The sequence below is a fragment of the Hetaerina americana genome, unplaced genomic scaffold (assembly GCF_022747635.1).
Source record: "Hetaerina americana unplaced genomic scaffold, ioHetAmer1.1.p SCAF_10, whole genome shotgun sequence".
Lineage (NCBI taxonomy): Eukaryota > Metazoa > Arthropoda > Insecta > Odonata > Calopterygidae > Hetaerina > Hetaerina americana.
This window is the reverse complement of record NW_027286070.1, coordinates 48,128,305-48,200,393: the sequence shown is the minus strand read 5'-3', so window position 1 is coordinate 48,200,393 and position 72,089 is coordinate 48,128,305. Positions and strand designations below refer to the sequence as shown.

Sequence of the window (72,089 nt, the reverse complement as noted above, 5' to 3'; positions counted from 1 at the left end):
ATACGTAGAATAAGCCTTCTAGACAACACAAAACGTTATGGTGCGGTAGCTAGCGAACTGGCTTCCCACCGATAGGGCCCGGGTTCGAATCCTGGAAGCAACGGTTATTATAATTCAGTGGTATCCCGATCCCTATTTGCGCTTAGTGGAGAGCACTTGGAGTGAGTACGTCGTCTGTAGTATGGGACGTTTAACGACGGACCCCTTGGCGCATTTCGATAAGAGTTGGCCAATGCCGACGCCGGGTTTCTCTCTCCTTCCTTTCCTATCCATCCCTAGTGAAGCAAATCACCTTCGCTGTCGTTCACCTCCCCCAAAACTACTACCACAAAACGTTAAAAAAAGGTGTAGCCACTTACTCGCATTTGAAAATAAGATTATTATTATGGCATACTCTGCAAGCCACTGCTAGAGTGTGTGGCAGGGGGTGATTACACATGGGACTACTTTTTACACAAAATGCTTTCTATTTATCTGTTTCAAGGTATATTTTATGATATGCCAGTGTTACATAGGAAGTGTCATTGATATCCTGGCCTTGCTCTCCGTAAACGTGCAAGATACGGTAGGAAGATAAAAGGTTAGATAAAACGACCAGCGAAAACATTTTAAATAAGGAATTGCTTATCGTCTGCTAAGCTGCGACGAAGAACTTATCCGGTAAATGTTATTTTAAAGGAATTAGAGGAAATTTTGTTCCAGAAGAAGAGCAATACATAGTTGTTCAGATAAACCATCTGGCTCCTAATGTATTTACAAGTATGTCCATATTCGTCCTAAATACTCCCCAGATAAGTGTAACTTCTGAGTCGTTCGAAATGTTTGAATACCCGGAAAGATGTTCTAAGCCGAACGGGAAATTCAGCTGGCTCCTGCTCTATCGTTCACCATCGTAGGATCAGATGGCCTGCCAAATTTTGTATTAATCAATAACAACTCTTTGGTAGGCTCAACTTCATGAACGAGGAAGTTGTTCAGTTTCTCAAGATGGTACTAATTTATGGATCGCAAAAAGGGAAAACCCGATTCGCGAATATACGACGAAGGTGTGCCCAAGGGGATGGGAAATAAAAGCCTGCTCTTGACCCACATTCACATCGGATTTATTTTTCAGAACTTTATCCTTGAGACTAGTTGTAAACATGTGCAGTCATATTTGCATGAGAAATGAACCCCTTAACCTTTGCTTTTAATTCGAAGGTCGATTATATAGATGAGGACAGAACGCACGTGGTGCTAAAGTTTACGACGCGCGTAAATTCACGCAAAGGCAAGATGAAAGATTCCTTTCCTTGTGACGGTAGACAGAAGTTTCTTCAGAAAAACTTCAGGTGCCTAGAAAAATTACACCGCTGGGATCTAGCCTCATGTGTTCAGAGATATTCTCCGTAATTCTAAACGGTACCGTACAAGCAACTGATGAGCTTTTGGCAGGAGCTGATTCAGCATCAGAAATGAAGCATCAAAAATTAGGTTTTGCTTAACTGTTAGTTCCCAATAAAAATGAAATTTTTTTCAAGTGATGGAGCTAATATTCACAAGGTATATGCATTACGGCATATAAGTGTGGAATACATCCCTATTTATGTGAGACGTGCTGCTAGAAACCAGAAGAACAATAAAATTAGAGTTGAAGAAAATAATTACAACCCCATGAACCAATAAAAAATGTTTAAACTATTTCACCTCTAGTGTGGCAGTTATTGTGATCCCTTAATGTTCGCGAGAAAAATGTCATATTACTTCTGTCGTTCTATACTTGATCTCTCTAATCTTACATATATTATCTCTCCTACCTAAAAATACATTTGCAAAATCAATATTGAAAACACCATCGTCCCGAGGTCTCGAACTTTCCGCACCAGTTGATTTTCACACCTCCAGTGAATCCCCGCCTTGCCTGAATTCCAAAATACAACTTACATCGAATGTTCATTGTTTGCCTCAAGGTAAATTTTATGTATCTTGTTGATGGAGTTAAATCACAATAGGAAAGGAATTTCACCATTCGAAAAATCAATTATACGTTTTTCCTGATTAGTTTAAGAGTTTAAGTAACACATAATCAAATTTATTGCCACGTATAAATATTCAGAAATATCAAGGCTAACAATTTGTTTATATAATTCATTTTTGTGGTGGTCCTTGAACGTATTGAAAAGTTTCACCAACGAACAGAGCTGCTAATTGTAAAAGGTAACGAAATGATAACATATGAGGTAAACGTGTAATCAATGCAATTAGGCATACCTGAAGAAGTAGAATTAATTTTTTGTGTACATTTATCGCTTAAGTTACAAACACTTAAACTAGGGTGTTCTCCATGATAGACTTATTTGAGGACTTCAGCTTGCGGCTGCAAAATGAAGGTATCTTACGAGTTCGAACGCGGCGTTGGGCATTTTAACCGCCAAACTCCCACCACAACGACTCCCCTTCCTAAACTACTCCCGAAGACGCTCATTATATTACTGCTACCTCATATCATTCACCCTTAAAAGGTGAACGAATTCACTTTAATACGGCGAAAAAGCTCTTGAGAAACTTTGAAATTTTTCTGGAGCCTTAGCAGTTTGTGATGACTGTCATTTTAAAGTTGATTCAAGTGCATTTTAATGTAAAATTCGTAATATTAGGCTTGACTTCGCGGAATTTATCCATTACGGAAAGAATAAATATTCAGCTATGTTGATTTCACTCAATGTAAATTCCATATTGAGAGGAATTAATAAAGCTGCATTTTATCATACCTTATTTAACATGTTAATAAGCTGATGAAAATGATTTAAGCACGCTTTCATGGTGACTAATTATATTTACAGGCACTAATTATATTTACAACCTGTATATTCACAGGCACTCATTAAACGTTAAACTGATATTTTTTTTAGTCCCTGCTGGTTTGTAAAAATTAACCTTGGCCTTTCTATGAATATAAATACGACTAGTTGAAAGTAACATCAAGCATATCACTCAAGTCAAGAAGACCTCATTTAAATTCCACTTCTACGGTTGAAGGGGATTTAAATGTAATCGCCGATTTTATTTAGATTGTCGAGTCTTTTCCAAACAAGTTGAGGACTAATACCAGGATTTAAATCTAACTACTTCCTCTCAGTATGGACGTGAAATGCTCAAATGTTTAACTACAAACTCCGATGTAATAAACTATGTTATTGATTTTTCTTAGTGTGGTAAGCTTAGATACCATCGGGATGCAGCACAACTGTGCATTGCTCACACCAAATATACGTTTTCCTAACGATTTCCTTTCTTCATGAATAATTGACATCTTCTTTGTAGGTTAGGCTTTTTCTCTGTTGGAGAAATCCTCCTGATGAAACGTCTCTCCGTGAGGTGTTACCTGAAGAATGCCGACCGGGAAGTTTATACTCCGCTCTTGTGAGTAAATCGTCCACCAGTTTCACCCTAAATGATAGTTAATCGACGCTATAGTCGGTATTTACTTGTAAGAAAATCATCGTTGTATTCATCAGCCTTACACATAATTTCATGTACCATTTAATGCGGCGCTTTCTTTAAATTAGATATGCCTATAGTATCTGATATTTCAGGCGTAAGCGGCGTACGGCACTGATGGTGATTTTAGCCCGCCACACAGATTAATTGATTTTAGTTTCTACATTGCAACATTTTCGTGTAGACATGGTTTTATTGCCATGAAAAGTGGAAACCATTGTTACAGTTTTCTTGTATCCCCTTTTCATCACCGTCGCTGGACCCGAATGTTGGGCAGTAGCTCCTTCTTTTCTGATTCTTTTTTCGTTTTCATATTGCGGAATGTTTTTTTCGATTTAGTTTCATTGCTCTGGCACAATCAGTGCCAAGTTTATTTTTCAGAAATTTTAAGAGAATACGAGAGTTATAGTAACTATCCACCCCCACGGTCCGCCCTTGGATAAGTAGGATGTCTAATAATTCTAGAACAATTTGCACATATGTATTGATATCATGCCCTAATGTAATTTTTGACTCTAGAACTACCTCCTTGCCAATGGATAAAAAATGACCGCGAATATATGGTACTTTCTCTAGCTCAAAGGCTTTGATGTCAAATTATGGTGACTTCGGAGGAAAACTCGTTTTGCAGGACAGGTGACCCTTCAGTAATGTCAACATCTGATCATTAAAAACATCTCTGTTTGGTAAATACAGCACGTATTTTTTTGATTAGGGGAGATATTACTGGAAAAATCTTTTGGAGCTTTTGGACTACTTGATACCTATCCTTACTTGTATTTTCTGTAATTTATGGAAAATTTCGAAGAATTTTGACTGTATCTCATGTTATTACATCATCAAAACCAGTTGTCAATGTGATCCTTCCTGTGTTAAAAATATGATCAAAGTGTGGGCTTCTGCACAATGCTCATTAACATGAACAATCCTAACACCACGTACATTTCTTCCTCTGTTTCTGGTTTCCAGGATGTTATCCTAGATTTAGTTGATAAGACACTATGATATGATTGAATGCATTGTGCAGCGTATCGATGATTCGTTTGAAAAAGTTAACAACAAAAGTAATTTACAAAATTTTACTCAAATGCTGTGCTTCTCCTCAAGGCCCATATACGCAATCGAAATTCTCACAACTCTCAAATTAATTTGTCATGTCCTGCTTAACGAAATATTCCACTTCATCCTTATCTTCATCACCACTGTCATTTGTCAATTTCCCATCAGTTATGTACCTCATGTTCACTGTCACTATCAAGTGACGAGGTATCCTTCGGTTCACTGCCTAATAAAGCTACCATTACTTTACCATTCGACAGGGACGGTATTTTCCTGCTTGGGGGTGATATTACGACTTCCATGCGGTAGAGAGAGTGAAATATAATGTACAGTATAATGTACTGTATTCCTCTTCCATTGCGGGGAAAATCACCTTCATATGCTTATTATTTACAAACTTAAATTAATTTAGATTCGATGCAATGAAATTTGAACGAAAATAACGCAAGGGTATCGAGTATATACTAGCAGACCGCTGATGTGCTCATAGGTATCAGCCCAAGGCGGAGAAGTGTGCTCAACTGATTTGTTCTTGGAGACCCGCAATCAAAACAGACTTTTGCTTACACCTCGGCTTTAAGGACCAATAATGTTCTTCTCCTTCCTTCATTCATGAAAGATGAATGAGCCTGAAATGTGGCATGTGGCAGAATGACGCATCGAGTTTTATGTCTAATGCGCATATCTCCCGTTGTTTCCCTCGAAGTGTGTTTACTAGAGGTGGCGCTCACATAAGCGTCTTCGAGTTCCATATGGCTTTCAGTCAGCACGTAAGATAAAAGGAAGCAGTGATTACGAAACAGGGAGAAGAGGATGATTTTTTTTCATTGGCAAACAACAAAATTATTGCAGAGGTCAATTTGACAAAAAATAAGGAAAAAAATAGTAACAGAATAGAAATCTTCCATTTAAATAACCATGATGGGATGTCGATTGAAGTAAGAAAGGTGATTTCAAAAAATATTTATACAAAGCAAGAAGTCTGGGCGTAATATCACGTTGGACGGTGTTGAAGGGCTAATGGGAAGGCTTCATGGAGGTAATCTCGACTTCCGACCTCCCGCGTAATTAGCATATCCTTTGAGGCATGCATTCTGAGTTGCATTAGCATGAATTCCGAGTTAAACGAATTGGGATTCTGACAGCCAAGTGACGGAAGTAACCTGAATGTCCGCGCGAAGAAAACGTACTTGAAATGACTAGGTTCAAGACGTTCTTGTATCGAGTAATATAAATTATGTGGAAGAGATAAAATAACGGTTACCCCCGAGAGAGTGAAAGAGGAGATTATTAATAGAAATATTACCGGAAACCCTATGGTCACATGAAAGCTTAGAGGATAGCGGGTTGAAAAATAGTACTATTACTGAGCATCCGGACGCATGGAGGTAGGAAGATGAAGAAGAATAAACCTCCGTATTCGCTGAATGGAAAACTTTGCCGGTAAATTATTTCAAGTTGGAAATAAGAACAGAGAATACTCCTGTTTAATTTGGTCGCTTATCATGCGTATGTCATTGAAGCTCATAATAATTAAACCAAAGCAACCAACTATTGAAGTCGGAATACGAGAGACGATGTTTATAGGTGAACACTTTTTAGAAGTGAAAGAAACTTTATTACTCACACTGTTTATGTCATATTAGTGCAGTATCTTTCATAAAAAACCTACCATATTTTCAATAAATTTTACTGTGGTGAAGTAGAGAGAAAATAATCATAACCACCTTGGATCAACACGAAGGTTGGCTTGATAGGTGAGGCTAAAGTTCAACTGATACCAAGTCCAATGGCGTGTGAAATTCACACATCAGAGTAGGAGGGAGGAAATTCCTAACCCACAATCGGCAGATAAAATTGCAAAATAACGCTCAGAAATATTTTTCCCTGGATTTTCATGATAATTAATGTAAAAGCGGTTTTATTTTGCCACCAAAAACACACGACTTGAGTCATTTTTATTGAGTTTTTCCTCCTACGATAGTCATGCGTTGAAATCTTTAATAATGTGTTCTTACTTCTCCGATTATGTGTTTAAATATCGTATATTGTATTCTTCGGGTGTCGATTTGAATAATGACAATAAAATTTCTGAAACTTCTTTTTACAAAGTTTTGATTGTGACAATAAAGTTGTTACACCAGAGTATTATGTAAAACTTATACAATAATTCCATGGTATTTTCATCTTTTAACAGTTATTGTTTAGTCTCGCTAGTGAATTCTAAGATACGTATGCTATAAACAGCACGTTTGGATTAAAATTATGATTCCGTATTTTTAGACGGAGTCACTGAAAGATTTTGCTTATTTATGAGTAGCCTGCTTCAGTCCATCAATATGTTTCAGCTGGATTAAGTACATAGGGTGATTTATCATGGTTTTATAGGACCTAGGAAAAAAATATAGTTTTTTCCTACTTTTCTAAAAATTACAGATGCCTACTCAAATTTTTACATTTTCAATTCAAACTTCTGCAGGAAATTGACCCAGAACTGATTGTTACAATAGTCAATCGGGAACGATATTTACTATATTTTGGTATTACAATGCAACAATTTCAGGGTGTAAAAATTATTCCCCTTAATCCGGTCAAGGTGAATGATTTTTACACTCTGAAGTTGTTGCATTATAATGCACATAATGTGGATGACTCTGTTAAAAAAGTTACTGTTGCAGATTTTCCTGCAATTTCTTGTAATTAATTTTTTGGTAGTTTATCGTTTAGGGGAGGTTTTGGAAGGACTCAAACTTAACACCCCCTACATTTCTCAGCCTCAAAAAAAAGACAACCTCACCCCACGTTACAATAAACCTTTCTTAAAACATAAAAAAATAATAACAACTCGGTTCTTTGCTAAAGTGTACCATTCAATCTTAAATTAAAAGACTGTTCATTCTGCTGCATGATATAATATTTATTATTCGCTAAGGATTCATTCATATTGTCTCGGTTTCATTCTTATCTTCAGAGTAGTATAATTAAGTTTGAACACTTTATATAAATACAAAACTAAAATCACAAGTTTATCGGCGAATAAAATCTCGTCGGAATGGACTTCGATGGAAATTCGTTTCATGATTTGACGGATTTAGGACGAATGCGATGATTAACACGCTAACACATAAAATAATTTTATTGTGCACTCCTCAAGTGATAAAATGTGGTACGAAAAGAAATAATAGAGATATGTCCGACGTTTTAATAGTCTTCTCATAATATTTTCCAGCGGTTTAAAATGCGTCGTCCGTTTCGCTCAATCATCTAATCATAGCCATGACAGCATTTATTTTTTTCAAAGGACTGAATGGACTGAATAGATTTGAAAATGGGCATCCTCAAACGGTCATCCTTTATGCATTCACTTCGTCGCAGCCGATAAACCACTACCATTCAATAATTAAGAACCTAATCAAATACATGGCTAATTTAACGCCGTTATTAACTCTCGGACTTTCTATTGGTACAATAATGGATCTAAGCACTGTAGAAATATTTTCATTCTACCATATTCACACTCGAGTGTTAAATGTTAATATCCAATTATTATTTTAATTCGAAATCTCTTCTAGTCACACTTTTCTTGCTGTTTATAAATTTAAGTTTGTCGGTTATTTGGGGAATAAATCATTCACACGACTGTAACGATGAAATTGACACCCCAACGGAGTTTTTTCACTAATTTGTGTCGTGCATTAAGTTTTGTGTGATATTTGTTTAGTTAAAGTTTGTATATGAGTCCATCATTAAAAATTTCGATTTTTGATTCCACGTATTATTACCCGAATCATAACCTAAACAAAAGTTAAAGGAAGAGTTGGGACGGGAAATTTCTTATCAGGAATGTTTTCGTTCGATATAACAATTAGCCAATGAAATCCGAGGACATTTCCGCCATCGACCACATGGTTAAGGAAATCAATTTTCGGAATCAGTACAAATATGAAAACTAAATAAGATATCGATAGCAATATTTGCAAAAAGACATTTTTCAAGAAATAATAGCAAATAACATGTTGATAGTAGTAGGAGCAAATAACATGGGAAAAACAGGAAATAAAAAGAAATCCGCAAATCAAAACATCTCAACGATTCACGTTCACATTCTTTGACGCATTTCATCTGACAAATTGGTGACCTAGACATTGAATGTTTTCATACGCTAAAGCAGTATCCGTGCTCACAATTCCTTGTCGGAGGAACACTGGTCCGAAACCCAAAGCTGGCCCCACGAATACAGGTTTCTCATTCCAGAAACTAATGACCTGCCGAAACGTACTATGAGTGTTTGGATGAAATCATTCAAGATAACCAGTCGGAAAATAAAAATTCACTCGAAACGATATTTACATGGGATCTTTTATGCTCTCTGAAGCATCTAAACTTAACGCGATTGCGTCGCGTTATTCCTCACCAAAGAATCTAGCTCGTCTCCAAAGGATTTCACTCACGCGTACTCCCAGTGCACAATTGAGAAGGAGGATTTGCTACTTACTCCATTATTGCTCGTGGATCGTCCTTTCAACTTATCGTGTCTGGCCCCTTTCTTCTCCTTCGCGATCAGCATCGGCACGATTTCCTCCTCACTCTTTATGATCCTCACTGACTTTTGAATCTCCGCGACGAAGGAATCTTGTGCGAGTAACGGAGAGACGCGTGGACTCATGCGGAGTTAAGCTTTTAGTGTTTCGCGATAACCCCCCGCGGATGGATTATCTACTTTCAGACACCCCCCCTCCCCTCTCTCAACTCTCCCCTCCTTCCCGACACTCCCTACCCCGAGCTCCCTTTCCCAGCCTCCCACTGCCCCCACCCCCCTAAACGTCCCTCCCCTCAGCTACCCACTGCCCTCCACCTTCCCCCCACCAAACCCGTCACGCCGGTCTCCTCGCTCCGCGCGAAGCCACGCATTTTTACGTAATCCTTGAAGACTCCGACCCAGTCGAAACGCCTTTCCGGGGAAAGTACTGGACCAAGCATCCCGGTAATTTATTGCTACTCCAGGAGAGCGATTCCGAGAATTTGCAGGGCCACCCGCCACCTTCATTAATTTCCGTCACGGCCTAAGGAACCCTTGATCCGGCCGAGCAAAAGGTCGCCGAACAATATTCAGGAAATGTAAATCATGATATATGTTTTCCTGCATCTGATATCGTCATATTGCCATGTTGTGGTTTCGACGACCTGGAAGCCCAGTGCCGGAGAGAGCCGGTAGATAAAATTTATAGAATCCGGCTTTACTTTGTGGTATTTTTATCTAAACATAACAGCAGGAGGAGCCAATTGTATTAAAAAACCAGTCCAAATTGTTGTATTGGGTGAAAAACTTAACGGCTATTATTTCAGGGCCCAATATCTCAGAAAGGAACGCGAAAAGTCGACAGAAATGCCAAAATACTCATCTAAATCTATACAGTAACCCACAGTGCGTCGCAAAGACGTGTGGCAGGGGGTGTTAGATCGCCCGCCATTCTACTTCTACTTCACTACTTCCTCATATACATAGCACCACCTAATCTACTCTAAGGACACGTAGAAGGGAGTGACTAGACACCGTTCAATCGTGTCCGATCATTCCCTTCATTGCCATTCGGGCAAATAAGGAAACCTATTCAATGCCCACATACAATGCAGTCACTAATTACCAGCTAGCATTATACTCATGAATTACGGGTAATTCACAATTACATTGGATCTACAATTTTATATTCGTAACACCGCACCACCAAAGACATTATTTAAAAGACCGTGGAGATAATTGAGCTGAAAAGATAAGGTAGAGCGAACATTTAGTGGCCAGCGGCTCCCGTCCCGGCACTAGTTTTTCCATTCCGAGACATACTTTCTCCCCTCTATTACGCTTTGCAATTAAATATTTCACTGAATTATCTTAATCTTCACACACGGTACTTTATTATAGCTCTAAGTTTGTCTATTTTCTTGATTTCCTCATTTTGAATCACCGTTCTTATCCCTCTGGTTCAAGAAGCTTTTTAAATGCATCCAACGCATCTTAAAAGCTTGAAGTTTGAGGATACCTAAGGGAGCGATATTATTATAGTATAACTGCATTATCTCGGTGGACAAAGCATCCCGTAGGTAGGTTAGGCATACGGATGGTTTGTGTGAGCAGACAAGTCGCACTGAATTAGCATTACAAAAGCCTGGGGATAACCAACTACACTGATAAAATTAACGCGGTAAAATTACTTTGTGTACTAAAAACAGTATTATTCGTAAAAAATCTGTTAACATATTAATCGTTACAATCAAAACAAATTTGTTTAGTTGATTTTGTGCGCAGACACGCTTGCTCGGAAAAGCGAATTCCCTTGATCAGGTGAATTCCTCCTTTCCCCACCCATTTGACCTTGAATGAACGCGTGTTCTTCAAGGTCAATGCTAAATGCACTCGTCACATATCCGGTGCTGTAGTTTTGGAAGCGAATCAGGCAGAAAAAATATTGGTATTCCCGTTGCGGCATTTTTCTCAACTTCACGTAAAGTAACTGAAAAAAGAGGTTTCAACTCTCTCGGCTGTGATTTCAATAACCCCAAGAACAACCTGCGAATACCTCCGCTTCCACTTTTCAGTCATACCACCTGTCCAATGCGATAGTCATACTCCGAATTGAGGACAGAGAAGAGATACATCTGAGAGTGCCTATCTTGTGACTATCCCACGTGAGCGTCGAAGAAAGGCTTACTCTCTTTGAAATTGCATATTTGATGATTGTCAACATCAAGTAGGCCTTCATGTTTAGGAAATCGTCGAAGTGAAGGATGCAGCATCTCTTTTAGAAAGAAATCAGATGGATTTTGGCTAGCTCTAGAACTTTTTGCTAACTTTATTCATAGGAGATCTAAACTTATGATAATTAATAATAAATGATAATGTTCTTGGTAAGCCCTTAAAGAAAATGGATGTTACAAAATTTTTCCCATCAGAAGTGGCAAAATACGAGTTTACCAACCTATCATGAATGAACCTTGCAAATTGCACACATTTGAAGTTTTTGGCTCTAAAGTCACACTCTAAAAAGTGGGAGACTTTTGTTGTGTACGAAGTAAGATGGCTAATGAGAACTGTGGGTATTTTTAGACCTGTCTATTAGGGATTCGCGAGCGCCAACATGGAGTTTAATTTTCTTCTTTCGTGAAACGTGGACGATAGAAGTAGCAAAGCAACGAATTTTTGGAAACTAGGAGATGTTGTGCCACAGGATTAAAATGGATGGATAGTGAGAGGTGAATAAATGACTACTCTGAGGATTAAGTGGAAGTGCTAGATGCCTCCCATCATACCCTCCCATCATCTTGGTTGTATGTGATTGTCTTCCATATAATGCCTGTAATGTAAGGGTTAGGTGGAAGAAGGGACTATAGGTCTCAACCTCGCCCAATTAAGTCGATAAATAAATAAATAAATAAATACCCCATGGCAGGAATTCACAAATAAGGAAAGAGGGTGACAGTTCCTTTTCCTCCATTGCCTGTGGTTTCCCAGGAAGGTTGATACTCAAAAAATCACAGAGCTTGGGGGAAGCTGAGGGTTGCCTAGAGATGTCATCCGGAATCGAACCCTGGGCATCTAGCATGTGGCCAAACGTGCTATCTCCGGGACTAACTCACCTAATAAGTGCGTTATATCATTTCGATATCCAAATGCGGGTGAATCATAATAAATGTTTAAATTAAATTACAGCGTTCACATTTGCAAGCAGGGAATTTTTTTATTTGAATTTATTAATAATTGATTATGCTCTTGCAACGTGCATACCATACAAATATTTTTAAAGTTGATTAAATTGAAATTGTTATCTTTTAATCGACCATTTTACCAAGCCCTAATTAAATATGAAGTTACACACCGCATCGCAGTCTACGGTAAATTCATGCATGAATGAAGTAAGTAATTTCATGCATAACAGAAATTTAATTCTTTTGCAAACTACTCTATACTTGGTAAGCAAATAATTTTTCTTAGTTTACAAATGAGAGATTAATGGTTTCTTAAAAGTCATCTACAGATGAGATATTTTCAGTGAAGTTAGTTTTACCGCCGGTTGACACGCATGTTATTATCACTGTGTAAATACAACAAATTAAAGCCCTAATAGAAATATCCTGAGCCGAGTTAACTGTCTGCTTCCGTGTTGCCATCAATAAACAAGGATATCTGAGGAAATCACAAAGTTAAAAGACCACATGCATCATATTTAACTATCAAATTATGTAAAAATCATAGTACGTAAACATGATGTGAATATCTCCTACCTTTCACGCCTCGGCACTACTTTGTAGTCAACAAATGAATTGTCAGTCTCTTAATCACTCACGAATATCGCGTGGAGAAGCTTTGTGAGAAAATGTACTCGAAGAACCATTGCGTAATAATTTGCTTTAAAAGCTGGTAAGGGCATTCATCTGAGAAAACTCAAACAGAATATAATAACGGACTATGAGGAACCAGTTTCAGTAAATATGTGCTCGATAAAATGACTAATATCCTCTGCAATTAATCTTCCTAGAAGGGAGTTTTTCAAGGTTAAAATTTTCATATTTTGATGCTGTAGACAGAGTGTATTAAATTATTTTAATTGCGCATAACCTACTGTTATTATTTCATTTATTTTTCGTAGTAGCGAAAAATGCTTTTGCCTCGGGGCGATTATATTGAGAAATAACAGAAGTATCAACGTTCTGTTTCGAGTGTTTTGACAGAAAAAAGTACATTTTAAAATTTGTACACATCTACATTAACATTATACACCGCAGGAGGGTGTGGCTGGTGGCGAGGTAAGGCACCAACCATGAATGTACACCTATTGGTTCACAAATTCATTTGAATAAATGTTAGCTCATAAAGACTCGTGCAAATACAAATATTCAGGCCTATATGCATCATGAAATAAATGAGTATATCATTTCATGTATGTCTTTATGTAAACAGCAGTAATTAACTTTAAGCTAATCCGTTCGGGTGCTTAAACTCGAGTTTGTTATGATTACGTATCGCGCGGTGGAAGAATCAGTACTTGATTCTGTCGGGGATAGTGTTAAGCTCCCTTATTTTAAATCGGTTGTCGAATCTATCAATATTATTTGGTGCCATAACAATTTCTTCAGCATTGCAAGAAAACTCAACTGTCCTGGACATTTCAATGCAACAATTTCAGAGTGTAAAAATCATTCGCCTTGACTAGGATTCGAACCCAGATCCCTCAATGTCCGGTCGAGTGCTTTAGCCACTTAAGCTACCGAGGCGTCCTCTTAAACTCTGAAATTTTGGGGCTTTGAAAGGAACTAAATGTTGTGACGAAATGCCGTACATACAATGTCACAGGCATTCGTATTCGTGCGCGACGCGCCACAGTCCGCGAGGTTAAAGCCAACTTTTAAACACATATGGTGTTTATACTTTGACAAATTCCAAAGAAACTGCGGGAGATGCCGCAAGAGTAACCTTTAACGGAGTCATCCGCTAATGATTGTTAGTCCAGGCGAATGATTTTTGCACTCTGAAATTGTTGCATTGAAATGCACATTAGCGGATGACTCCGTTAAAAGTTACTGTTGCGGCATCTCCCGCAGTTTCTTTGGAATTTTCCTGGACATTTATAAAAGAGTAAGTCTTTTCGGCTCCTTTGGTAAGTCAAGGGACTACCAAACTAATTCCTTCAGCTAATTGTTTCATCATGCGTACTTCTTTTACACAGTAATGTTTCACAAATCCGGAGATGTTTCTCTGAATTATTTCCAATTCTTGAGTTAACTTGTTCTCTCATGGATCCGAAATACGTGTACTTGCTACGATTTTCAATTGTTGCAGAGTTTAAGCGAAGTACGACCTCTTGTCTTTACTTTTCATTTTATTTCCCTAAAACCAGTCAAATGAAACCTAGCTTCTTTCAGGCTGGCACACATTAATACAGCTCGTATAACAACTCAGAGAAATATAAAATTGAATTCTCCAGCTCCTTTTCTTTTCCTTTTATTTCTTTCTTCGATATTTTTCAGGAAGCTTCATGCCTGAGTGGACACTATTTACGTGATCCGTGAAGCGATTGGTGCCCATTGATTTGCGCAACATACGCCACAACGTCATCGTAAAACGTCTAAGAAGTTAGCTCTCTCCATTACCTTTGGTGGATCAGATTTTTCCACTCTTGAAGAGCTAAATTCTACTTCTACTACTACTACCTACCTCGAAAACTACTACCTACCTCGAATACTACTACCGCACGTGAAGTGCTGAATCCAAACATTTTTCCTTTGGATTATTTACGCATCTTAATATTCCAGGGTTTCGTACACTTTGCCCTGAAAACCTTATTCTCGCTCTGTTTAGCGGCGGTTTGGGAAGACCTACTTTATATTGAGGGAAAATATGGCCCCACTGAATAAATTAACATTGTATTATTCGCACAAAAAATAAAATACTAAGTTTATTTATTCAGTGATCGTGAATTTTCACAAAGTAGAACCTCAAGATTATTGAATCCAAAATGATTGCCCCTTTAATCAGAAAATGTTTCCGAGACACGCTTTTCAAAATATAATCCATCGGTTAAATAAAAGTTAAAACAAATTCCAGGATATTGGCCACAAAAATAAATTGAAAATATTTCTAAAGTGTTCAAAGTATCGTGTTTACGCCAACTCCCACTCAAGTTCTCTCGGTAAGCTGTACCTTCGAGGCTCTGGTACCTTTAGTTAATTCTTTTAGGTTCTTCTTCTCTTTTGAATTATTCTACGTAAGCATCTCTAAAGATGTTTCACAATACGCAAAAGTGACCAATATCCTAAGAGTCTTATCAAAAGTATCTACGAATTTTAGAACCATTCCGTCATAGATCGGTGATGAGAGTAGAGGTTCGTCACCCATTTGCTGCGTACATTGTTGAAGTACGACTCGGGAAAAGAAGAATGACGAAAACCAGGATATTTGCCTTTGATTGATCGAAGAGGAGGCGAGTGTAAAACATTTTTTCGGTTTCGCTTTCTGTAAAGAGTCTTAGAATGGATGGCTGAAAAAAGTTGGTAATATACCAATGCACTAACAAAACACCACGTACCAGACCACCGTCGAGTGTGAGAAGGCGAATACACTAGCGTTTACATGTATTTTGACCGCCCTGGAGCTCAAGTAGTAGTTTTAGAGGAGGCGACCGGCAGCTAAAGTCATTTGCGGTATTAGGGATGGGTAGGAAAGGAAGGGTGGAGAGAAACCCAGCGTCTGCATTAGCCTACTCTTGTCGAAAAGCGCCAAGGGGCCCGCAGTTTAACGTCCCATCCGATGGACGTCGTACTCACTCAAAGTGCTCTCCACAAAGCTTCTCAAGTAGGGATCGGGATACCACTGAAAAATATCTGCCGCCCCTGTGATTCGAACCCGGGCCCTCTCGGTGGGAAGTCTGTATCTTACGTTAGCCACCGCACCATCCCGATCCCCTGGAGTTCGAAAGGGAAATTAAAGGCCAGGGGGCAAGGGACTCGAGGCCATCAAATGTAAATGAGGGTTGCCAAGTCCTTAGTTGATTAGCGAGGGCGGGGGAAAGGGTTGGAGTGTGGCGAGGATAAATTGAATTGGAGTCGGGGTAGGTGGAAACCCGGGTGGAAGGGGGAGGGGGGGGGAGTTCGAGCACCCGTAATAGGGGTGTGATGCTGGAATTGGTGAGGACGACAGCTGACGGACCACCACTAAAAAGGCACTCTTTCAAGCCATAATTTGGACGCTTTTACTTTTGCAGACCAATACCCCAATTTAAACAGAATGCGAACCGCCGTGTGCCCGTGAATACAAACAAACGCAATGCTCGAATATGATTCGTTTTACAATCGAATGACTACATTCAATTTGGAATACTTCTTTTTATTAATCCATAAATGTGCGCCGGGAGGGAAAGAGGACAGGGATGATCCCTAGATGCACGACGACGTGTTACATCGGGGAGGGAGGAGTGGTGAGTCGAGAGCCAAGAGTTATGTCACAGGGGAAAAGATTACGAAAATGAATTGGGTGCGTCAGCACCACGGAATGCGTAAAAGCTGCTCACTAAGCTATCAAATGGACAGTAGTTTTTCATCTTGTTTTCAATTTATCTTGCAAAAATATAAGCGTAACGGAATATGGGTTGTACATTTATAGCAGTGTGGCATGGGTAAAGATGGGATGATAAGCAAATAAATGTGCCGTAGTGATTGAAGGGTTCATATTATTTAATCTGCTAACGATTCCCAAAGGTCCTGATTAGATTGAGAGGTAATCGGGAAAGTGAGTTGTAACTGATTGCAATTTTTTGTTGGAATCCTGATTTCAAATTTACCGCAACTATAAGATCGGCATTTGTTTGCAGTAGTAATACCATATGAGGAATGGCAATGGACCCGAAAGATCCATTCAAAGCACATATTGAGCTTATCAGGTAAGAAGTCAAGATTACCACTGCTTCGTCATAATCAATGATGATACGGATAAAGATAAAACGGATTCGAAGAATCTTTATGCAATGTTACGCATTTTTCTCTGGTATTAAATGAAGTTGATCTTTCCAAGAGATGTGTAGGTTATGCAAGATATTGTGAAAGTTCTTATCAAAATCAGATAATAATCGGCTTACAGAAACTTTAGAGCTTACTTCCATCCGCTCATGAAGCGTATTATTGTTTGTAAATTGTCTCTCTTCCCCTTGAGTACTGATTTTACCAAGATTTCCAGAAATACTTTAAAGTATCTTCATTAATTTCTCAGAATGACTACAGTATATAGAATTCGGTTAGTGTTGGGCGGTAATATTTCTTGTAGTTAATAATTAGTTAATTAAAATTAGTAGTTAATAATATTTTTATATTATTATTATATGTTAATGTAGTTAATAATAATTAAAAACATTAAAATCCGAGAGTAGCGTAAAATTAAATGTGCACATAGCCGCGCCAGCTAGAGGTAGATGCATATGAACGCGGAATCATAGGTAATTCTCTCACTGAACTGTGTTGCAGCAATGGAAACATTTTCATTTCACAATGAATTCACTCTAAACCTAGTTTAGTTTCTTAGTTAAATAGCCGATTGTGTCAATTACACTGTCATTATGTGACCAGAATTTTGCTTATATATTCGTGTAACAGACGGGTCCCTTCACAGGGTTAAGCTTGCAATGACAAATATTTATTCTGGTTCAGGGGTTAAAATAACAATATGGAATTATATTTACTTTTATATGTTATCATATTGTTGCAGAACATAAAAAGGTTTTAAGAATTTTGCCTTCTAAAAAATATGCCTATTTCTGCTTTTAACCAATATTGACTCAGCTGTTATCGTAGAAAAATAAGCAATGTTACGGAGATGCAACTAAAAGAAGTAAATTAAGGCAATTGATATTTTTTAAATAATCAGTTTAAAATAATACAGGAGAATCCCTTATCAAAAATGAACATTTTTCCAGAGACGCATTTATTAACGTCTGAGACCCTCCACATCTAAAATGTTACCAGAAAGATATTATCTCATGCACTTTGAGAAATTCTGTAGCTCTTCAATCATATCTCAATCCCGAATTTAGTCACAATGGAACGTCTGCTGTATGAATGAAACTTCTATTGAGGTATTCTGGAAATGTCAAAATCGTCGATAGTGGAAAGCAATTAATTGGTTACACAGAGTTCAGGATGTCGTGAAATGAATTATCAAGTTCATTTTAATACGTGTCAATTAGATTTAACAACTCTAATTACTTTTTGGAAACTTATATTCTACGTATTTTCAGCCACTTAATGATTTCTCGTATAACAACCAATATTTTATTGTCCATCTGTTGGTACTAGTAATACTAATGTCGTGTTTGTAGCTAAAATAAAAATCAATATGCCAAAAAAGTTTAACTTGATTCGTTTAAATCTTCCAATTGCACGGAATAAATTCTGAAACATACATCCTAAGTCCAGAATTTTTGACACAGTTCAGATCCATGTGGTAACAATACATTTTATGGCATTATTTTATTTCAATTGATTTTTCCAATGGCCTTTTGACTTCTCACCTAGACACCAGCGAGTAGAATGAGAACACAAGTAGTTACAAGTAGGCCTTCCAGGAGAAACCACGTCAGAGCATTAGAGAAACGCTCTTCGATGGCATCCATGAAGAAAAAGGTCGCAAAACTCCACGCAAAATACACTGGAGAGAGCGAATAATTCCTACGTATCTCTCAGAGAGTGTGGGTGTTTAACGACTGAAAGACACTGGCGTCTTTCCGTTCGTCTGATGATACAAAACGCTGCATCACGTCCTTAGGAAGAGGCTATAATAGTCTTTAACAGAAATACATCGCACTAAGGGTTATTCAATTTAGAGTGTGATGAACCCGATTAAGTTCCTTCTCCAAAGGGTTGTAAAAATGGTCGGTTTGAGTGGGTATTTTAGTTTGCCGTTGGATACGTCTGAAGCAACAAAAATATCTGTAAACGAAATGCACCTGTGGTTTAAGAATTTATGGGCTTCAGCAGAAAGTTCTCGTATAAAGCGTTTTTTCTTTGCTACAGTTCGCAAACGATCACAATTTGTGTTAGTTCTACATTCGGGAATCCGTTATTTTGTTTAATTCCTTGACCTGACTAAACTCTAAACCAAGGTTTTCTCAGAAAATACACCGTGATCATTTTATTCCTCCTAGGTTTCACATTCTATTGTGCATGGCCGATTCAAGGGAATATAGTGGCATATCCCCTCTTGGAGAACATTTTTAACAAAAATAGAATCCAAATTAGTTACCCGTGACTTCCAGCTCCAGTTTAGTCCTGCAATTTTTCGTTCCGAAATCTTTTTTAACTCCGGACCTTTCAGCCCTACAAATCTCCACCCTCGATATGTATTTCACGGCGATGTAGCATCGTCTTATGAATCATTTGACTCGATTTTAATATAAGATTGACAAAGAATCAAGGTTTCCCTGAGCGTATGTCTAAATGAATATTTGTTCTGCACCTGATTCATTTTCATTTGTACAGTTATATATCTGAAATCCTTTGAGAGATTACCTCGAAACGACATTTGTCAAGTATAGGGAAGTACTCTTGCTTAATATTAATACTTTCATTATTTTTACCTGCCAAATATAAGAATAACTCATGAGTTTAGAATATATGCTATCGGTCTAATTTGTAATAATCTCCGAAGATACGCATTTTGTATCACATTTCTCAGGTTACTAACGAATGAATCACTCGCAAGTGTGCTTCAAATATAGAGCTGTCTTTTAATTAAATAAATATTTTGAAAGGATAAAGAAAGTGCTTTTTCATTGTCTTTCTTTGTAGCGGGTGGGAGAAAACTTAATTAGAGTGTATTATTGCATTATTCAGCATTATTATTTATTAAAATCAGGAAGGGTGAAATTATTAAGTTCTCATGCGTTTACTAGCGCGAATAAAGTGCGGCAAATTCCTTTAGAAATATTCGCGCATCTCTCTCTCTCTCGCCTCAGAATTGGCATCTTGACGCAGGTTTTACGGTGGCGTATTCAGCTTCGGGACTACAGATCATCAGCACTTAATCATGCTAATTGCTTCCTCGTGTTTCCGTGATGCAACGCTAATAACTGCTCTTATGGTGATCTTGCGAAGGGCCCGTCGACGCATGCTTTATGCAATGGGTGGAGAGCGAAGCACTAAAGGCGATTCTGCGGCGGCGGTGATCTGTATGAATCGCAGCCTTCCCAAGTCACTCGCGTGCTCCAAGGGGCTGATTACCTTATAACTCCCATATTCATTAGCTCCACCCCCAAAATTTTACTCTTTCAAGAATAACTGTCTAATTGATTAGGCCATACTTATAACTATTGCGCAATGAAAATATTATTATTCTATATTGGGCATTCTACAGGTTAAGGTAGGTTTTGGATGGAAACAGCCTGTGAAACGATAAAACGACACGCTTACTTGCCTCTCCTCAAGAAACATAAGCTGATATCGCTTCAATTCTCTACACTCCCCCCCCCTTCATTTCATCCTATATCCCCATATCTCGACTACCCTCCCATATCTACCCACAGAATTCAGCATCCCATTGCCAATCAAAATACTTTGCAACCAACTTTCCTGCCTCCTTTAAATTTCTCCTAAAAAACTGTTCTCCGGTATGTTCCTTGACTGCCCGAACGGGCAAGTATAAAGTATAAACCGTCCCGGTGAGTGAAGTCTCACCTTTACCGGTCATTGTGCATAATAAACGCTCCTCCACTATAGCACGTAATTTCTCTTTTGCTTTCTATCTGCCCATTTCATTTTTTCAATTCTTCTCCACACCCACATTTCAAACACCTTTAATCTATGCCTATTGTCTTGCAATGTAGTTTAGTAATTTCTTTCTTGCTTTTTAATTGGAATAATGTCCAAGGGCAGCAATATTGTCAATTAACGGTGGCACATGTATGAAATACAATATAAAAATGGAATATTTTTTACCTTATTTAATGCTATAAAATTTACTAAAGATGTAGCTTCCCAAATGATAATAGTTAAAAGTTAATTTGATTATTAATGAGCGATCAAATAATTTGTTGAAAATTGGAATGATTTAGTTACTATTTGATTACATATATATTTCCACCAGTAGTCTGCCTTCGTTACCAATATTATTAATGGTAACAAAAATACCATATGTCTTCTGAAGTACCTACAATCCACTTTTGTTGCATTGATTATTCAAACAAAATGCTATGAATATGATGCTAGTAGAGAAGGAATAGTTTATTTATGTTTGGCTACCATTGGTGGTAAGCTCAACGCAATTTTCAGTTGTGTATAGGATAATAAAAATCAGAACAAATGGTATGATAGCTGAGAGTAGAGCTCCCCTATTACTGGGCCCCAAGACCTGTGGAATATACACGTAAGGGAGGGAGGAATCCGTTATTTTATTTCTTTATAAAATATTTTAAACCCTCTTTTCTTATAAAAGCAGCCACAGGAGTAGTTGTAGGGCATGTAACTGGCAGCTAAGTACACTTGTACCTTTAGGGATAGGTGGGCAACTTGATAGAGGTAGAATGTTCAGGGAATGGGAAAGGTACATGTTTTTTATACATGCAGTCAAATTATTTGACATATTCCCGTTAACGGGAAAAAAAATCACGCTATAACTCAACTTACCTCTCAAAAATGAACAAATTAAGACAAGTGGACGTACGTACCTGTAAATGCTCTTATGTGTGGTGAAAATATAGATTTAAAATAAGTGAGCAAACACCAAAGAAAGGGAGAAAAAGCTTCAGCTTCAGATACAGTCTAGTTGGCCACAAAGATTCATCTTTAGCTGAGAAAAAAATTTGATATTCTAAAATATTTTCTTGGTACACCTGTGCGATACGATGGATAATACCCATGTGGTGGAGAGTACGAGTTAGCTGTTCCCAAAGCCCAAATCCTAAGCAAAAAAAGGGCCACGCCATAAGTAAATGAATAGCGAAAGTGCCTAATTTTTTGGTGAGTTGAAGATAGCTTCAACTTCTCTCTCTCTTCTCCGCGATCATCATTCGTCATACATACCATCAAACATGCGCGTAAGAAATTTCCATTTGAAAGCAGGCGCTACCTTAATATGCGGTGGTAGTGTTTGTTGACATATTCTTCCTACTGAAATCATTTTGCAATTCAAATAAGATCTCTGACCTTTCTTCAATTTACATCTTCACCACATGTTCAGCTCGGTAAAGCTCACCTGTGAACTCTGGGTAAGTTGACAACTTAACTATCTGGAATAATAGAAAAAAGATTGATGGCTGTGGTGCCAATTCCGAACTGTCTCGTTCTTTCTCAAGGTGATATTTTAACGATGGAATAGAATTTAACACCACGTAAACGACTTAACACTGCGTTACCTCTTATTCCAATTAAAGGTTTATAGCAGCCAATCAGTTGTCCCGGCGGGAACACGGCGAGTATTTGATGGCTGTCGGTCAAGGTCAACAAGAGTATATTTTATGAGGGAAACATTAATATTGTAATGTCTCAAGCGCTCTTCGGATGACGGAATTCCCGCACGAGGACAAAACCTTTTACGGTGTGCTTTACAATATTCCTTGCGAGAAAACCAACTAACTCGAAAATTATTAACCCGAAACTGAATTCCGTTCTGTAGTGAAATCATATTTGCTCAGCCCAGCATTTACGTTTCAGGAATACATTAATACTTATAGTCATTAAGGATATGAAGGGGTGGCGAACGTTCAACGCCCGCGTCGGCCCTACAGAGATCTTTTAGGTTCGATTCACTTTGGTAACTATTAAAAACTCAAGTTATAGTTACCTCTCTATATCTCTGCTGCCTCTCTGCGTTAAATAGCAAAATATTTATCACCTCTGAGAATATATAGTATATGTTGCATCTGGAGTTGATTGGAACTGGATTCTGACTGAGACCCTTTAGTGCACTTCTAACGGAGGATCGTCGAACCGTTATCCAACAGCATCACCTCGGCACACACTCTTCAATTCCGTTATCATTGAAATTGCAAATTTCTCGAGTAATTATCCATTCCAGAAAGGTAACTTCAACCGGTAGTTGAGGACTAAGAGAACAAGATTGTAACCAAGTATTACGATAATATTGTTCCGTGATCCTGTTTTAGTGTGTGAACACTTCCTTACTTGTTGTTAAATAACTATTTTTATAACCAATGATATAAATGCTGGTCGAAGTATTTCGTTTGAACTCATCATAATCATTTTATACTCAACATTTTCAACAAAAATTTAGGTGATATTAAAAAAAACATCATTCACACATCATTTATTCTTTAGAAGCTGCAAAAATTCTCATCTTCCAAATTCTACATAGGGCAACATATTTTTTATAATGAGGATCCCCTGAGATATTATTTTTGTTTACTTATACTTGTAGTTTTACCAGCTGATTTATCAACTACCTATTACATGGACACAAAAAATATGATTATAAAATGATGGCCAAATTTCATTGCATGAAAACTTGTTCTCCAAATGAAATTTTTAAAAACTTTAAGTCTGCCGAGTCTTTTCCATTAATTATACCAATTGATTATGTTAACTACGAGACGATCTTTACTTTAGGTAGTGAATCAATGGCTTTAATATCGAAATATGTAATCTTCCTAAAGTACCGTGATTTTAAGATGCATTGTTATTATTATTTTCAAATAATTTGACAAATGTGCTTTGATATCCATATGCTTAATACTTCAACATGAAATAAATTGTACCTTTTGGTATTAACATTAATTCTAATTGGGCACATTTTAATTTCCCCATCTTTGCCTGTTTTACGCTACTAATTTCACGAAATTTATCGGCTCACTGCCAAACTAAAAGATACATAGAGCCTGTGATTGGTCCACTGTTGCCAGCGTGTTTTTACTAGCCAGTCATTGCCGAATGGGCCGAATATTCCCTTCAAATTCGAATATAAACCACATACATTTCAATATTCACGGCGTAGATATTCCATATTCTTTTACACGGATGGGGATTTCAGGTAAATTTGTCGCCACTCAGAGCGCTCAGCAAACATGCAGTAGGTCGAAATCACCCTGACCCCCAGTAACATGGTCTGCCCACCCGGATCCAATGCGTGCGTACGCTGTTCTGTTCACAAGAAGAGAAAACGAAAGCGATCAGCGGGTTGAATAATTGTGGCCCCACCAAAGAAGCAACAACTTCACCTTTAGAAAGGTCCGGATCAGACGGACATCCTTGCTGCCTCGTCGGCTTGAGTACGTGTTCCGGGGTGTGAAACTCTCACTAGGCCAGGGACGCAGCCTCCCCTTGTCACAGGTGCCGGAACGTCTACCCTTGACTTCCTGCACGTTTACATCTCTCGCCGAAAAACAAGGCGTCGCACATCTTTTACCATGAACTAGATCCGTCGCCTGATCGGGCCGTGCACTTGAAACTGTCACACGTAGAACGAACACTGCCGATTCGCACTTCCGCAAAATAAAATTAACTGGCCAAAAATTTAGACACTTCGTTTCCGTGTGTGAGGGTTTTGGGTTGGAAGCTGGGAATTAGCGAAGATGAAAAATAGCTCAAAGTATTTAATCGTCACCGTTTCGCGAATGATTTGTAAAAATGTTTAGGAGAGGTGAGCCAAACATCAAAGTGAAGGTCGGCTTTGTTATGGGAGGGAAGAGCTCAAATTAAACCCAACATCATGGTGTGAAATTTGCATTCCAATAGTTTTGGGGGTCTTTCTTTTCCCTGCGCCGCTTGAGGTTTCCCAGAAATATCCGATATGCGAAAAAATCACACAGCTTGGATGATACTGGGGGTGCTCAAGCGAGGTGAGTGTAGTAAAAAGTACAGGGAGGATGATGGTCAATTTAGAAGAGCAGCATCGAGGTTGAAATAGGGAGTATATAGAACCAGCATTATTATTATTATTATATGTCAATGGGATAAAGGAACAACATTCATCTGACGATCGAATTTTATGAAGCGTTCAGGTAAATCTAGCAGTAGCAAGAAACTTTCGAAGCGAAAGCGGATTCATTCAGCCGTGTTGATACAAGTTCTAAGCCAGCCAAGGTCTAAGTGAAATGAAACCGTGGTACATGATGTTTCAAGAAAATAAAAAGATCCAAAATTTTTAAGTTTCGCGACAAGGAGTTAGTGAATTTCGTGTTTGAATACTGTCAGCAGAAGAGAGGAATCATGAGCATAGGTTTCTTTTTAATGAGCAGCCTTTGCCGTTCAGCCGCTCTGAACCTATATGCCCATTCTTCAGTACAAATAAGTACTAAAAATCACGCAATCGAATCTCGGTCACAAATTCATTGCAGCATAACGGCTTTATAAAATAATAATTTTACACTCAGCGCATTAATATCAAATAAATTTTGCGTCGTGAGACAAAACTAAGGGTTTATCACCGTCGGCATTTCGTACGACAGTATCAAAACTGGTATGAACAACGAACTCGGTGAAAATTATTGGTGTTAATCTTAGTCTAATCGAGAGCCAAATTATGAAGGCAAAAACTTAAACATTGTAAGAAATGTATTTCGCGTAATTAAATTCATAATATGTACGAATGAAAAGAATTAGGATAGCAGAATAATTTGGAGGAAATATTTCCCCGTTATTTTCCTCGAAGTATTTTTACCAGTTTTACTTTGTATAACTGGTTGTTAAAAAAATAATTATGTAACTTAAATGAGAACGTAGTCCGTTTTTTGGCAAGTAATGTACCATTTAATACTTGTAAGGGTAATTTATATGGGCACTCGTTTCATTGGGGTCATTGCCTATTAATATAATAGAAATAAATTGTTAATGCAAAGAGAATGAGATAGTCTTTACTGGCATTTAGTCTCTTGCAGACATTCTTTTAGTATCCTAAAATTGGCTATATGTTGCATAGAGTATCAGAATAACAATGCAACGGTTAAAAATTTCGACGGTAAAACGAAGTATGGAATGAATGAGATTCCATGATTGATAGAGAGACTGAGTGTTGATGAAAGTAAATTCAATCCCATTTGAAACGACTGTAAACCGAACTTTGAAAGTTAATTAAATAAATTCATAAATGAGGAGGTTAAAAGCCATTGAGTATAAGTAACACGTATGATTCGGGTAAAAAAAAGCGGTAAAAAGGGAAGGGCACTCTAGGAGAAAATGCGAAAAAATGAAAAATCCATTCCTTTAGAAAAGTGTTATAGAAGTCACTATTGTCTTCCAAAATCAAAAAAATACCTATAATAACACACGAAACTTATTTAATGCCATTTATGATCTTTGGCTCCTGAGCTCCTTAAATTTGTGTCGCAGCTTTTGAAAACCTAACGGATCTTGTTTAGAAATAGTACCTACCTTCGACATTCTCCACGTTTCCCCATTTTTGGCGCTCGGATGGAAATCACTTTCGCCGCTCTCACCTTGAGCCTCGCTGCATCGAGTCCTTGGAAATAAGTGGTGATACCTATTCCTCGTAAGTGTTGAATTTGGAGAGTCGACTCGTAAACAGCCGAGATCGGCTCGAGAGTTTCACACGTCCTGAGTGGACAGGGTCGCTATTCTATCGGCCAAAAGGGAAAAGGACCTCTGGTGATCCACTAAAAATATTCCCACCTCTCGGGAGCGTGTGTCGCCTGTCTTCGTGACCACTGGCCATGCGGGAGCAAAAGTTCTCCCGCCAGTCGTTTGCGGTTGCGCCGCAAGATTGCGCTTCGTCGCCCGGCGCGAGTCGACCGGCTAGATACGTAAGCCCGATGGAAGCCGTTGACACCGGTCCCAAGGTCACGCTCTCCGTAACCCGGAAAAGGAGGGGGTCATTCAGGGCACGTACGCTCCAAATATTTTTCCCTGTAATATATTTTTTTTAAGACCTCAATTCGGCCGAGCCAATTTTGCCCTTCCGAATGAGGTGAGAGGATTCGGATGGGCGACTCTTCATGGTGTTCGTTCCCTCTTTTATTTTCTGCGCAACCTAAATATCACAACTGCGCTTCAGGGCGCGCCCATCACGGATGGACCTTTCCTTCGAGTGCCTCCCTGTCCAGAGCGCGCGAGCGAGCGAGAAAGAGAGAAAGGAGGACCGAAATTGCACCGGCGAGAAAAATAATACGGCGGATCCGTTCGGATTTGCGAGGTTGTGAGGGTGGCGGCATTAATCACACTTTTAGGCGACGACGTTGGCAATTTGCATTCAGAAAACGAACGCCATCGACGTCAATGAAACTTTGGGACGAGCCGCCGACGTCGAAATGAGGTCAACGTTCTATCTGGCGGCGGTCGCCACCCTAAATAATGGATCGCTCCCACGGCCCCCGCCGGTACGACACCGTGCTGCACTCCACCGTGATATTTGCACTTGCGAGTTTCCTCCCGTGCTACGATCGGAGTCCTCGACAAAATCATCAGAGGACAGGGTTATCTGTGCTCCCGAGCGACCCCTTATCGAACGGGGTGAGGGTTTAATGCGTTCAGACGTGGTGAATAACACACGGAAACTTGGGCCGTCGACGAGAGATGCAGACTCGCTAAGCTGCACGGTGTCATCGCCGTTACTTTCACCATCTTGGCGACCCCTTCCCACGCGTTCATCTCCATTCACGACGCGCCGCAAACGCACCGGATGACTTTGGGGAACGGACCAGGTTCGTCTTCGTAAATAATTGAATTTCATAGCTATTCAAGTTCACATTATATTCTTATAGATGTTGTCTCGGTAAATTTATGTGACATTCGCAAATGAGTTCTTAAACAGATTTCGGAACTGGAACAGAACAATGGTAACACTAGAATCAAATTAAAAAATTGATTTTCAATGAATTGTGTTTGTCATCTCCCGTAATATTTATTTAAACTTAACTTGTCACGATACGGTCTTCGTCCATGCTATCATGTGGCAACGCTGTGCCGTACTCTTTTTTGCTTCTCGATCGGGAAGAGATGAAAATAATGAGACTCCTTGCCTACCTTCTACAGGGAATGGATCTTCTTGGCCAGAGATTACAGAGAAAACATCTCGAAAACTACGTCGCCCATTATCCACGGCTTCCATGGTTTCCATGTCTAATATTTATCAAAACTGCGCGAGCGATGATTTTTATTTCATTTATGCTACAACAATGTTTTCCTAAAATTAATTTTGCAGGTAAAGATTAAAAAGAAACGTGTTTCTCTTCATGAAACGCCCTGAGAAAATAAACACGCTGAATTTACGGAATAATGTTTGCAATCTGGGTGGGTTAGTCAGTACTTTGGGGTGGAGATGGAGGGACCTAGTTTGGTTAAATAGATGTAGGGATAATTGCTCATCATTTATATTTCTGCCTAACATTTAATAAAAACTAATTACACGCCTAGCGTGAAATTATCCCCTACCACACACCCTGACAGCGGTTTGCAAGGTTATATGTAAATTTAGATTAGCCATTGTAGATTTGTGTGCAGCTCAGACTCTTCTCCAATTTTGCTTGGAAATGATATAGGATAAAACTTTACAATCATGCGTTAAGGAAACCGTGAGAATTTAGGAATTCAGATCTCCCAGTTCCAACCAGGCTAATCCTTGCTTTCCCTGTACCACCGAGGCCTGCCAACTTCTTAAGGATCACTAAGTTATCTGATCAACATGCAATTAAATTATTTTTAACTTCAGAATATTGTAACCACCGTAATCTAGCCCAAATATTCTTCATAAATATTTCGAAAATATTCGCAGGTTTGTTTTTACTCCTGAGTCTTCCGCAGGTGCTTTTCATAACTTTGATTAGACTGGAAAGTACGCTAGAATTCACTCATACTGTCATTCAAGGCCTTCCCGTCCCACTCATAAGTGGTCAATAATACGATAAGTAGCTGTCCTCCCTTCCGCCCACCTTGCCTCTTCGGAGAACTAGGCTAGTGACCTCTCTCAAGCAGTCGCGCCAACAGTGCGGTTCGTCATGAAAAATTCCACCGCAGAGATGCGAACGGGAATATTGAGAAATGATAAAGATGAATATTATTAAAAATTAAAAAAACAGAGAAAAATTGTTCAAATAATTTCAGATTTAGTGAGACATTCTTTTAGGGGACGGCTCGATAACGTGGTTGGAGGAGCATTTTTTGCAGAGTAGTCCTGGGTTCAACTACAAGCGATGCCTGTGACGCTCACTTTCAAGTCCTGGTCGATTGATTAATGAATTTCCTGAAAATCTATGGGAAAAATTTCTGGTTCTGAATGCGTGAATATTACACGCCGTAAATTACAGTACGAGATAATATCTGATATCACCTATACCGACCTTCCGGTTAAGGACAAATGCAAATGCTTGACTTTAGAATCTTCTATAAACAGGAGAAGGATATCCTATGACAATATTCCCAAACGTTTATCCATTTCTTGAATTTTTTTGTCCATTTGCAGTGAAAATCTGATGTAAGTTCCTGTTATGATTCCTAGGCAAATTAACGAGGCTATATTTCCTTATTTATACTTGGTGCCCTACTTTTCCCTTTCACATCCCCTGATATTAAAACATGCTTTTGCTAATTCTAGAACATAGTATTATGAAATTATTCTCTATCTACGCAATACCCCACAAGCTGCTTCAATGGCGTGTGGTGGGGGGTGAGGGGGCACCACCCACGCATTCACAACTATTATTTCACACATGCATTTGCATATACATTTCCTCACATACAAAATCGCTCGTACACATAGTAAAATGCAGGCCTCTATGCATCACACAATAAATGACTAAATCATTAAATATTTGTCCTTAAATAAATGTAGTCGGGCGCTTAGACTCGATTTTGTTAATATCGCGTATAGAAGAAGTAAGGACGAATATTTGAATCTGTTAGTGACATTGTTTGTCTCTCTTGTTTTTAACTCAGTTGTCGAATTTACCAATTTAATAATGATTCCCTCAGTGTCATAAGAAAACTCTGGTGGACCGCGCTGTTTCCAAAGTCGAAATCTTGACTGCTCTCTGAGTGAATTATGGGACTCCCAGCCTAATTCCTAAAACATACCCATCACTCATTCACTCGGCAATTCTTAACAAATCAATCGGATTTTATCTTAAAAAATTCCAATAATTTACCTTATTTTCGACTGGTTACTTTAACAGTTTCTTAATGGACAGCAATAAAGTACTGGTTTCTCCACCCATGTTCTTATACGACGGTCATGATAATTAAACTGTATCAATGTCTCATAACAGATGAATTTAGCACATCTGTAGACACCTTCGTTTTTATCCAAGTTTATCGCATAATGGGATGTTAAAATGCGCAAAGACAGTCACCTGAGAAAATCTGTAGAATACTTGTACCTTCTAGGATCAACTTTCTTTGTGCAATAGGTTGGTACTGAATTTTTGTAATAATGGTGCCAACGTAGACGGTTATGCTCGTTATTGCCACGAGAATCCTCCCCTGTTTCACCCCTTTGAACCTTACACTGTTGAAATTTCGAAAGAAACTGCGGGAGATGCCGCAACAGTAACTTTTAACTGAGTCATCCGCTAATGTGCATTTTAATTCAACAATTTCAGAGTGTAAAAATCATTCGCCTTGACTTACACTGTTGTATTTTTTTAAATAATTAATTATCTTGAAGCGAAAATGAAAGATTTCGATCAGTTTCAATCACATAATATTATTTATGAGTAAAAATGTGTGTCAATGCAGCGTCTCCATTTTTGTTTATGTAGAAAATACTTGATCTCTGATCGGTAATAATTACCCTTTGTCGACGATCGTTCATTTAAAGATATCCCGAATATGATTTTACTTTCTATATAGAATTACGCTTGTCTCTGATGCTTGGTCAGAAATAATATGTGAATGACCATTCATTATCTGGCCTAGTGAGAGCAGTATGTTATTGACATAGGTTGATTTCGATCCTAGATGTAGGTACTTTCGCTATGTCTTTACGTTGTTGGTCCACCTTGGTAGAGAGTTTGAGCGGTGAATAAGGACAGAACTTAATTCGACGCTTGAAGATTTTAAACGAATCTGAGGGAATCGACTCAACTTGAGAAAAATATCGTGCCTACCAATCTTTTATAATAGCTGTAGGCGTATAAAACTATCATCAGTGGAGGCGACCAATTCAGACAACTTTCGAACATTAAATGATAATTTAATAACCTAAATTCAAAAATAAATATATTGATAATTTATTTAATGATTGAAGAAGAAAATAAATGAGAAATGATCCAAATTATGGTCCAACCTGAAAGATATCATGAAAATTATGTTAATCATTTGGCTGATGACTAGAACTACGGCTGCTCCATCCAAGGGTCGAACCACGCTGGGATCAATAAGAACTCATTTATAATTATATTGTAGTATATCGAAAATATCCCTTATTTTGAATATTTCCCATATCATACAATGACGATATGGTCATAAATATTCAGGGTTAGCATCTCCATTGTCGTATCATGGATGGCTGACATATCACCTCTTCTTCCTGTATAAACGTACATCTAAATTATCACCCCAACTGTCAGAGCAGTTTAGTCCTTCAATATCGTTACATTTCGTCTCAAAAACAATAAAGTTGAATTCTTCATACTGGCAATACTGTCAATGTTAACTGATCAATGATTTTCTTAAATTGATTCATATAGTCCTGGACGATATGAAAAATTCGACGATGTCGATGCATTTTTGACTTTCACAGCTTGGGCACAGGAATAACAAGGGAGGGACTTACTGCAGTATACTAAACTTTTAAGGGACTATCTGCAGCGGTGATAGGGTGGGGGATGGCGCGGGAGCGGCTGAGTGGAAGAGAGTTGAAGTGCCTTCGCGCTGCCAAGGACGGTGCCGAACAACTTGGGAGAGCAGAGCGAGTGTGGGTGGGTCAAGAATGGGTCAAGGCCAAGTGAGCAAAGGGTTGGCGTTTTCTTTTCGCTGATAGTCTTAATTGATCATTTTGGGGGTCTCGTTCGCTCCGATTTGATCATCCGCCATCATTGGTGTGATAGAGTGAGAGAAAGAGGGAGGGAGAGTCAATACTAGAGGGTACCAGTATTGTGCGTACTTGTTGAAGGGTAGCACTCATGTTGGCATTCTTAAAAGCGAATACTGGAAACGACCATTTCTAATGCGAATTATTCGAAAATCTAAATATCAAATTGAACAGTCGGCGTTTTTTCAATCCTTAATTATTGTTGTCCAGTTACTATTCGATCAGATAAAATACCAATTTCATCGAATGAAATGACGTTTTCAGACGATGTAACGCCATGCTGGCGTGAGAAAATCACCTATCTGCAAACTTTCACCTTACAAGAAATCGCCACTTTGCACCCACCTCCACCACGTCGATGAGTTTGGTCAAAGATTAGTACAGTTCCGATTTGATGCCATAGTGTTATTTTACATGCCGATGTGGACAGAGATTAGCAAAAAATTACAAACATTTCATCGAAAAGGATCATCAGTAAAGAGAGTAAAAATACTACTATTGAATGTTTCTTTAGGCACGGGGCTTAGTATGAGTATTTAGTATCAATATGAAGATCATCCAAAACTTGACGTACGTGCGTGTATATGTGTGTGTGTGTATATATATATATATATATATATACTACCTTGATCAAAAAGTTCCCGGAATAACCACCGTGTGGCGCTCCCATCGTTCCGATTTGAGTTCTGTTTTTTTGTTAAATTGGTACATCTATTGTTGATATTCCCTTTAAATCTTAGTGTCATAACTTGACATTTGCAAAAGTTACGTAGCCAAGAGTACATCTATCTCTGTGTGTGTTGGCGATTTTTTACAATTGCAGAAATGGATTTAAATTTGCAACAACGAACTTGTATTAAATTTTGCGTAAAAAACGGATTTAGTGGCGCACGGACGATGGAAATGTTGGAAAAGTGTTTCGGCAACGATTCTCTAAAAAAAAACGGTCGTTTACCAGTGGCACGAGCGGTTCAGAAGTGGTCGTGAGTCAATCGAAGATGATGAACGCAGTGGCAGACCATCGACATCGAAAGTCGGTGAAAAAATTGATAAAGTAAAAGAAATGTTGGTCAATAACCGCAAATTAACCATCAGAGAAATAGCGGAGGACTTGAACATTGCCTATGGATCCGCCCAAGACATTGTGGTTAATGATTTTGGTTTCCGTCGTGTAGCAGCAAAGTTGGTTCCAAAAGACCTCAATTTCATGCAAAAAAGAGACCGTGTTGACGTCGCAAAAGACATGATTTGCGAGGCAAAATCCGATCCCACATTCATCAAAAGGATCATTACTGGAGACGAGACGTGGGTTTATGAGTACGACACGCAATCCAGACATCAGGCAAGTGAATGGCGTTCACCAAATGAGCCGAGACCAAAAAACCACGTCGTTTTCAGTCAAAAAAGAAGGCAATGCTGACGGTTTTCATGGATTACAACGGTGTAGTGCATCATGAATTGTTGCCAGAAGGCCAGACAGTAAACAAAGAGTATTATTTGGGCGTTATGAGACGTTTGCGTGAAGCAATTCGCCGAAAGAGACCAGAAATGTGGGCAGAAAACTCGTGGATTTTGCACCATGATAACGCACCGTCGCACAGTGCTATCATTATTCGTAATTTTTTGACGAAAAATGCAACAAATACCATCCAACAGCCACCGAATTCACCTGATTTGGCTCCCTGTGACTTCTTTCTGTTCAATCGAGTTAAAAAACCATTACGGGGAACGCGTTTTAGCAGCCGAGAGGAAGTAATGGAAAAATCGCAGGAAGCACTGATGGACATACCGAAAACCGAATATAAAAAATGTTTCGAGGATTGGATCAAGCGCTGGTATAAGTGTGTTGCAGTCGATGGGGATTACTTTGAAGGGGACAATATAGATTTAGATGAATAAACTTGTATTTTTAATTTTCTGAATAAATTCCGGGAAATTTTTGATCAAGGTAGTATATATATATGTCTATATATAGACACATTAATACATATCATATATATGTAGATGTATATAGTGTATATATCGTTTATAGAATATGGAATAATGGTGTTGAAAGATACCGACCCAACATGTAAAGCCACATCGCATTGAAGCATGTACACGGTCTGCGGCAATTATTCATGTTCAATAACATCCATTTTTATAAAGCTAATCCCTTTAAAAAAGGAAGCTTTTATGCCGCAACCGTACTTGCATTTATCTTGGTACTGCTTCCCCTACGAAGAGCCGGTTCATTACCAAATTACGTCGTATGTAAAAAAGAGAAGCAATATTTGTAAAACGTTGTTATGATAAACATAGTAACGTATCTAGGTTACTAAAGGAACTAGGTTAGGAATCACTCACGGAGTGAAGGTTAACTTAGAGAATTAATCTCTTGCATTAATTGAAAGCTGATTTCTTCAGAGGAGATGTTGAAAATGTATTTTTAGTACATTCGTACTGCGGTAGGAGTGAAAATAAAAATTATATTACCGAGATAAATAGTAGAACCGACAGATTTAAGAGGATATTTTTTCCCGCGAACGATAAGGGATCAGAATAACTGCAAACGACCTTGATACAGGCTAAAATATAATTTTTAATTATAATTAACTCTGAACATTTACATTTTGTTATCTAACTCTTAGTTAATTGTTTGTCTTGGTACCAGCAGCTCGTCTTCCATGCGTAGAAAAGTATTTTGCACTTACAATTAGATGTCGTGGAGCTTATGGCTGTGGTTCACATTATCTACATTATTTGAAATATTCTGAATTTTTATTGTTCCCAAAGAATTTTTGTAAAACGGAACGCAAGTTGCATTGTTAAACTAAGTACTTAAGTTGAAATTACCCCCTGCCATACATTCTTGTTCTGCTTTGCAGGGTACAACGTAGGTGTTTGTAGATGAGAGCTTGGGAATAATTAAGTCTAATGTAAGTCTGTGAAGAAAAAGTAAGAGAGATATGGATTTTACATTTTAGTGAAATAATAAGATATTAAAAGAAAGGAGAGGATGTGGATGAGAAGAGAAGTACATATAAGAATGGGAAGTCATTGTAAAACGACATGGAAACTAATCATTCCAGTTGATAAATAGGAATAGAATGATTCCATCGCTGATCAATACAAGGATCAAAACTTATGGAAACATAGATTCACGAGATATAATGCAAGGCGACTTCATCAAGTTCGTTCCACTGAATTTCATCTTCCTTCTAACTGTCCATCTCAAGTTTTTCTTGAAACTAAATGCCTGCCTGGAGAAAGTGCGTTGATGAAAAGTGGGTAAAGCAATGGCAAAGATGTTTGGTATAACCGAGGAAGTGTTTTGGCAAACTTACGTTCTAAAAATTACCTGTTTTTTGGCCCTCAAGTTCGAATTATAATGAAGGAAGTTTCCTAATATTATCTTGCCACATCGATATTGTTAATGTAGGTCTAATAAATTATGTGAGTTCGACATAAGCTGAACTGCAAACCGGCCTATGCGAAGTTAAGTACCCAGTTGTTCCACCTCGAAGTGAGATCGGGAATGGACACCTTGGTAGATTTAACACTGGTCAGCACACCATGTGGGTAATTGGTTCACAAACCATCTATACATTCAGATGAAATTTTCATCTGCCCGCCATTTTTACAGGCCATTCATAATTCCTCTATACGTTTTTAAATGCATATCACAGATTTAAAAATGAAAAATCTCCTAATGATGCCTATCTACTTTCCGATAATGAAAAGGGAAAGCGTCGCCAAAAATAAGTTTTGCTTTAGGTCAAGATTAATATGCGGTGAGTAAAACCTTATTTACTGATACTGTGAAATCAGCCTACCTAAAAACAACCAGGGTATGATTTGCATATGTTGTTTTGGGAGACTGAGTGTTACTCTGTTCAACCATTTTCCATTTTGCGTCGCATTCAGGCATGGTTTGAATTTGAGAGTGAAAAGTGGCAATCGTGATTTGAATACTTAAGTGCATTTGTAAGCAGTAAATTGAAACAGAATTCATGTCCTTCACACCATTCTATTTCTTGACATTTAAGATTCAAATACCACCCTTTGAATATCCAAGCAAAACTTTGTGACATGTTGGAGGACACTTGGTTTCATTACGGTTCATGTAAGATGCTTGCCAAGATGCTTGTCAACGAGTCTACACCAGAAATGATTGATCTTTAATTATGATTCCCAAATGGATTCATGTTAATGTTGATCATTTAGTATAATTATGTCTGAAAAACTTACATGGCGTTTACGCAGTTGGCAGGTTAAGTAAAAAAAATTAGTTTAATATTATTTCAGGGGTCCCATTTACTTATTTTCTCCATTTTACTCAGTCCTTCCACACTACTTTTGTCTTTTATACACTTACTTATTGCTTCATGCATATTTTTCTATTCCTGAGACTTCATCATCTTTTGCCTTGAGATTATCTTCGACCTAATTCACCTGTGACATTCTTGGACTTCCCCCTCCTCTCAAACCATTTAATGTTCTCTCAGACCTGTATGTCTGTTAGTGATTCGACTCTCACCCATTCTCTCATCATGACCAAACCAGTGGAGTATCCATACGTCTTTCATACTTGTTCAAAACGAGTGCGTCTCCTATTTTTACCGCAAACACCTAAGTACTAACAAGACATATGTGTTCAACATTGCTTTCGCAATTCACGCTGTTTCAAGCAATAAATGTGGAAAAATCACTCTTACGAACTGACATTTTGGCTACCTTCCACATGCATTTATTTTTTCAATAATTTCCCTCACATCATCAACAACCTTACTTCAGGCATGCTCGAAACTTTCGATTTCTTCATCGATGCTACTATTTTTCACATGCTTTCTGTCAAGGTGCACCATCCAATCGTCCTCTTTTGCGAGTGTTTCACCTTTTGCACACACTAGGTAATTATTCTTTAAATTCTCCTTATCAAACACAACCACTTTCGTTTTATATGAATTTGTCCTCAATTCTCTTCTCTCTTTTGCGTCACTGAAGCTATCTGTGGAATGGGCACACACACATACATCTCTCTCCATTCATTACACCTGCATTATCGACTCGCATTGCATCCATCTCTCACTCATTAATGAATTAAAATTTTGAAGCTATCCTGCTGATAATACTCGCTTAAATTGAAAAAATAAACACTCTCCCGGATTCCTTAGTCTTCAATGCTTACAATGTTCTGCTCTTCCAGAGGTCGTATGTTCGATTCCCACTCATACAAGTTTTTCATCAAGTATGTAGTCCTTGGGTGATTGTGGTTGTCTTCATTTTTTGTAATCCATTCCATAAGTACGGACGAAATTTGATTGTGTACGATTATTTTTTTAACTAATACCCATTTGAAAAGGGCAATCAAACAAAAAGACAAGCACCACTTGGGAATTTGGGTTTTTAATATATCTTTAATTTTTTCGGTAAAATAATGAAGCACAGTCCTTCTTTTTTGCATATGTTCGTGTTCTGTCTTCACAGTCCATTTGTAATCTTCCCTGTTACTAGATATAAAACAGATTTAAATTTCACATATAATGTTATAAACTCCATCATTGATATCCCTGAAATGCTCTCTCTGATATCCTGAGATCACCATCTCGGCCTACTCGTAATCACTTCCTACTCTTTACACCCACTCATAGATTATCACTCATTTAACTTGCTTTTCTTCCACCTTCCTTCTCTCCTAAATTCATCTCCTGACAGCATTTATCCTTTACCTTTAGCCTTTAAAAAGTCTCTTGTTCTATGTTTCGTTATATGTGCCACTATAAATTGGTAATATTTCTGTATGTGGACAATTGTTTAGAAAAATACATAAATTGAAAACAATCGCCCCTTCTTCGTCAGTGGTCTGCTTGCGATCAGCAGGGATGGGGGAACAGGAACAATCTTCGGAGGCCGATGCTGGGGGAAGGAGGGGGAGAGAAGAAGAAGGGAGAGTTGGCAGTTTGGGATAGTGGTGGGCGTGAATAGGTTACACCATCGTAAAAAAATATCGAGTTTAATTCAGAGATAGCCGGTGGACAAATGTACGTGACCACATGCGCGTAGTTTAATTCCCTCGTCAGACACGTCGACTTAGTTCCAATCCAATTCAATCGCAAGAAATTCTGTCCTTCCCGAAAAGAAATCGCGGGTTAATCAGATTCCGCAGAGCTATTCTCATGAATTTTAGCTGACATAATATTCGAAAATATTCCAAATCAACCGTGAGTGACCGCTTTTTCTGAGAGTTCTAAACATTCGCCGCCATATAAGCTAGCCCGAATGCTTCCTTTTTGTTAGGTAAGGCTAGAATTTACCTCGCGTCAAGCCCTACTTCGTGAAAAATTTGAACATTCATGTTGCATGGTACAAGCCCTTTTCAGTTTAATTATATTCGGATTTTTAAATGTTTAGTGTGAATTGATGAGTAACGCATAATTCATGTTTATGAGACGGTTAATTTTAGTGAATGGGTATCCAATTGCAAAACCCGTTTGATAAATGAATGATCTCAACACATCGAGTTCGGTTCCTCTGATTTTTCGCGGATCAGCATTGATTCACATGTTTTCATTTCCAAATCTGCCCGAGTTCAACTTTTAAATTGCCTTAAAAATTACGATAACATCCACTTCTGCGCATTGACCAAACGAGGTAAGAAATAATTGCGGTCACACTTAGACGGAGTGGTCCAGTCAGGTAAGAATTGAAATAATGCCACTGCAAATTTGCCTTTTCATCTTGTTCACCTCGGAGAATTTACTGTAAATAAATGCTAATGGCAATAAAAGAAATCATTTTAACACATCATTGATATCACTCGCCAAATCTTGCTGACCCTGTCTGTGCCTTGATGCGTACAAGCGGCAAAATAAAAATTGTCAAGAGTGATTTTCGGACATTAGGGAACGATTTTTGGATTAACAGTTAATTTTTTAGTGATTCAAGGAGAGTTCTCTGTAAATATAAGTATCAATCTCAGACACCCCAATAATGAGATTAATTCTTTTATAGTCCTTAGTAGATATATATCAAGAAAAGTTAGGACCCAAATATTACTTTGTAAAGTTTAGGAGAGATGCACATTTTCCATATTTTTGATGCATTAAATTATATCCTCAAACTCTAGTTAATCTATTTCACGGCGAGTATGAATACTATTGAACAATTACAAATTTATTTTTTTCCTAAACCAAAAAGTACGAAAGATTTATCCTTTTAAAAACTATCCAATTTACTCTGACTCTCAATCTAAATTGAAGACTATTCAATTTTCTGATCTCGGAGATTAATTTCAAATTTTAAAGAGATCATTATTCATCCAAATCAGATATCAGACATATTACGCGTGAATAATATAGTGCGCAACAATTTGGAGGAATAAAGATATGGCCAGGAAGAAGACAACTTAAAGATTATCTTCTTGAATTCTAATGGCAAAGAAACCATCAATGGTATTTTGGCTGTAATTTCCATCATTTAACCCCCTGAGATGTAGCATCATGTAACGAAGAATTTATTGAAATATTTATTAAATGTTTGCAAAAACCACATTTGGGAATTTGTTGAGTGTTTAATTTATTTATTTTTAATTTAGGTTCATTATTGTTTTTATGCAATTACGTCAATGCTTAATAGCTTCCCGTATGAAACGCCCCTATTACGAAATTTTGCCCTCAGAACTACGAAGGAAAAGCGTGATTATCAATCCTTCGATTTCATTTATGATTTTCAGGAGCTCAAATAAAATGTGCCTTTCTCGATATAAAATTTCTCGATAAAGGAAATTAATCATATTGATCAAGAATATTACTTAATTTCTCGGCCGTAATAACTCTAACGTAAATAAATACTGTTAACTCGTTCGTATGTGGAGAATAAAAGAGCCGGTTTCGCTGTATTTCTGTCCAGCTGTAATAAAAAGAGAAAGAGAGAACTCATATTCAAATCGCGAGGAGAAATTACAATCAGACCAACATTACTTAGAAAATGTCAGAAAAGAGTACAGAGGTCTATTGAGGATAGTTTTGAGTCTTATTTCCTCATAAAATTTAATTTTAAGCTAATATTTCCACTGCTTTCAAATTATTTTGCAGAAAACATGATGCAATGTTAACGCGGATACAAATTTTGGACCAAATAATTTGTAAAATTTTAATGCTCAATGATTGTTTGCACTTTTTCCAAACTATGTCCTAAAACTAATTTGAAGCTCTATTTTTTTAATATTAAAAAATTGCATTTGAAATATTTTGGCAAAAAGTAAATGATGAACTCCAAAAAGTAAATGATGATACATTCAAAAGCCATCTCAAACATTTCAATACAAAAATTAAACTTTCTCTCAAAAATCTCGTTCGTGATTCTTTACTATTTTGCTCGTTATATCAGATAAACAAATTGGAACCTATGGCTAAAAACATACGCTGACTTCTTACTACTTTGAATTCTCTAGCTCATGTGCGGAATTAAATTACTGTGTCTCCATGTATTAATAAGAATATGTATGCATAATGTATGAGTAAAAAAGGAACCTAATTCTGAAGAGATTACATAATCAATGCAAGAAGGAATAATCAAAAAGTCGTTGCGTTTCCACTGGAATGAATTTATTGCTGTCATCTAGTTTCGCTACTCTGTAGAATCATATCGATAAACATCATCTGTCAGTCTTTTTGATTCTTCCTTAGTCCATTATAATGGATTTCTACAAAGTATCGATCTAAACTATTTCTCTCTCATTTATATATATATATATATATATATATATATATATATATATATATATATATATATATATATATATAAATCGAGAGGTCTCAGATTCACACTTCGGTAGCCTTGATTTTTTCCAAGCAATATTCTTAACCCTTGAATCATTCTGACAAGCTTCACGCTTCCCACTTCATTTCCACGACTTCAGCCCCTGCGGTTTTATTGAGGAAATATAATGTATTTTTTTATTGGCGCGGTAACTAATTACTAGCTTGCTATGGCTAAAGATGTAACCAAAACTTGATCCCGCGTATACAATACGAAGGTGGTCCATTTTTCATTTGGTGTCTTCTTCTTTAGTCCTTCCAATCACCATTTCTACCACAGTAAATGACCTGGAATTTGGGTTAATAGATAAGGGTAGAGTTCACCAAATTCAATGCCTAGGGCATGTGAAATTCACACATCAGGGTAGGTGGGACAGCTCCTTCCCCTGTGTCACCTATTGTTTCCTAGAATGATCTGATACTCAAAATATCATACAGATTGTGCAAAGATTAGAGCGCCCAGAGTTATCCCCCAGAATTGGACTGGGGCACTCCAGTTGCTAGACCATTACCCTCAATCTCAAGGGAATTCACGAACTACCATTACATCCTGGATGTGTATGCAGACGCCACACCGTGGCAGGTAGCATGGACCATCCCCATGCTCCGGACTACAGAGATATGGGCACTGGAGGAGGAACGGCAGATTTTGGAAGCCGAGGGCCTGGCGGCCCTAATGGCGGCACACCACGCCATCAGTGTCACGGAACCAGACACAATGATAAATGTTTATACGGATAATATGTCTGTTATGTACTCTTTGATAAAAGGAAGGGGGATATTGTTTACTCGCCCCGATATTGTACAATTATTTATGTCTCTAATAAAGGAATTGTCACGGAATGTGACCTGGAGGTACATCCCTTCGGACCAGAATCCGGCCGACCGTCCGTCCCGGACCGTCCTACCTCCCTATGCCCGCTCGGCCTCGGATTCGGGGTCCGGGCTGGTATATAGGTGGGATGAAGCCTGAGATGGACAGTCGATCGAGATTCTCAAGCCGAGGAGGACGTATCTCCAGATCTCTCAGATCAGATATATATATATATAAATCGAGAGGTCTCAGATTCACACTTCGGTAGCCTTGATTTTTTCCAAGCAATATTCTTAACCCTTGAATCATTCTGACAAGCTTCACGCTTCCCACTTCATTTCCACGACTTCAGCCCCTGCGGTTTTATTGAGGAAATATAATGTATTTTTTTATTGGCGCGGTAACTAATTACTAGCTTGCTATGGCTAAAGATGTAACCAAAACTTGATCCCGCGTATACAATACGAAGGTGGTCCATTTTTCATTTGGTGTCTTCTTCTTTAGTCCTTCCAATCACCATTTCTACCACAGTAAATGACCTGGAATTTGGGTTAATAGATAAGGGTAGAGTTCACCAAATTCAATGCCTAGGGCATGTGAAATTCACACATCAGGGTAGGTGGGACAGCTCCTTCCCCTGTGTCACCTATTGTTTCCTAGAATGATCTGATACTCAAAATATCATACAGATTGTGCAAAGATTAGAGCGCCCAGAGTTATCCCCCAGAATTGGACTGGGGCACTCCAGTTGCTAGACCATTACCCTACGCACTGGACTACCCAACCTGCTTAGAACTCTGTATTGTCTCAAAATGTTCCTTATGGGCGTATATTTTTTCTTTTCAGTATTTTCCAATTGTTCATTTTTCCAGAAATTCTTCAGTGCACACTCAATCCATTCAGTTTTACCTCATAATATTCCTAAAGCATCTTGTTTCATTGTATTAATGAAGTTTTATCTAATTTATTCAATTTTAAAGGTAAATTTTAGTTAATAAGTACAATTTTCTTCTTTATAATGGTAGAAGAAATATCATGTTTATGAGATTTGCATGATCATGGTTCAAGGTATCAGGCTCAGATACAAGAGCGAACAGTATGGGCCAGAAGAAATAATGAGCTTGCACCTTAGCTTCAAGAAATGCAATACTGTATTTATTAAAATCAGTAATTTATAGGGCTAAGTGCGATCAATTACCAATAGTTTGACACAATGGAGAGACAGGCTTATGCAAAATATTCTCATGATATCGTATAGCGATGCGAGCACTTAGTGAATAAAATTTAACATGAATGCTCACACGATATGTAGTCTCATGCTTGTATTTTTTTTAGTGAGACAAACAAGTATTCTGTGGTCTTATCTCCGGCCTAAGCCATGGTTTTACGGATCTCAAAAGTTTTACGCTTTACCCTTACATTTTTTTTGTCTCGGGATTGGCTTCCTGTACTCTCCGTACCCTTTTAACGGTTATTACTGCCAAAATTATTATGAAGCAAGAAGGACCTTGAATTGCAGAGGAGATTCTCCAGGCATATCTTTCTCATTAAAGTCACTACAATAATTAAAAATATATGAAAACAAGGAAAGGAAGAGTAAAATCCTTGGTATGAGTAAAATATGTGAGAAACTGAACACAATGAAAAATCATGTAACAAAAATATTCTTCTATATTTTATGATTAAGACGAGAAGTATGAAAGAAGGTGTTCATTAAAGAGAGTAAGCTCCTTTTCGTGACAAAAAACGTTTCCCTACAGTAAATATTCGATTACGTAAGGTATTTAATTGTGACATAGAGATAATAAAATATGAACTGTATTCTAGATTAAATCTTTAAATGTGATCAATAATTTGCTGTGATTAAAAAATAATAAATACAAGAAGGTGTAATATAATGGAATACATTTAGAAATGTGGGCAAAATAAGTCGATCCTGCCGAAGTAATTTCAAAATATTAATTGCTCTAGTACAATTGACTAGGACTCCATTCTTTCGAAATTGAACTCTTCAGAAGATAAAAAAATAGAAAATAATCAAGGCGCAAATGCGAAGAAGATACTACACGTTCAACATATAGAAAATACTATTTTTTGCAGCTGTTTTTTATTGCCGATCATATAAATTGCCCGCCCTGGATCTGGGGATGCCCAATGGTACTTGAAGTTCAATGTTTCAGTTCAAGATGACTCTGGCGCTGACATGTTTTGGTTAGTATATTTTCAAAACATCCACCAGGCGTCTCTGGTTACTCAGAAACTTTTGAGATATTCATCATATGGTAGATCGTCGGCGAAATTGTTTACGGCTGAATACATGATAGTATAATTGAATGTTACTGTCGCTAGATCATATACAATGGAGTTCATAGTTGCTGGCGTGGATAATGTAAAATTTGATATCGAAATTGCTTTAGAAGAACAATATGGAGCATTACCTCTTCCCTTTACCGGGATGGATAGTATGTACACAAAGATGTGTTTATTATCTAAGTGGAGTAAATGTGTATGTTTTACATGGTTTCTGAGGTCATGGAGAAAATAATAACTAATAAACTCATTGTAAATTAATAAAAAAAATCATTTGATATTGATATCATTCGAGCAACACACTTTCTACAATGGCTCTTCAATGGCAATTCAGTTGAATATATTGTCCAGTCCTTATTATTCGATGGACGTTGTTGACCAATATCAATTGGTAATAGATATGCAAACCTGCTAAAATATATTCCTCTGATTTTTCCCTTTGTTGTAATTTTTATAGTGCATTTTATTTCTAAAGGAATGTGTATAAGATATGTGGCATGTTCAAGAATTATTATATTCAGGGTAGAGTAATCCATGAAACACCTCTTATGCGATGCAATTTTTCAGAGACCATTACAATTTGATTTTTCCAAATATTTTCAGAGTCGACGGCAGCAGTGTGTGAATTTTTTCCCAAAGGAAACTGCCATAAAGGCTCTGCTTGCCCATTCCGTCATGTTCGCGGAGACAGGACAATCGTGTGCAAACATTGGTTACGTGGTCTCTGCAAAAAGGGGGACCAGTGTGAATTTCTCCATGAATATGACATGAGCAAAATGCCTGAGTGCTACTTTTATTCCCGTTTTAGTGAGTGTTTCTTATTGTGAGGTATTGGGACATTTTAATTTTGGGCGTATATTTTAAAAGATAATTCGTTATCCATTCTTTTCAATGCATCAATATACTTTTTTAGATGTGGCATTGTTATGTATCATAGTCTATACAGTATAGATTCACAGTTTTTTGTTGCTTGCAGGTTATGTGCTCACATATTATAAATCTTGCTGCATCAAAAAAATATAGTTTATTTACCGTTACCAGTCCACGTTATTTTTATTTGAATAACCGATTCTTAATGAGAAATACATCAGAAAACTGAAAACTATTCAATTTAAATTAAGATGAAATTTAAAAGAGTGGAGATATAATTGCATACCAATACATTTTGGGTTATTTTTGTGGAGTTCATTTCGTTAGGTGGGGACTGGCGAAACAAGAATGGCAGTGCAAAGTGTGTGTTGGGAAGCATTCTAAAAAATGTTTTTCAGCTGTTGTTGAGTACTGTTTGCTCCTGAAGTCCTACTTATAACAATAAGCTAGTAGATTATTGCATTTGGATTTATTTTTCTGAAAGAATATAATTTCAGTATAGGGTTTAAATTATGGCTGTATTGACCTCTTTATGAGTGGCAGTCTCTGATCATGATAATATTGAGTTGCCTGCAAACACAAATGGAAGTATGTAAGTTTTTGTGCCATACCAAAGAATTTGTACCTTAAAATTACAATGAATTAAGTACGGTGAATTTTTTATAAGTAACGATCATTGTCCTAAAAAAACACATTTAGTTCATAGCAACAGAAGAAATGTATTAAACAGTAACATTTTCATATCAACTTTGTGAAATGATAAAGTTTGGAAAAGAGTTGCTGTTTTTGTGAATAAAGTTCCAAAACTCAATGATCCAACATTCTGTAGGTGTTATACCGATGATGCTGGTTGTGTGTAATGCAATAAATTTTGGATGAGTGGAAAGTGCCAAAGATAATGTATTACTAATTCACGGACATGCATGGATTGAGTTAATGAGATAGTCTAATTACCATCATGCCCTTTTACTTACCCTGGATGTCCCCACGTTTAAATAACATTCATCACTCATTGCATAAACTTCCATTCAATTTTTTTATTTAAATGTGGATTCTATTGACTAGTTTTCTGTGTTATGCAATGTATAACGAGAGTGCATTTGTTTGCCTTCCTTCATGTAGGATTTTTTTTTAAAGACTTGGCTTAAACTGAAATTCTAAATATCAATATAAAAAAAATACTTTTGTGAACCCCAAGTTAAGGACTATGCATATTGGCTTCTTTGAAGTACTTTTACTTTGAGGCTTTTCTATAAAAGATGAAAATTTACTGAGTGGAGAGCAATGATAAAATGGGCTAATAGTATGTGATAAAAATGCTGACAAAATCGAAGAATATCCAGAAAGAGAGGATACATTTGAAAAATCTGAATTCTTTAACCTTCCTGAATTTCTGATGATCAACATGTGTTAACTCAGCTAATATGTACTCTAATATATTTAATTTATCGATTATGAACTAATATTTGATTGGCATTATTAATTTGAGACTTCTGAATACATGTTTGAGGAAACATAAATTCATCTGAATTCGCTAACAATTCTGCATGCATATATTTTTGATAGATGCCTGCCACAACAAGGAGTGTCCATTCCTGCACATAGATCCTGAAAGTAAAATACGCGATTGCCCTTGGTATGACCGTGGCTTTTGCAGACATGGGCCAAATTGTAGGCATCGTCATGTGAGGCGTGTTCTCTGTCTACATTACATGGCTGGATTTTGCCCGGAAGGACCTGATTGCAAGTTCATGCAGTGAGTAATGGTTGCATAGGTTTAATTTTATTTATTTTGTAATACATTAGTCGTTTCACCTGAGGGGATAACAAAAACAAGATTTTACTTTTTGTGGTGAATGTAGTTTGTAAATATGTATATAATTGTTTAGTTTCAGTATTGTGCGTACTGATGTGAAAAATATTAGTGTTAATTAATTGGACTTCTATGAATAGCATAGCATTGTTTCTGTTTTATTCTTAAAATGGTGACTATGCTTTGTATTTATTTATTCTTAGTGATGAAGTTTGAGCAAAAACTTAATATTTGGTTGTTGAGGCAATAGGATGGGTACTGAAATTACATTAATTGTAGGTACTAAGTGTGGTGGTGAAAGAGAGAAGATTTTAGGGAGGCATCAAAAGGAGGCAGAAAAGTAAATGAAGAACATTCTCATAGTTGATGGTATGTTTTAGACTGTGATAAAGGAGACAAGATTTGTCAAGCAATGTAGGAATGAAATGGAAAAGGATAGGCACGCTAGGTTGAATGAAGGGTGGTAGAAAGTATGTGGCATTGAAGCAGAGTTTTAATATTGGGTGTCAGATTGTCTTGTTAGTTGAGGCTTATAAATGGAAAACTTGCTGCCCAAAATACCAAAATATAATATTTGGCAGAGGAAAATGTGATGAGTTGGCAATAGGATACATTCTAGTCTGAAGAAATAATGGCCTTCCCTAGGTTCAAGCAACTGAAATGGAGAAAAACTTGTTTGTGTACTATTCATAAATTCAAATATTTGCAAAAGAGTCCTTTAGGCAATAATCAATTAATGCTACAACATCTTTAGGCATGTACAGTCTTTCGTATTAATAGCCTTTAACTAGCAAATCATATGTTAGCATGCAAGTTACCAGTCATTATCTCTAATTATCATTTTCATCATCATTGCTCAGGGTAAATTCTATCTCTTATACAGTGTATGGAAGTAGTTTTAAGGTATACAGGAAAGGAAATGTAAGGTTTAAGGTTAAGTTTTAGGAAATGGATAGAATAAAAGACTTACCTCAGTGAAACTTTTTATTTTTCTATTTAGTCTCTCTACACACTAATGCAGTTGGTCCATTGATATTCCAATGTCTTTATCCCATCTCAACAATTAGATTCTTTCAGGTCTGTAAAATAAAAGTCTACTTAAACTTTTAGTTATTTGTTTGAAGATAATCTCTGTCCACTAAGGAAAATTTTGATTTTCTGTAGTATGTCCAGGAGGTTAGTGTAGTACTGTTCAGTAATTGTTTGACCAGTGGGAAGAAATATGTCGGCATCCTAGAAAACTGAAGCCATCACTTTTCTGGCCGACCATATTGTCTTTGCTCTCTTTGGTGGTGGTGAATTTATGATGTTTCCACTGCTTTGACTGATTTTTTGTCTCTAAGGTATAGTAGTAGACCCAAATTTCATCTGTGGTCACAAACTGGCAGAGAAAATCTTGTTGGTTGATCTTAAAATGTGTCTTAAATTGTTCAGTAGTGTCCATTCTGATGCATTAGTGATTCTGTATTTTGCACTGCAGCACCCATCTAGAAGATAATCTCATATCCAACTCCTCTGTTAAAATGATATTCCCATTCAGATAGCATCCTTACAGCCTCAGCGATTTTTCGCACTCTTAGTCGATGATCCTCTATGATTAATTTATGCATTTTTGTAATAATTTCTGGGGTAGTCGCACATTTTGGCTGACCACCATGGAGATCATCATCTAAGTTGTCCCAACCAAACTCAAACTCGTTTGTCCACTTGGCAACAGTTGAATATGGAGGAACAGAGTCCTTCAGAGTGTTCTGAAAGTCTGCATGAATTTCCTTTACTTTCATACCTCTCTTTACAAAGTATTTGATCACTGCTCGAATTCCAATTTTTTCTATCTTCACAAATCACCGCATGGGAACATTAAACACGAAGGCATCTGCACCACAGATCTCTTCCCAGAACACTGATGCTTTACACGTTTACTCATAAAGAAATACCTATTACTATACAGCTGATTCTAATCTTTCAAACTGCCCTTATACTTAAGTTCACTTGCTGATACCACCTTTCTCTGTCACTTGAACTAGAACAAAATATCTCATCCCCATTCAGCTTCACGTTATTAGTAATGCTGGCTTTTATAATGATACAAGATTCTAACAGAAAAAGTTTATGTCAAAATAAGGGTTTAAATTGTACCTAGTATTGACAATAAAAGGAAACAAAAGTATTGGCACAAATCAGTGCCATTGCTTCCTATCAAGAAAATAAGGTACATTATGCCATTTATGCTTTTTTTCTTAAAGTATGGCTGTTGGTAGTTGCATCATAAGTACAATTATGGCTTTCTAAAAGAATAAGTTTCTCTTAAAATAAGTACATAAATTGCACCTAATATTAACAATAAATGTAAACAAAAGTTATTTATTAACATTTAAATTTAAAAGGCTAATAATTTCATAAAATACTAATACCTTCAAAACGACCGCTGTATGTTATTTTGTTATATTCTTAAGTTGCAAACTTAGATACGTCATGAGTTGACAGTTAATTTTATGTTGAATGGGACTCCCCTTAGCATATGGAAGTTTTGTTGAAGCAGTACAGATTTTTGTGGAGTGAGTTAATATTGTGATATAACTTTAGTCTAAAAATCATAAAATTGCTGCTGTGAGTAAGATTATTAGATTTGTGTGACATGTATATTTATGCACTAGTCTTTGCATTCTGGGATATGCACAGCAGATTTTCCTGGTAGTTATGTAAAGAGAGAGTGAATTATATCTTTCATTGAGAAGTTATTTTGTGGCCCTGCTCGCAGTTCCTTCGAGTAAGCAAGGAGAAACCTAGAATGGAAATGACTTATTTGGTTATTGCATACAGTTGAGTGAATTTTGATTTGCATTTTCAAGAGGGATTTGTGGTGAGAGGACTGTTGGCATCATAAAAAGTTTTCATTCCTACGTCTCTTTTTGTATAACTATATCCTCCAGGTACTGACGTCCCTATTTCCCTTTTTCCAATTTTACTACCACTACCCACTGAGATCAGGTCATCAATGGCATAGTGACCTTGACTTCTATCTATCTATCTAATCCATTTACTGAGTGAAAAGGTTGGCATTGCCTTCCATCAATGTTGAAGGTAAATTTTGTCTAAATTTATATTCTTTCAATTATAGTTATCATTTCATGGATAATGCTACCAATGATTGCCATATCATATAAGAAATGCCCCCTGGAAATTTAGCAGAATAACCGTAAAATTATGTGATTAATTCTTGAATCTTTACAATAGTTTTACGTTCATTAGGTAATCATAAAGCTGTGCTTATTCATCGCGTTTTCTGTGTAGGTCAACATCATCAACAGATCTCCTTTCAGTTTTAATTGCTCTATGCCATTGGATTGGATTGGTGACCAATTTTCCTTAGATGTGCATCCTGAAATAAATTTTTTTACTAAATTTAATTTCATTGTCAATTTAAATACTATTGAAGTTCATGAGAGTCAATGCAAATGGTTTCTGAGCTCTCTTCATTCTAGTTGCATGGTACCTCTTCGTTTGATTATTTCCACCGCTACATCCCAGCCTGTGGGTCACTTCTTGGTAGAATTAATTTTCAATGCTTAACCAAATACATGATAATAACCAAAATATATGTTCTTAATATATATTCTAGACCAACAAAGTGATATTTGCACATATACATTTTGAAAACTGAAACTGCTAAATTGTACATAATTCTATGATGGTGCTTGCTTAATTTGTTCAAGGTGAATGTCAGCTATTGTATTTAAAATGTTTGTTTGATATTTCTTCAGTCCAAGATTTGAGCTGCCTGCTACAGATGTCCAGCAGAAGGAAGGTAAAAAAGTTATCATCACTTGCCATTATTGTGGTGAATCAGGGCATAAAGCCATATATTGCAACAAAATGCCTCCAGATTTGAAGGAACTTCGAGCTAAAGAAGAGGAATTCAGAGTCAGTGTAAGTGATTTTGTATTTTGTGAGTACTCAATTTCGAATTTTATGTTCCCATTCAATAGAAGGGATAGGAAAAAAAGGCTTAATGAATAAGTATTCAAGTTCAAGTTGGGCTGTTTTCCCAATTTTTATTGATTGATTTCTGAAAGGATTATTGTAAACAAAAGAGGTAATTTTATTCACACCAATGACTCAGTCATGGAGTCTTCTGATATTTATGATTGTGCATTACCAGTAATGCTGTCCAGTTAGTTTCATCATCATAGGTTATGGATTCAATCGGGAATAGACGATTTTACATCTGATAGGTAATTCACGTAGCAACTGGCATAGTTTATTGCATAGAAGAAATATGATGGTTCATACAAATTTAAGTTTAAAGTGGAAGAGAAACTGATGTATGTTTTACTTTTGCTTCCCTATCAATTATTTATTTTTTTATTTTGAGTATGGACATGTTTGCCCATACCCACCTTAAGTATTTGTATCACTTGGATAAATATCCAAATTTCTAGTTAGTAGCGACATTTTTGTGCAATTGACGGATAACAGTTTGCTATTGTTATCTTCATTATATTTTCTCTTTTACTCATTCATGTTCTTTGGGAAAAAGTAATTATTTTTTTTCTTATTTTAATTGCAGTCAAAGGCAGTTCTGTATGTGAATAAAGGTGATGAGGATCCAAAACTCCAGAAACCATTAGAAGAAGTGACCTGCTTCAAGGTAAATTATTTATTTTGTATCTATACTTGAATATAGGGCATTGAAAACATGGTGGAAAGATTATGGCAAAGGAAATAGAGATTATAATGCAACAATTTCGGAGTGTAAAAAATCATTCGCCTTGACCAGGATTTGATCCCTGGATGTCCAAGTTCAAATTCTGTTAAAGGCAAATGATTTTTACCCGCTGAAATTGTTGCATTGTAGTGCACATGTAGCAGATGACTCCATTAAAAGTTACTGTTGCGGCATTTCCAGCAGTTTCTTAGGATATAGAGAGTTGACAGAGACTAAGCAAAATAGGTGGAGATATGGTCATTCTATTAACCTAATTGGAGATGCAACCGGTAAAATATTAATCAAAGAAAATGAGTTTCTAACAGCATGAAAAGGATATTCAGGGGAGGTGTATTGTTATTTTAATATACTATAGTAATGTGTTGAATATATTGTTGATCATGATAGCTTAGGACCAGGAATACTTGGCCCTGGGATTGAAAAGGGATTAGGAATCAATGAAGGCTGTGAATTAGATAAGACCCCAGCAGAAGAACTCGAAAAATGAGGAAAAGGGGAAGGAAGAGATTTAATGGTTTTTTGGGGAAGGGATTTGGCTGGAAGAATTTGTTAGGTCAGTATTGATGCATTCCCAAAAAAGGGAAAAGAATGAGATTTTAAGTTTGATATTACTCACAGATAATGCATTATTTACGGTCATAAATGAAAGGATTGAGAAAAGGGCAAGTGAGTGCTTAGGTAAGATCCAGTTTTAATATAAGCAGAGGATGGGTGTCCATGATGCTATAGGAATAATATGATCTCTAGTAGAAAGGAACCTAAAGATGATACAGCATATATTAGTATGCATTGTAAATTCCGAAAAGGCTTTTGACAGAGTATGCATGGCAAAATTGATGAAAATGTTGTAGATGATAGTGAGCTGAAGAGATACTCATCCAGAAGGTGTTAATAACTAGGGGAGTAAGAAATGGATATCTGATATCACCAGCTCTTTTCAGCGTATATTTAGAGGAAGTAGTAAAAGAGTCATGGTAGGGAGGCTGGAGTGAAAGTAGGCAGGGAACTCTTCAAATGAGTTAGAAATATAGATTATCAAGCATTAAATAGCTCGTGGGTCAAATGGCAACAGTCATTAGTGTGGCAGGCATGGTATGAAAATTAATCATGGAAAAATGAAGGTAATAAAATTCTTATGAAATTGGAAGGCTAAGATCTAAGTTGCAAATCATAAATTAGAACAGATGGGTATTAAAAATAATTGCATTAGAAAAATGTGCTTACAAAAGAGGTGGGAATTGATGAAAAGCACCTTAAATATAGATTGAAAGAAAGACTAGTGGAAACTTGAATTTAAAATATAGTTCAGATGAGAAACTTGATCATTGAGGTTGAAGAATAAACATGAAGGGAAGGCTTTTGAGATGTGTGTGTGGAACATGTTCTAGGTATGGTAGGGAAAGAGAGAAGGTTATTGGGAGAAATTCAAAGAAGGCAGGACAAATGGATGGAGGAGAGGCAATTGTATGCTGCAGTCGGTAATATAGGAGAGAATGCTAGGAAAAGGAGACTGAGGGAGAAAAAGGATAAGCATTTTGGATGGAATTAAGGGTAGTGAGAAAAATCCACAGCTGAAAAATCAGTTATTGTATTATTTCGTATGGGTCTATGGGTAAACCTATGGGGTATGGGTAAATAAACCTAGAATGGTGCTATTGAATGGTAGAAACCATGGCTCAAAAGTAATGCTCCCTTTTTTGTTGTGGCTCTCATACTATAGATAGTCCTTTGAAAAGGAGTAATTTTTGTAGTAAAGCTGATGTTTTTCTACTGGTCTTTGTGTCTCTTAGGTTTGTATTCCTCCTACTTTGCATTTCAAGTACAGGGTGCGGTAACATAAGTTCCTTTTTTATGGAGCAAAACCCCTTAGAAAAGGAAGTAATGTTGCCACACCCTGTATAAATTAATTTTATTCTTACTTTAATCTTTTGTCGCTTACTTAATTTCTTACTTTCATTTCAAAAGTGTTACTGTTTAGGTTGTTTGTAGACTCTTGGTCATAAAAATATTATAACTTTTGTGTGGGAAAATTATCATTATTCAATTCTTTTTCTCAGAAATTAAGATTATTTATCATTAGTGAATATGGTAAACTATTTATTGTATTAGCTAGCAGACAAGGAGCATATAGCAATTGAGACATCTATCTGGATAAAATAGTGTTAGGCTTGAAAATTGTTTTCCTTGACATCCTGGAAATAACAACTCATGCTGCTGCATTAGTATAAGCATAATTATCTCATAACATTTAAAACAGAAATTGAAATGAAATAATTGACTTTGTAATTCCACGCACTTTATTTGAAAAACATGACCCAGGTTTCGATGTTGGAAGTCATCATCCCGGTCCACTCTTTTTAAGTAAAGTGTGTGAAATTACAAAGCCAATGATTTCATTTCAACATGTTATGCAAATTCCATAAAGTTGCACCTGAGACAAGAAATTTTAAAAACAGAAATGCTTCGATGTGACCAGTTTGGAAATTATTTTAAAAATATATACTGGTAAGGTCATTTCAGAGTTATTTGTTACTGTGATTCTTCATTTTCCTGCAAAATGGAAGAAATCAAAGAACTTAAAAATATTTTATGCTCACATCTTTTCAAATTTCTTTTGTAATTTTAATATGCACATTCAAGTGAAGATTCTTTGTTCATTCATAGTTTATTAACATAGTGAACCTTTGAACATATCTGGTGATATTATTGCTATCTGTCATATTAAAATGCTCTTCGGTGGCCTTCAGAGGTGCTGATAAAAAGGAGTTTCATAATTTTGCTGTAGTTACTCATATGATAGTAGTCAATTTATCATATCCTTTTTGCAGATGATCAAGGGTTTTTTTTATGTAGTATTAAAAAGGACATTGGAATATGACACCAAGTTAATGAGAGAATATTTGAAGAAAAGAATACGTATCTTTCTAGCTGGACATAATGAAGTAATATTATTAAATCTATTATCAAAATATACTATTATTATACTCATTTAAATATTTTTCTGATTGCTATTGTTGTAAAAACAGTATGATTGTTGAATTTGATATGAATTGCAGAGGCAGGAATAATTATTTTTTTAATGTTTGAATACATTGAGTTTCTTCCAAAACATTGATTTAACCCAGCATATCAAGATAGCTGAGTATTAGCATTATTTTCAATTTTTGATTACCACTCTTAATCCATACTCTTGTTTTCCAGTGCGGCTGCAAAGGTCACTATGCCAACAAGTGCCCCAAAGGCCACCTTGCATTCTTAAGCCAAAGCCAGAATCCCCCTCCACCTGGAGGCTACAGACGATAATTCCTAATTTTATTGACATTTTAGTCAGTAAACCCCGAGGGAATCTGAGTGGTGGCTTTAGTTTCCAGCACCAAAACTCTAGTGCATAGAAACAGAGAGACAGATGAGTTATCTTTCGGTGAGGACTCTCCATTACCTCAGTTACTCGGTGAGATTGAGCTCACAATATTTTCAAGCTATGAAATCCCATGAGTATAATTTTTGAGTGAATGGTGTATGTGATGTGGACATTGTGTGGCATTCTTGGTGAAAGACTATTAATTCTCCTGCTATAGTGAAATAAATTTTTTCAGAAACTTCTGAAGAAAGCATTTAACTGCTTCCCTTGAAAGTTTATCCACTCCATGAAATTTTTACCATAGTTTATCTAATTTCCTGTGGTGACTGTTATTGTTAATGAAATTGTTTCATTTGTGCCATGTCTTTGATGAGTGTTTCACAAAATATTTTTGGGTGTCTGGCTGATTCAGCTGAAAATTTATTTAATATTTTTTTAATGATTTCTTAAGTCATTTTGATTAACTTAGAAGTGGACAAAGACTTTGTCACTGTTACCAGTAATTGAATATATGTTGAATTCCATTTCATTCATAAATTTACTTTGATTTCTGGGATTTGGATTATGAAAATTTCGGGTGTGTATGAATATTCTGTGTACCAAATTATATGAGGATGGATCACTTTCCTATTACCCAACACATACCCGTACTTATTCCCTAAATCCATGTATCAAGTCAAATCTAATACTTTCCTCTGTTTATACTGGAGCCTGTTTTACTACACTTAGTGCTCCTCATTATCTCCTTTCATATCTTGTTTTTAGGTTTCATTGTTTTGATTTTATTAATTAAAAATATGTCCGGAATGCATATGTATCCACATATGCCTTAAAATAGTGATGATTTTTTCCCCTTTATATTTTGCATTGAACTGCAAAAAACATCCAACTTAACTTGCTTTTTTTATTTAGAATCAACCATGAAGGACTTAAATCTTTTTGTGGCACTTGGCCACGATTTGTTTTAAGAGATTTCAATGACATTTATTGCATTTGGTTCCGTAATGAAGTAGACAGGCCAGATTCATGACAAAAATTATTTTATCTTTGAGATAATGATAAATTGTGTCAAAGCTAATGGATTTAGAATGAATAGTAATGAATCAATTGAAATTCCGGGGGTATTATTGTTAAATATACAATTGTTTTGGACTCTAAAGCACAAGAAATGCACCATCACTGAGACTTTGATAAATTTATCACTGCATACATTTATCTATTTATATGTATATTAAACTGTTGAATGGAACCATATGGTAAACACTCTGTGATGGAATTTTAATTTTAGATTTCTCAAATGGCATAAATTTATAAACATGTTGTATGCTGACCAATGTGATCTATATTAATGTACCAAACTGGATTATATGTCATGATTTCATTAGCAATCTGTTCATATCTCAAAACAGTGTGTGAACATAAATTAAAGATGTTGAAGCCGTTGGAGTTGGCATTTTTAGGAAAAATTATTCCTTATGATTCCATCTTATCAGTAATTCGAATTGCACTTGCTGTAACGAATGTAATGAACAATTGGTTTCTTTGTCATTGTCATAGCTCTACAGTAATTTGAATTTGGTGTGTTGTTAAATGTATTCATTCACCTTTTAATTCCCATTTGAATGACTGTTTCACATGATAGTCTTTTGATAATATCACTTTAAAGAAAGTCAATTAATTGTTTTTGACGCTCATCATTCATTTTAGAATTTCTTTCATTGCAATGCAAATTGACACTAAATTTCAGTCTTGAAAATTTTTATTGGTACCTCATGGAAGCTACGAGGGTCATCCGGAAAGTAGTACCCGTTCGTGAAATAAAGACACAAAAGTAAATATTAACAAACATAAAAAATTTTATTTGAAAGAGGATACTTTAAACTACTTCTCAACATAATCTCCAAGCAAATTAAGGCATTTGTCATAACGTGTGACAAGTTTCTGTATTCCTGCTGCATAGTCCTTCGCCGCCAGCTCATTGAGATACGCGAGGGACCCATCTTGCACAAATTTTTGCATAATGCAGATGGTGTTTAACAATTTCATGAACAATTGTTCGAGAAACATTGGGAAAATGCTCACAGATGTCATCAATTGTGACGCGCCGATCGTTCCTCACGAATTCGTCAACTGAGCTCACCAGTTGGTCTGTAATGACAGACGGTCTCTCCGAACGCTCATCGTCGTGTGTGTTCCCCCTCCCCATGTTGAAGTTGCGACACCACCGCCGAACAGACGACTCGTCCATTACATTGTCTCCATACACCTCCTTTAATTGGCGATGAATATCACATGGGCGAACGTTTCTTGCATTGAGGAATTTAATCACTGCCCTCACTTCACAACTGGCGGCGTTCTCAATTTTTTTAAACATTGTAAACAATCACAGAAACAACACAGGCAATGCTAGCGTCACGCAACTTGGCTCAGAGAAGGCAGACAAGCCACTGAAGCTATCTGACCTCGTCCAGCGGCTACTCGCGTCGTCAGCACTTCATGCGGCACGAACGGGTACTACTTTCCGGATGACCCTCGTATTATGCAAAAGCCAATGCACCATGATGTTAAATTTGATATATTGCTGACAAACTACATTGCTACAAGATTACATTACCTCTCTCGAGGTAATAACCATAAATAAAGTAATCAACCTTAAGGTTGGTTGGGTTTGTGATGGTAGAGTTGTCTCAGTACTAAGCCCTATACAGTGTGTTAAATCCACACACTGGGGTTGGGGGACCAGCTCCTTTCCCTGTGCTGTCATGGTTTCCCATGAAGACTTGGTACCCGAAAAATCAAAAAGCTTAGGTGGAACTGCAGGCGCCCAAAGAGGCTTGCCTGGGAATTGAACCCAGGCCCTCTAGTCAGTGGTCCAAAGTTCTACCCCTGGATTACCATGACCCAACTCTTTCAAGGTACTAGGTGCAAATTTATTTGGGAAATTTCATCATACTATTTTTTAGTATAATGATTTTACGTTCTTGTTTGGATGCATGGTAAGCAACTATAGAAATAATGTGAGTATGATCAATTTCATTTTTGCCCACTTTCTGAGGGTGCTTAAATGATGTTCAAAAATGAGAGCTTCTAAATTTTTTGGGAGAAACCATTTTCAACATAGTATCCGATTCGATTCGTATATTCTTGTCAAATGCTGCTCCAGTTTTTTGACCCCTTTAAAATAATCAATATTATTTTTACTATGCAAAACAGGTATTTGGTCCCTTGAGCCTTCTTGTGTGAATAATGTGCTTACTACCAATAAATTCTTCACATTAGAGAGAAGGTAGTCATCTGAGGTTGACAAATTTGTCAATCAGGGTTGATGGGGGATAAGAAATCATACCTCCATCAATTTTGTGGCCACAAATGCAGAGGAATGAGTTGGTGAATGGTCATGATGCAATATGGACTTTTTGTTGGCCAAGAATGGACGTTTTTCTTGCGGTGAAGTTTTTGAATGACGTAATAACAATGCATAGTAAGCACCTTTAATAGTTCAGCTCTTTTCCAAATTGTCAATGAAGATAATTAATTCCTAGAGAGTCCCGAAAATCAGTCATCATAAACCTCCCATCTGAAGAAATGCTGTTTGCATTTCTTCAACTGGGGGCTTATGAATGGATGTCCGGTGCAGACTCCATGGGACATCCATTGTTTGGGCTGTTCCACGTTTTCAGACAAATAGTGGCTTATCCATGTTTCATCCTAAGTGATGAAATGATGCCTATGGTCTTGTGAATTATGCACAAACAGCTACAAGGTACCCTTGGAGCATGTCAAACCATTTGGTTTGTAGTCAAATGGGAACAATTATGGCACCCATCATGTGGATAGTTTTCTCATGTCCACGTGTTGATGTGAAAAATTATGTTGGTATCATTCATTCAAGACACTACAGTCATCAGCAATCTTATGCACCTTCACTCTTCTATCATCCGTCATCCTATCACATTTTTTATCATTGATTTCTGGAGTAGTCACCTCAACTGTGCATCCAGAAAGGCGAGCATCACTTAAGATCAAATGACCTATCCAAAAATTTTGAAACCACTTGTAAACCTTTCTAACCAAAGGCACAGTTTCACCATAATACTAATAAAGTTTTTCTTTAGCGCCCTAGAGTGATTTGCCTTCCATAGGATAATGTTTGATGAACACATCATATTCTTTTTTGTCCACTACACATCATTGTCTTTTTTGTCCACTTTTTGGTAAACAGTTTACTCTTAGTTCAAATAAATTCTAAACACAGAGAAGTATACCAATCTGGTTGAAACTTGAGTGTCTCTGACTTTGCATGGACTTTTCAAATGACCCTCATATGTATGTACTAGGCATATTTGGGCTGTTTGACATCACCATCTAACAGCATGTTCTCACTTCAGAGGTAGTTTGAAACTTATGGGCCATGTATTTCTTTTATTCTCCAGTTTATTTTTCAGGCCTCTGTGGACCACAAATACTGGATTTGGAGATTTGAAACATAGTTTTATCCTTGAGACTTGTGAATTCAATGGTCTTGAGACTCTACTTTGTGAAAATTCACTGAATAAATAAACTTAGTATTGTTTGCTCACAAAAAACTTTATTTTACCACTACCACTTTCAATGCATAAGCGACATCATCGGGCATAAAATCCCATCCATGGCCAGGAAATATATTGTATACTCTTACTAGCTTGGAGGCTTGGCTGGATGGAGAGAGGAACCAATTTAATTCAACAAGCAATTTTCAGCAGTGGTTTACTTCCTTGAAAACACTACACTGATTTATTTTTTAGATTTTAGAATTCAGCATGAATATTATTTGCTCACGGTACTGTGAAGTCTCATGGCCGAGTTGAGTAAATATATTAAACGATGCTGGGCAGAACAATGTTCCCAGAAATGGGAACATTATTAAGCTACGCATGGAGAAACATATGAAATCTCCGGAATGGGATTGTCACCCAATACCATTTTGCCAAGCACCAATGGGAGATGAACCATAGCAGTGACTTGTTTTGGACACTCAACACCTTGAGGGAAAGGGATGAAAAATTGACACGCCGGAACAGTTAGAAATAAAAAGAGGATGTATTATTAAGAATTTGTAAAAGCAATTTTGTTGAACTCTTCTGGGAGAGACAAACGCCACCTAGAGTGTAAACAGAGACCAGTTTTAAAATTAATAATTTTTATTACTTATTTCAACAGCTGAGATATGATTTTTATCTAATAATACGAAAATACCCCGATACAGATAGGTATTCGGCCTGGTGGAGTGAACTCCCGTCCAAGCCTGTTTCAACCTATTCCTGCCATTGAACCTCTGGGCTCAAATCTCGGTCTTGGTGATTGCATTTTCACGTGTATTTAACATTTTCACGTGTATTTTGCATTTTGTAGCCTTAGCGGATGACTCTGCTGAAGTTGCTGTTGGGGAATTTCCCTCGGTTTCTTAGAATTTGTAAAAGGTAATTTCCTATGCATTTGAGCGTCAGCTAAGCTGTCACTTTGTAGGGCCTGTCGCAATGCAAAACATTTCAATTATTTCGTGAAATTGTTTCCTCAGAGCATTTTAAGACCATTTCGAAGACCATGGAAATTTACGGTGGAAGAGTTAGGATTGGTAGCTTAATTAATCGATATACCCTATCGGATGAAAATTGAGGGATCATGATTTGGATTCCTTGAGTCTCGAAGAATAATTTTCTCTCTGTAATTTATCGCCTTCAATTGCCACTATCCCCACCTTTTGGGCATCTGCGGCGTTAAGAACTTACAGAAGCATGTTCTGACTTATCACATAAGTTTTAGCATAACATTTATTTTTTCAATGAATTCAGGAAGATTTAGCTTTAATACGCATTTATAATTGATGTACTCGCGGAAACTATATTTTACGGAGAAATGAACAACCTATTCATAGTATTTTTAGCACACCATGTCAACCCACGCCATTCATGTTGGTGTGATAGACGAGGGTAGGACTGACATTAGCTCTCTCGTTATTTTAAATTCCGCCATTCAGAATACAGGGGGTGCCCTTTCCTTTCCGTGTGCTGATTTCAGTTCCAGGAAATATCTGGCATTCACGCAATTGAGTTGGAGGCAATATCCAGATTTTGAGTCAGACTCTTCTGTTGATGGGCGTATTTCATAGTAACTGGGTTTCCAAATCTCCATTCATCACACTAAAACAAGTTAAATGAATGAGAGTGGGGACAAAATTTAATTTTCATTGCAAAGGGCGTGAACCAGGCGGATCCCATCGGTTGAAAATAGCGATGTTTGAAAGCAGTCCCTCAATTTTGAGATCAAATACAAAAAATAAGTTTTCATGTTTTACCAAATTCTCAAAAATATTTTTGATCAATTCTCGTTCAAACTGTTCCCTGATTCAAGAAAAAAATCTTCCATACACCGCAAAGTACAGCTGGGTGTAGAGAAGTTCCATTACACCGTCGGAAATGGGCTCCGTTCATTGATTGACTCAGGCGTCTACAATAGGGGTTGTCTGATTGGAATTATTTTTTATTTTACCTGAGGTGGATGGAGCAGCATTGTACTCTCTTTCAGAAGTCCACAAATGATGATTAAACGCTTTGAAACCAGTCACCGGAGAAATACAAGAAGCTTAAAGACGAACACCCCAGTCCCTCATAAATAGGTAACTGCGATCAATGTTTCATTTACTTTACCTTACATCCCCGCTCTTCTTTGCTCCTGCACAGTCTAAACATAGAAAAACGTTCATCACACTTGCGTGCGTGGAGCACGTTACTCATATCACTTGGGGGAGGGAGGAGAATGGGGAGTTAACTATGGAATGGTCCCGGGGCATATGAGAGGAGAGAGGGACATGATGCTCTATAGGGTGGAGGAAGGGACCTCCTCCGAAATGAGAATGGTTGGTGGGAAGAAAGAGAGCGAAAAGGAGTGAGGGACGTGATTACGAAGTCCGGGAAGGGAGTGAGCGATGGGGCGAGTAACGTTCCAAGCGGGAGTTGGGGAATCTCATAAGTGGGAGAGAAAATATGTTTGACATTGAATGGGAGAATGAGTGAGAGACCCCCCCCCCAACCCCTCTCCCTCCCCCCTCCTCCTCTCTCTTGTTGGTAGACTCACCGTAATGCATCACCATAACAACCTTTCTCCGGGCTGAGAGAGGGGGAGCAAACATTTAAAATGAGTTTCGCTGCTTCTCGGTGGGCATTTAACTTAAAGAGCTCTGAGAATTCTTGCTTTCGCCGATCGGTCCTCGCAAACCCTTCGGTATAGAAATGGGCCCCCGTATCCCCACGGGGGAAGGTGCTTGGGTTGGAAGGGAGGGGTATGAGTGAAATTTGGAAAGGATAAGGATTTCAATGAGCGTACAAGAAGAAAATTACATGGAAGATGTTGATCCTCTGGGAGGGAGGAATCGGAAGTTCTCGACCCCTCCTTCTAAATCTGGAAACGCCTAGCTTAGACTCCGAGAGCACTCTTGTTTACGGAAGCACTCCAGCACTCGGACCCTCAAATCAGATCAAATTTTCTCCAACAATAAACTTCTTTTTCAGATGTGTGACACACAAATATTTCGATTTCTCATCTTCTGTGCTCATGTCTTTGTGTTTACTCTACATTCTGTACGCTCTAATAATTGGATTATTTTTTTCTGCTGTCATATTTCTTATAACTTCGTTTTTTTTAAATTTCATGAACCGTTTGTTTTCGAAGTGATTAAAACTAAAAGCTTTAACGATTTTTAGGATCAAATGAAACATAGGAAATTACATGTCAGGTGAAAACATGAAAACTGAAGATCCACCGCTGTTATCATAGAATGAAAAATACCATGCACTGATAAATACGCTTCCTACGAACAGTGGGGGGCTAAGGGGTTATTAACTCATAAAGACTAGTTTGACTTACAAGAAGTCAGGTCGTATGGCTTTCAAACTCCTACAAATGATGTTTTACTCTGAAAAAATAACTATTTCAAGTTCTAATGTGACCGTCTAACTTGACCCCACCACCAGCATTACGTATCACAATGAGGACGTCTCTGTTTATTTAATGATAGAATCTGATTTCATCCTGGAGAAAGTTGAACCAAAATTTATGCCATCCCATCTAACCAAATTAGCCCGGGTCTTTTACCTTTGAATACCCTATCCGTTCAAGGCGAAGCGAAGACTACAGGCACTTGTCTTCTGCCCCGTCCGTTCCTTTCCTATTCCTTTTATCGAATGAATAAATACGACACTCACCATTTGTGGCATGCATTTATGTGTATATTTGCACTATGTGAATAGAGGCTTCTTTAAAGTTTACAGCCAATACAAATTTTCTGTCCCTCATTAAAATGTCTTCGATAAAAAACCTTGCTTTTATACTTAAATTTAATAGAACCCAGCGTATGGTAACCGCCACGCCGTAGCAGCATCAACCAAATATGATGGTACAAGAACGTATTCATGTAACCACACCCATTTGATTGTCACAAGAAGAGATACGGGGAAAGGAGATAACTTCATGATTGACCTCATGATGATCAAGGGGCAGTCATAGGATAACATTATAATGCTTAAATTACCTCAGCCGTCTACTGTGATAACTAAAACTTTACCACGTACTCTGAGCACAAATCTAGGGTTCGCTGTAACAATAACTTTCAAGTAGCGTGATACTGGATTTTGACTCCATGACTCCGTTTCATTCTCTCACCCTCAGACTTTGCAAAACCCTATGAAAGCTTGCCAACGATGCCCTCATTTGAGGATAAATACAATATCATCATAAATAATCTTAGCATAATTCTCACCTCAAAGCAAAGATTGGGTTAGTCCTCCTTTCATTCCTTGAATAACCCCTTTCCTTTCCTTAAACCCGTCTTCAACTTTTGCCTGTAACCCGACCCATTTACTGTGCATTTACGAATACACAGCACATGGGTCTACCTATTTCTGTATTCATATTTTCCTGGTAATGTTGATTAAACGAATGTTTGCACCATAAATTATGCATCAGAAAATTGAATATATAATCTATAAAAATGGAAAATAACTCCAACAATCAAAAATCCTTAGGGCAGACCATGGCATCAACATCCCGTATATTGTCATCTATATAAGCACTCTCTCCTCCCGAGATCTCTTGGTAAATATGGGGAAAGGTGACACGAATCACAAGCATACAGAAAATTTCTTCTATTATACAAAATTTCATTTCCATTTATTACGCTTTGGAGATATTTTCACATGAATTGTATGTACACAAATCATTTGGAAGGACTAGACAAACCCAAGGAAGATTGTGAACAAAAATAGTGAGCCAGTCACAAAAATGACATCTGATTGTCAAAATATTGAGACGACAGTAGTCATATTTTAAAATATTTTCAACTCCATCAAATTGGTCCTCAAGATATACACGTATAGAAATTATAGGCAGTTTTACTATAAGAACGTACACTACAGTATTATGCTGCCTTCGGAAACTCTTCGTCACCTTTAGTCATCAAGGAAGATAGAACCCTCACTGAGGGGCAAAATAAAAGTAGAAAATGTTCATGTCGAGGGGTGTTCTCGAACGTTCCTTGGGAAAAGTTTGCAACGTTTAAATAAAAATCCATTGCTATCTTCGGGATCTCTACAAGGAGAAATATGGCACTTTCAAAATATTGTCGAGATAAAAAACTAACGCGGAAAGTAAAAAAAATAAGTTGATTCTCTACCACATCTCTGACTGAAGCAAAAAAATGCTTACAATGAGTTTAAATAAACGTCGATCTGAGTCAATTCTGCACTCGTTTACCAAAAAGTGGCAAAGAGTGTTTGGCATTTCATTTCGTATTGCTCAATCGCCCGCCTCCGCTGTTCTGACGACTTCAACTAACCGACAACGGCCAAAGAGGAATCGCGTCCCCCGGATTCACAGACCCCCGCCCTAACACTGAGAATCTGTCCTTTTCGCCGTGGTGAGCTCCATCGGCCCTCCTCCGGCTGAGGACACGAGCAGCTCGCTCAGGGGAATGAAGTCCTGGAGCCTCTCGTCCGCCTGCTCCACGCACCACACGTCACAGTTGGGACTTAGGCTCGCTGCCCTTGACGTGTCCAGACACTCGCACTTGGCCCGCTCCACCGACCGGCCCCCGTCCCTCTCCGGCCCCCGCTCGAACTTCAATATGCCCACAGCCCTGAGACCCACTGCCGAGCAGGTCCCGCTGCTGCTCCTCCTAGGCCGCACCCCTCCGCAACGTAGGCAGATGCCCTTGCTTAGCACCCGGTTGGGCTCGCCGCCGCTGCCACCCCCACTGCTGCCCCCGCCACCGCCCGTGCCTCCACCTCCGCTCCCTGCCCCACTGCCTCCTCCGTGGTGCGGCTGGTCCATGCTGGCGTCCAGGGAGCGACACTTTCCCGGCAGCTCTGGCCCCATAAGGAGGTTGGGGTGCCTCCGCTGGAGCTTCGCCGCCGCCCCGAAGGCGTTGCTAGCTGAGGGGGGTTTGAGCCTCACCCGCCCGCCACCGCCCCCAATCCCCGAGGAGTTAGAGCCTCGCCAGTCCCTCAGCTCACCCATACTGCCGCAGGCGACCGCCGGGACGATCTTGTGCGGAAACCGAGGGGAGCCCCTCGCTCTCTCTCGGAACGAAGGCGCGGGGGGTGGACGGGTGTTCCCGTGGCTCCGGCGGTGCTGGCGGTGGTCGTGCGACGGAGATCCCCGCGCGGCTGGGTCGTCGTCGTCTCCGGAGAGGCAGGCGGAGAGGGAGAACTTGCGGGGGGCGGAGGAGAGGCGGGAGTCGGTCTCCTGATAGGGATCCCAGCCCTCCTCTTCGTCCTCGTCCGGCGCCGTCCCTTTGGGCAGCTCCATCTCCTCCGAATCACCCTCGGATCCCCCTCCGCCGCCCTCCTCCCCGTCCCACTCATCTCCCCGCTCCACGTCTCCGTTGTGCGTGATGGAGATGACCGGGTCGGCGAAGACCACGCTCCCGGAGCGCGAGGAAGGTGGCTTGCCCACGATGACGATCTCCGGGGCGGCCGGCATGGACCCCGCTGGAACGAGGTTGGCCACGTACTTAACGTGGTGGCGGAGGGCGGCGGCCACGGCTCCCGATGCGGAGGTCCCCGCCAGCCCCCGCTTGGGCCTGCTAGATCGGCCATGCTCCCCCGTGAGCTGGGCGAAGTGGAGCAGTCGCCTGAGGACGGAGCTGGGGGCGTGCGTGGAGGAGGAAGAGGACGAGGAGGTGGGCAGCGGGATGGCGGACACCGACGTGGCCTCGGACACCTTCCGCCGCTCGTCAAGGTCCGGCTGCGAGCCGAAGGACACGTGCCTACGGGGTCCGGGGTCGGCCGAGGGCCAGCTGGCCCTCGGTGCGGGTGTAGCCGCCACCTGCAGGTGGACCATTGTCTGCGAGCCACAGTTCATGTCCCGATCGTGATAGTCCGACCTCTCCATTTCTCCCTCGGCGTTCGATTCCTCGGTCTGGATTTCACTCTCTTCCTCAACGATAGCAACCTTGGGTTGATAAAGATATATTTCAGAAACCATTCTCAATCAAAATTTGAATGTTTGGGATAAAACCATTACTTCATAAGTCCATGAGGCCATAAGGCCATGGATGCACATACTCAAATTACTACAACCGCAGGGTAGTATATCTAACCTTCAGTTATTTAAATAGATCCAAGCCCCTCTTTCATACAAAAAATGCTAAGAGAATGTCAATACATTCTCCAACAAATATCCTGCCAGTCAGTTGACTGGAAATAGTGAACTTCACTCAAATGATTTTTTTTCTTTCTAGTGCCTTCAACACTTTCCTGAACTTTGGCACAATCAAAGTGTTATACTCCTGAAAGAATTTGTAGGTAAACTCTACAGGTTCTTAGTATTTTCTACTTTTGCCCATCTATCACTTCATCAGCACTATTATTTATATTGAATTACCCTACCCAAATACTGCCAGTGAAAGTTTTCACTCAAAACATTCTCTAAATTAATAATGATTAATCAGTTATTTTCAATGTAGGAGTAATGGAGAAGTGCTTGCAGCAAAAATTAGAGGAGATAGAGTGACGGATATGTGGGTCATGAAAGAATGTGGACTATATAGATACATTGGCAATATGGAAAGATATGAAAGAAGTTTTATAGCTGGTGTGGTCATGCAAAAAGAATGAATGGGAGTGAAACCACCGAATAAATATACGACAAGTAAATAGTTTTTTAGTAAGAAGTGGATCAGGAATTTGATGTGTAAATGTGATTAAAGAAACTCTCAATTTGATGTTTATTAGAAATTTCTGGAGAAAAACAGCTTGTGAAACTTGTGAATGAAACAGCGCATGAATTCAATATAGGTGAAAGATGTGGGCAAGGGCAAGTGTAAAGGGACGAAATTAATTTAAAAAAGGGGGTAGGTTTAATGAAATAACTTAAAATGAGGTTTATTTGGGTTTACCTAGACCAGAAAGGGATGATGCAAAAAATATATATGCATGCTATTTACCCAAACCTTAATTGAAACATATGCATAGTGGCATAGGTATGGGAGGGAAATAGTTGACAGTTTTGCCTAACCCTCAAAGGACAATCCTATATATATTGCTGGAACCACTGACTTCCAACATTAATTTCAGAAGTAAAAGTAGATCTTTCATCAAGGTCATTGTATTGAAGATGACTAAAATATACATATAACACTGAACTTTAACACAAACTGAAAAAAATTCACATTTTCTGACATTTCTTCCTGACCAGGTACTGGATAATGAGTTTGTTCATAGAAAGGAATATTTGGGAGCCCATTATTTATTAGATTGCATTAAGATTCCTGATAGGAAAATTTTATTAGTATATAATACCTATACACTTGTATGTCAAATGGTATCAAATAAATTTTCAAGTTAATATATGAATTGTATGTTAAACCATTTGGTGAAAAGACCATTTCAGGATGTAAATTATGTGGTAAAGTTTGCACTTCAGAATCATAATATAGCTCACTTTTTCTAAAAGTGAAAGGTGGGGGGGATGTGCAAGGAGACTTCTGCTCAAAGGACTAGCAGTGGAATGAGAGAGTGTCAGATGGTAAGCAAAAAGAAGGCAAGGTATTTGGCAATGTTTGGTGACTTGTAAAAGTATATGGGAGAGTTCTGAGGGGAGTAGGATTGGGGAGAAGACATTAGACCTTGTGGGTTAGGATGAAAATTTTGATGTGATGGAACCAATTCCTAAATGTTCTCAACTATAGTCTTCATACTATGGATAAAACTGTTGCATTAAATAGACACACATCTCTTGCCAATGCTGTAGTCTTCAACTCCCTTACTAGGCCAAGGCATATAGCCTACCCTGAAATAAACTCTGAAAGTCAATGATTCTCTGCAATATATGTAAGAATGTATTGTCTGGTAATTTTAACAACACCATTGTTAAAAAGTCACTAATGCAAAAACCAGCAATAAGTTGTAAGGGAATACCATAAAGCTTCAAGGAGCAAGTTTTATTTGTGCATGTGTGGTCAGACATAAGAGTTTAGAACTGTGCCCCCCCCCCCCTTTGACCATCACCTGTGACCACTGTTGAAATTAAGCTAATGCAAACTCTCCTAAAGTTTCTTTTGAGTATTAATGTAGACAGAGCAATTTGGGGGTTAAAATTCCTTTTTTATTTGAGTATTAATCTTTAGGACTTTGGTTGAGATAGGAGAAATAATCTAGTAGTTTACGTTCATAGACTTTTATTCCCTGAAGAGGTTTAGAATAGTATAACTCATTACTCACTTCACCTACAGCCATGTTCTAAGGCCACTTTATAGATTGGTAGCGAGCCTACAATGCTTCAACTCCAATCTCATTACATAGTTTTATATTTCTTGTACTGTGCTGTTCATTGGATATCATCGTCTTCCTATTAAATTGTTTCACATGGCCTTCCATTTACAAATAATTGATCAAGAGATAATGTTGTATTTATTATTAATTATACGCTATGTATATAATGTAATGGTCTCAATCAGTTGAACATTTTTTGAAATGGTCACATGTTGTGTATATTGACATGTATTTAAAAAATGAAAAATGAAATAGGGAACTTACTGCTCCCAAGTGAGATCCCAAAATTTTAAAACGTGCTGAAAATAAACTGTATTTAACATGTAAAGAACTTTTAATAATACATGATATTTTAATGATTTCTTTTTATGTTATTTGTGTAGGTAATTCATTATAATAACAATCTGATTCCTTTCCTCTGCATATATTGTATTCATAATTGTTTAGAAACCCAATACCTTATTAAATGATTTCAGCTATAATATGAATGTATATTTGATGCATCCATAATATATCAGATATTTACATTCATTCATAAGATCTATTAGAACTCTGCAATAAAATGTCACCTTTTTCGGAGAATCACCAGGAGAATTTGTAGATGTTGATGGTGCAGGTGACTCACTTAACTGCCTCTCCAACCGACTTATGTCGAGGTCCAATGCAGCTAATTCCCTCCGATACACACGATTTTGTACTTCTACTCTATAATACATCTCACGCTTTTCATCAATGACAAACCTGAAACAAAGATGATCGATGAATATTTATTATGTGGAATTTTCTCATACCAATGAATTAATCATTTGGTTAACATTTATTTCAGCATATCATTATTAATTCATGGCTATATTATTACTCTTGATTACCATTGAAATGGCTTACAACAGTGATTTTTTATCATTTATTCAAATATTCATGGAACAGATGAAGTGGAGATGATATGTAAATATTTTATTTGATAAATAGTTTTAGTACCAGCAAAAATAAGGCTTACCTCCTAGTATTGCATTCAATTTTCAGGCCCATGCTTTCAACTATTGGGTCACCATCTGGATGTATCCAAATGGTGTGAATCTAATTGAAAAAATGATATTAACATAATAAGTCACCATTGTATAGGAATGAGCACATGAAAAAATTAATTATGTACATACTTGAAAATTAAATTACGCATATGTTTGAAAAAATGATAAAAAGTGATGCTTCTAGAATTGGGTCTTCAATTCCATGCAAAATGTATTGCTTACAAAGAAAATGATTAAATAACCATATTCATATATTAGTTTGGTTTCGTGGGACTATTTGAATTTGACTTCATAAGAATTTCCTTAGAGTAGGCACAGGCTTTAACAGAAATACGTTTAACATAAAATTCATGCATTATAATTTCTCCATTTGAAGTCAAAAAAATTCTTAAATTCAGAAATCATTTGATCCTGAGCTCTCATAGGCATGGCAAGGCATGTTGGATAGCATCAAGTGAGGTAGAAAGAATGCGGAATTGATGAAGGGTTCATCATTATAGTAGGGTCTCAGGTTGTCTCATTAGGTAGGCTTAGAAGTATAGCATTGCATAGTCTGTGTTATTCAAAACCTACCTTAAACAGTATGTTATCAAATAATAATCACCTAGCAAAGAGGATGCCTACCCATGAAAACTCAAATTTTAAGAGTAATATTTCTCCAAATATTATTTCATAATTTTCATGTTTCTAATGGTGATTTATGCTAAAATATAGTGACTTGCTATAGATATAGTTATTTCAATATGGGATAGAATTTAAGTGCAAAATTTTACCTTTGGCACAAATAATAGGCAGAGGGTTGTGGTAGTTGAAGCAAATATCAAAGCTGTGATGGTAACAAAGGCCAGTGTTGCCCTGTCTGATATAAGGTTTGCCAACACAACAACTATCACACTTGTGATCACCACACTGTATACACTAGCACCAATATATTGCGAATCATTGAGTGCAGGGATCTGGACTCTTCTTGTTTCCCATGCCATGTACAAGCCAGCAACCAATAGGAGGCCTTTGTAGACATACAAAGCACCTAGCCAGCCATGAGTATGCTGTGAGCGACAGACCTCCACCTGAAACACATAACACATGTTGCATTCACATAAATCAAATTTATCTTCAGCATAATTTAACTTTTGCAAATTTTTCCGCTGAACTTAAAAAAAAGGCATAAGATATCTGATGTGATTTTAGATAAACAGCTGGTGCTTGTGTCACAAATACAAAATATCTTGAAATTCCTATGAGACAATTTCTATAAATACCTACTCAAAGTAACTTCCAGTTAATGAGTAGAAAGAAAAAAAAATTCTTCCTTATCAGCATCTGCATGCACTCTGCAGTACATACTGTACAATGAGTTAACATGGTCATCACCCTCAAGCAGTGCTAGCTCAATAAAAATTTCTAGGCTATAGTTCCTAGATTGTTGACATTTATTGAATATGGGCAATGGGGATCCTATTCATTTGCAGGGTGTAGGTAATGGAGGTCCCAGCAGGAAGGCTAAAGCAAGCAAAGGAAAGTAAGTTCCCAACTTTCCACAAAATATATGTTTTTCAAATCCAGTCGCAAGGGAATTGAGCCAACATATTTCACAACCCCTGGGCCATTAGTCTACCTATTCATGTAGTTACCAAAACTTGCCCTCCTTTACTCTTTTGCCTATGTTTACCTCTGAGCTATTGCTTTGCCACTGAGAATGTCCCAGTACCCATGTTGACAATACCAATGATAGGGATTTGGTCAGAAAATTTTTAAATGAAAAACTCAGGAGGAGGCTATGTAAACACTACAGATGAATGGGATCACATATATCAACGGATATTAGTAAACCATAGTATTTATTAATTTTTAGAAAATTTAATGAAACCCTATGCAAAGATTGAAAATGCGCAAAATATTTTTTTCTTGCAAGTATCCATTATCGGCAAGGATAGGGAAGTAGTAGTAGTAGTTTTTATGGGAGGCAAAAGACAGCCTAGGTCATTTGGAAATGGTCAGCCTTGGTCATTAGGAAAGAAACCCAGTGTTGGTATTAGCCTACTTTTAAGGAAAGGCGCCAAGGGGTCTGCAGCTTAACGTCCCATCCGACAGACGGCATACTCACTCGAAGTGCCCTCCAAAAAGCTCCTCAAGTAGGGATTGGGAACCCACTGAAAAATATCTGTCATCACCAGGATTCAAACCTGGGCCCTCAGGGTGGGAAGCCAGTACGTCAGCCACCGCACCATCGCAATCACCGCAAGGAGAGGGATACCATCAGCTTGACTGGCATAGCATACAGGAAAACTATTCAGATCTGAATTCTATTTTAAAATTAAATTTGGGTCCATGTAAGATTCGCTAGTAAGTGGGTACAAACAAAGAGAGAGAGCACATTTTTGCAAAACTAACTGGGTAAACTTTCCTTGGGTAAGAATATTAGATATAAAAATGCAAAACCTTTTAAATCTGCTCTTGAAAAGTGGATCTTGGTCAGTGGTATGCTTTAAAATGTACTGTTTTGGCATGGTAAGCTACTTCAAATGCATTAAAATATATAGAAATAACTAC

At 37.7% G+C, this 72,089-nt stretch overlaps 3 protein-coding genes across 4 annotated transcripts in view; 1 reads left to right on the top strand and 2 right to left on the bottom strand.

Moving 5' to 3' along the window:
* Positions 1-9,200, bottom strand: part of LOC139700098 (trehalose transporter 1-like protein) — a 35,302-nt gene extending 26,102 nt beyond the window's left edge. For both annotated transcript variants that reach the window (XM_071598613.1, XM_071598614.1), the window contains exon 1: positions 9,035-9,200. In XM_071598613.1, the coding sequence (XP_071454714.1) occupies positions 9,035-9,039 (5 nt within the window). In that variant the 5' untranslated portion in view covers positions 9,040-9,200. The remainder of the gene's footprint in view (positions 1-9,034) is intronic.
* A 34,700-nt stretch (positions 9,201-43,900) lies between these two features.
* On the top strand, positions 43,901-55,991 carry Clp (Cleavage and polyadenylation specificity factor subunit 4). The gene is made up of 6 exons (XM_071597686.1): positions 43,901-44,082; positions 44,534-44,737; positions 46,367-46,556; positions 50,378-50,543; positions 51,184-51,264; positions 54,544-55,991. Exons 1-6 carry the CDS (start codon positions 43,980-43,982, stop codon positions 54,643-54,645), a joined length of 846 nt encoding a protein of 281 aa, XP_071453787.1. The 5' UTR covers positions 43,901-43,979; the 3' UTR covers positions 54,646-55,991.
* An 8,630-nt stretch (positions 55,992-64,621) lies between these two features.
* The window catches only part of GABA-B-R3 (gamma-aminobutyric acid type B receptor subunit 3), a 653,270-nt gene continuing 645,802 nt past the window's right edge, over positions 64,622-72,089 (bottom strand). Inside the window, exons 17-20 of the mRNA XM_071598960.1 lie at positions 70,310-70,606; positions 69,506-69,585; positions 69,078-69,249; positions 64,622-66,187 (exon numbers count right to left, since the gene is read on the bottom strand). Coding sequence (XP_071455061.1) covers positions 64,622-66,187; positions 69,078-69,249; positions 69,506-69,585; positions 70,310-70,606 — 2,115 coding nt within the window. The remainder of the gene's footprint in view (positions 66,188-69,077; positions 69,250-69,505; positions 69,586-70,309; positions 70,607-72,089) is intronic.

What these genes read in the sequence shown, in the direction of transcription:
- Clp (XM_071597686.1), top strand. Translation starts at nt 43,980, where the DNA reads ATGGAGTTCATAGTTGCTGGCGTGGATAATGTAAAATTTGATATCGAA. An exon ending in TCCCTTTACCGGGATGGATA is followed by an intron (nt 44,083 to 44,533) that starts GTATGTACACAA and finishes AAATATTTTCAG; the next exon opens with AGTCGACGGCAGCAGTGTGT. An exon ending in CCTGATTGCAAGTTCATGCA is followed by an intron (nt 46,557 to 50,377) that starts GTGAGTAATGGT and finishes ATATTTCTTCAG; the next exon opens with TCCAAGATTTGAGCTGCCTG.